The 72089-nt window shown below is 36.3% G+C and overlaps 3 protein-coding genes and 1 pseudogene across 4 annotated transcripts; 3 read left to right on the top strand and 1 right to left on the bottom strand.

Annotated features, from left to right (window-relative positions):
- The first annotated feature begins 17994 nt into the window (after nt 1-17994).
- On the top strand, nt 17995-22604 carry LOC146906242 (uncharacterized). Of its 2 annotated transcripts, XM_085725986.1 has the most exons (3): nt 17995-18232; nt 18916-21533; nt 21625-22604. In XM_085725986.1, the coding sequence occupies exons 2-3, from the start codon at nt 18931-18933 to the stop codon at nt 22427-22429; spliced, it is 3408 nt and encodes a 1135-aa protein (XP_085582112.1). In that variant the 5' UTR covers nt 17995-18232; nt 18916-18930; the 3' UTR covers nt 22430-22604. The 2 variants fall into 2 exon arrangements, with proteins under 2 accessions (XP_085582112.1, XP_085582113.1); XM_085725987.1 differs by having other exon boundaries at nt 18916-21757.
- A 110-nt stretch (nt 22605-22714) lies between these two features.
- LOC146906241 (uncharacterized) lies at nt 22715-28103 on the top strand. Its single transcript, XM_085725988.1, has 6 exons — nt 22715-22923; nt 25177-25771; nt 25847-25973; nt 26064-26354; nt 26446-26547; nt 27500-28103. Exons 2-6 carry the CDS (start codon nt 25179-25181, stop codon nt 27959-27961), a joined length of 1575 nt encoding a protein of 524 aa, XP_085582114.1. The 5' UTR covers nt 22715-22923; nt 25177-25178; the 3' UTR covers nt 27962-28103.
- Nucleotides 28104-45275: 17172 nt separating this feature from the next.
- LOC146906240 (uncharacterized) lies at nt 45276-46820 on the bottom strand (annotated as a pseudogene).
- An 11691-nt stretch (nt 46821-58511) lies between these two features.
- On the top strand, nt 58512-59798 carry LOC146906239 (uncharacterized). Its single transcript, XM_085728774.1, has 3 exons — nt 58512-58936; nt 59159-59375; nt 59499-59798. Exons 1-3 carry the CDS (start codon nt 58512-58514, stop codon nt 59796-59798), a joined length of 942 nt encoding a protein of 313 aa, XP_085584900.1.
- Nucleotides 59799-72089: the final 12291 nt, after the last annotated feature.

The raw sequence follows: 72089 nt of genomic DNA, 5'->3' as shown, positions 1-72089 counted from the left end.
GGACTTAGACAAGTCATCTTTTGAACATCACGGATGTGAACACCAAGTGATACCATCTCAACTAAACTTCTAGTTTTGCTCAAGATCTTCAAATAAAACCGTGTTTCTCCGTGATGTTCACAACCACTTTGACAAGTCTTCTGACAAAAAAAAAGAAGTCTTTTTGCATTTGCATATCATGCATCATATGCATCATTCATCGGTCACAAATGGCTTCCCGTGCTCATTGTCTCCTGGTTCTTCTGCCGCAGTCTGAAAAGTGGCTCGTGCTCGCAAGATTCACCAACCAGATAGAGTTCATCAGACAAGATCGTACAAGAGAAGAAACATGGCTAACCTTGAGGAAGAGAATGCCAGCCCCTCGGGCCAGCCCATTAAAGAGTCTAATCTGGACGAGATTTTGAGGCTTATTAAAAAGAGCGATTATAAAATTGTTGACCAGCTGCTGCAAACTCCATCAAAGATATCCATCTTGTCTCTGCTCATGAGCTCAGAAGCTCACAGGAAGGTGTTGATGAAGATACTTGAGCAAGCTTACGTTGATCACGAAGTCTCTGTGGATCAGTTTGATGGGATAGTGAGTAATATTACTGCTTGCAACAGTTTGGGATTCGGTGATGATGAACTCCCCGAAGCAGCGAAGCACCACAACTTGGCTCTACATATCTCGGTGCACTGTGGGTCTGATATGATATCCAACGTTTTGGTGGACACTGGATCATCGTTGAATGTAATGCCTGAATCCACACTAAGGCAATTGAGCCATCACGGAATTTCTCTGAGGGGTAGCAGCTATCTGGTTAAAGCTTTTGATGGATCTCGCAAGGATGTTCTCGGGGAGGTGGACTTGCCAATTACCATTGGTCCCGAAACATTTCAGATTACCTTCCAAGTTATGGACATCAATGCTTCCTACAGTTGTCTCCTCGGAAGACCATGGATCCATGACGCTGGAGCAGTAACTTCCACTTTGCATCAGAAGCTCAAGTTCATGAGGAATGGTAAGATTGTCACTGTGCATGGTGAAGAAGCATATCTAGTTAGCCAGATATCATCGTTCTCTTGTGTTGAAGCAGGGTCCGCTGAAGGGACGTCGTTTCAAGGCTTGACTATCGAGGGTGCAGAGCCCCGGAGGGCTGGCGCTAGCATGGCTTCACTGAAAGACGCCCAGAAGGCTGTTCAAGCAGGGCAAGCTGCTGGCTGGGGCAAAGTGATTCAGATCTTGGAAAACAAGCGTAAAGAGGGCCTTGGATTCTCTCCAACATCTGCTGTTTCAAAGGGAACTTTCTACAGTGCTGGGTTCATCAACGCTATTACTGAAGATGCTGCTGAAGGAAGTCACGTGCCTACATTTGTTATACCAGGAGGCACTGTGAGAAATTGGGAAGCCATTGATGTTCCTTTAGTCATGCATGCTTCCATGTAATGTGTTTTGTTGCTCATGTTTTTGTTTTCAAAATAACAATCCTTTCGCTCTGCCCAAGGCGAAAGTGATATCATTGTAAGGGCGTGTTTGTTTCGGCATTGCCGTTATCAATAAAAGTTGTCGTTTTTCTCACGACTCTTTGTTTTTTACTTTTTAGTGCCTTTTTTCTTGGAAATAATGGTAATGCCAGAAAAAACCAAAACATCTGTGTTTTCGTATTAATTTTAAAAATCTGCATGAAAAACTTTTTTCTAAAAATCATCCCAATCATATTATGCAGATTGAACCATAATAAACCCGTTGAACACAGTGACCCTATGGTTCCTCCAAATTTTGAATTCCTTGTATATGGAGCTGAAGATGAGGATGATGATTATGAAGAGATACCGTATGAGATCACTCGACTGCTGGAGCAAGAAAGAAGAGCCATTCAGCCTCACCAGGAAGAGATTGAACTCGTCAACCTGGGTACTGAAGAGAACAAGCGAGAGATCAAGATTGGTGCTGCACTTGAGCCAGAAGTGAAAAGGAAGATTACTCAGCTTCTCCACGACTATCCAGATGTCTTTGCATGGTCTTATGAAGATATGCCGGGTCTAGATCCCCAGATTGTGGAACATCGGATACCGACAAGACCTGAATGTCCTCCTGTCAAACAGAAATTGAGAAGGTCTCGTCCAGACATGGCTCTTAAGATTAAGGCTGAAGTACAAAAGCAAATTGATGCGGGTTTCCTCATGACAGCTGAATATCCTGAGTGGATTGCCAACATCGTACCAGTACCAAAGAAAGATGGGAAAGTTCGAATGTGCGTGGATTACAGAGATTTGAATAAAGCTAGTCCAAAAGATAACTTCCCATTGCCTCATATTGATGTGCTTGTTGACAGTACTGCTCAATCTAAAGTGTTCTCTTTCATGGATGGTTTCTCTGGTTATAATCAGATACGAATGTCTCCTGAAGATAGAGAAAAGACGTCCTTCATCACTCCGTGGGGAACGTTCTGTTATAAAGTAATGCCGTTTGGCTTGATAAATGCTGGTGCTACCTATCAAAGAGGTATGACAACTCTGTTTCATGATATGATTCACAAAGAGATTGAGGTATATGTTGATGACATGATTGTGAAGTCAAGTGATGAAGAGCAGCATGTTGTGTATTTGAAAAAGATGTTTGAAAGACTAAGAAAGTACAAGCTGCGGTTGAATCCTAACAAGTGTACATTCGGTGTACGATCGGGAAAGTTGCTAGGCTTCATTGTCAGTCAAAGAGGCATTGAAGTTGATCCTGACAAAGTCCGAGCCATCAGAGAAATGCCGGCCCCTCAAACTGAAAGGCAAGTCAGAGGTTTCCTCGGACGTCTGAATTACATTTCAAGATTCATATCTCACATGACTACTACCTGTGGACCAATTTTCAAATTGCTCAGAAAGAACCAGCCTGTCGTATGGAATGATGAATGTCAGGAAGCTTTTGATAGCATTAAAGAATACCTGTTGGAACCACCTATCCTTGTCCCGCCCGTGGAAGGAAGGCCTTTGATTATGTATCTGTCAGTGTTAGATGATTCAGTGGGCTGTGTTCTCGGTCAACAAGATGAGACTGGTAAGAAAGAGCACGCTATCTACTATCTGAGCAAGAAGTTCACCGACTGTGAGACTCGGTATACAATGCTTGAAAAGACCTGTTGTGCTTTAGCCTGGGCTGCCAAACGCCTGCGTCATTATATGGTGAATCATACAACTTGGTTGATATCCCGAATGGATCCAATCAAGTACATCTTCGAGAAGCCTGCTGTTACTGGAAAGATCGCATGTTGGCAAATGTTGTTGCCTGAATATGATATTGTGTACAAAGCTCAGAAAGCAATCAAAGGAAGTATCCTTGCTGAGCATCTTGCTTGTCAACCTCTCGATGATTACCAGCCAATTAAATTTGATTTCCCTGATGAAGAGATTATGTATCTGAAGGCAAAAGACTGTGAAGAACCACTGATCAATGAAGGGCCGGACCCGAATAGCAAGTGGGGATTGGTGTTTGATGGTGCTGTTAATGCTTATGGTAAAGGGATTGGAGCCATCATTGTAACTCCGCAGGGGCACCACATTCCTTTCACTGCTCGAATAACTTTTGAATGTACAAACAATATTGCTGAATATGAAGCATGTATCCTGGGCATTGAAGAAGCCCTTGACCTGAGAATCAAACACCTTGACATCTATGGAGATTCTGCACTTGTTATTAATCAAATAAAGGGTGAATGGGAGACCCATCATGAGAAGCTGATCCCTTATCGTGACTATGCAAGACGTCTGTTGACATACTTTACCAAGGTTGAGCTGCACCATATCCCTCGGGATGAAAATCAGATGGCTGACGCTCTTGCTACTCTGTCTTCCATGTTTCGGGTGAACCATTGGAATGATGTGCCTGTAATCAAAGTGCAGCGTCTTGATAGACCCGCTCATGTGTTTACTATTGAAAATATGCCAGATCAAGCTAATGAAGATGTGAATGACAAAAAGCCTTGGTACTACAACATCAAGCAATTCTTGCAAAAGCGTGAATATCCATCCGGTGCTTCCAACAGGGATAAAAAGACTTTGAGACGATGGGCTAGCAGATTCTTTCTGGACGGAGAAATCCTATACAAGAGGAACTATGATATGGTCTTGTTGAGATGTGTTGACAAACAAGAAGCTGAGAAGTTGATGCATGATGTACATGATGGTACCTTTGGAACCCATGCTTCGGGTCACACCATGTCAAGAAAACTGTTAAGAGCCGGCTATTACTGGATAACTATGGAGCGTGACTGCCACAAACATGCTAAGAGATGCCACAAATGTCAAATTTATGCTGACAAGATTCATGTGCCTCCACATGCTCTCAATGTTATATCTTCCCCATGGCCTTTCTCTATGTGGGGCATTGACATGATCGGAAGAATTGAACCAAAAGCTTCCAATGGACATCGTTTCATTCTAGTGGCAATTGACTATTTCACCAAGTGGGTTGAAGCTGCTTCCTACGCAAATGTGACCAAGCAAGTGGTTGTCAAGTTTATCAAGAATAACATCATCTGTCGATATGGTGTTCCCAACAAGATCATCACTGACAATGGTTCCAATTTGAACAATAGCATGATGCAAGCTTTATGTGAAGAATTCAAAATCGAACATCACAACTCTTCTCCTTATAGACCTCAGATGAATGGTGCAGTTGAGGCCGCTAACAAGAACATCAAGAAGATTGTTCAGAAGATGGTCACTACTTACAAAGACTGGCATGAGATGTTACCTTTTGCCCTGCATGGTTACCGTACTACAGTGCGCAGCTCAACCGGGGCAACTCCTTTCTCTCTTGTGTATGGTATGGAAGCAGTTCTCCCTCTGGAGGTGGAGATTCCATCTCTTCGAGTGATCATGGAAGCAAAGTTGACTGAGGCTGAATGGTGTCAAAGTAGGTATGATCAATTGAATCTGATTGAAGAGAAACGTACGGATGCTATGGCTCATGGACAGTTGTATCAAGTGCGAATGAAGAATGCTTTTGACAAGAAAGTCCGACCGCGAGAATTCAAGGAAGGCGAACTTGTATTGAAAAGAAGGATAAGTCAGCAACCCGACCCAAGGGGCAAGTGGACACCTAACTACGAAGGTCCTTATGTTGTCAAGAAGGCTTTCTCTGGTGGTGCTTTGATTCTTACACACATGGATGGTGTCGAACTCCCAAATCCTGTCAATGCCGATATAGTCAAGGAATACTTTGTCTAGAAAGAAAAGAACAGCGTGGTAGGTCGAAAACCCGAAAGGGCGGCCTAGGCAAAAATGCGCTTCCCGGTGGATCGAAAACCCGAAAGGGCGATCCAGGCAAAAGTTAGGGACAAAAAAAATGAATATGAAAAGCTCGCTGAGATTGTACGCAACTCAGGCAAGAATGAGCGCCTCGATGAGCCGAAAACCCGAAAGGGCGGTTCATGCAAAAATGAGGTTGACAATAAAAGACAAGTAACTATATCTGGCAAATCACCATCACCCCTTGGGGCATCTGCAACTGTCAATGATCGTCTTCATCAGAGGCTTCTGTACTTGTGAATTCAAAATTTCTATGAAATGTAGCGGTCATCGTGTTCAATGTATCACCAACCAATAAAATTACCATTTTTCCAAGCTTTGTAAATCCGTGAAGTCATGCCTTTGGCTGACTTTCACTCTTCTACATCAATTTGAGCCTTTCTATTGTTTGAAACTCTATTTCCTTTCTACTTTCAATGCTATATACAAAACATTTTCTTTCCATTTGATAATGTCAATGTCTGAAACAAACATCTTTGAAAATCGAAAAATCTTTTTCTGTCTATTTTGAAAGCAAACCTGAGCAACAGAGTACATTTCAATGAAACATGCATGAATAAATGAATATCAATGTCTATTTCAATACATGTTACAAGCAGGTTACTTCCCAGGATGATCTGTGGTCAATGGCAAGAATGAAAAAAAAATAGAATGAAAATGAAAAATGAAAATGAAAAGCTCGCTAAGTTGAAAACCCGAAAGGGCGGCTTAGGCAAAAAATGAGCACCCCGCTGATTGACAACCTATGAAGGCAAATCAGGCAAAAATGGGGCAATGAAAAGAATATTTATTCCCCGGTGAATCGAAAACCCGAAAGGGCGGTTCAGGCAAAAGTGGGGTTTGAAAATGAAAAATGAAAGAATGAAATATTGAAAAGCATTGACCACAGATGCGAACATCCAATGTTTACCCAGCACTGACACGCCTAGCAACGGCGACCTGTATCCAAGAACCTTCCAAGGGTCCCTTCTTTACAAGTTTTACTGCCCTCAGCCATGGTTTTGATACGTCTCTCAACGACGGTCTCTCCAAAGAGGTTTTTCCCCTGTGAATATGTTGCAGCACGAGCCACTACGTGCCCAATCTTCCAATGTCTTGTCTGCCTTTGTGAAATTTCTCTGCCAAATTGCCAACCAATCATGCATCTCAAGCATTCATACATGCATAATCATGCATTTTATGTGCTCATACATCCAATAATCTTGCTATACCATACATACATGTTGCATATCCAACTGTCAAATTCAATGCCAATTTCAATTTCAATTGCAACTGTCAATCTCAATTTCAACTGTCAAGTTCAATTCAATTTCAACTGTCAAGTTCAATTCAATTTCAACTGTCAAATTCGAAGCAATCTCAATGTCAATGTCAATGTCAATGTTAATGTCAAATGCCAATGTCAATGTCAATGTTAATGTCGAATGTCAATGTTAATGTCAAATGCCAATGTCAATGTCAATGTTAATGTCAAATGCCAATGTCAATGTCAATGTTAATGTCAAATGCCAATCTCAATGTCAATGTTAATGTCGAATGTCAATGTTAATGTCAAATGCCAATGTCAATGTCAATGTTAATGTCAAATGCCAATGCCAAAGCCAATGTCAATGTCAATGTTAATGTCAAATGCCAATGCCAATGTCAATGTCAATGTCAATGTTAATGTCAAATGCTAATGTCAATGTTAATGTCAAATGCCAATGCCAATGTCAATGTCAATGTCAATGTTAATATCCAATGCCAATGTCAATGCCAATGCCAATGTCAATGTCAATGTTAACGTCAAATGCTAATGTCAATGTCAATGTCAATGTTAATATCAAATGCCAATGCCAATGTCAAATGTCAATGTCAATGTTAATATCCAATGCCAATGTCAATGCCAATGTCAATGTCAATGTCAATGTCAATGTCAATGCTGATGTCAATTTCAACTGTCAATTCAGTTCAAATCAATGTCAATGTACTTTTGGGCCAACAAAAATGGTCATGTCTATTTTCAAATCAAGTCAATGACAATTTACCCTCAATTGGTATCTTGTTAAACCAGACTTTCAATTTGTATCTTGTTACTGGTCAAGTGGCAAGTTCGATCCAAAGAACAGCTTGTACCTGCATATATGTCTATGTTTTCGGTCAAGTGGCAAGTTCGATCCAAAGAACAGCTTGTACCTATCTTTTGTTTGTATTTCCGGTCAAGTGGCAAGTTCGATCCAAAGAACAGCTTGTACCCGTTTCTTGTTTGTATTTCCTCGGTCAAGTGGCAAGTTCGATCCAAAGAACAGCTTGTACCCGTGTCTTGTTTGTATTTCCTCGGTCAAGTGGCAAGTTCGATCCAAAGAACAGCTTGTACCCGTGTCTTGTTTGTATTTCCTCGGTCAAGTGGCAAGTTCGATCCAAAGAACAGCTTGTACACGTGTCTTGTTTGTATTTCCTCGGTCAAGTGGCAAGTTCGATCCAAAGAACAGCTTGTACCTGTCTATTTGTTGTATCTTTCGGTCAAGTGGCAAGTTCGATCCAAAGAACAGCTTGTACCTGTCTATTTGTTGCCCGTTCTTTCTACCTTGATGTCTATAAATCCCTTGGTGGTGTGACACAGCCCGTAGATTCCGGTTTGATTGTCTTGCATTCATAAATGAAATGTTGCATGGCATTCATGTTTTTGAAAATCTGCAAACGTATTTTTATGTCCAAAAGCAGTGCAAATGTTAATATTTAAGTACCTTCGTCCCGTCAATTCTAAGACTTCGTCTCTTGACTCCCCGGACAAAGAAACTTAAATAGGGGCAGCTGTTATACCCTAATTTTGGACCTAAAAATACTTGTTTAATTCTTCTTTTCTTGCATTATAAGTCATTTGATATGTCTCTGATCAATTGCATCTTTCTCTGCATTTTATTTCAATTTTATTTGCAAAATTCACATAAAAGGGTATTTTAGTCATTTCCTGCATTCAACTCATTTTTATCCTTGAAAATTGTTTGAGTCTTTTAAATTGGTTTGTATAAGTCCTTGTTTCAACCTCATGTCAAAATTCATTTCAAAAAATGTCAGTTGAGTCATTTTCCAGTCGGTTTAGCCCCTAGGGGCATTTTAGTCATTTCCTATGTCAAAATCTCCTTCAATCCGTAAAAATTTGTTTGAGTCCTTTCAAATAGTTTGAATAAGTCTTCATTTCAATTCTATGTCAAAATCCCTTTTAAAATTGCATTTGAAGTCATTTTTGAGTCAGTTTTGCCCCTAGGGGCATTTTAGTCCTTTCACGTGTTAAAACCCTGTTTAAATTCTAAAAATTGTCTCTGAGTATTTTAATTCGCTTGTATAAACTCTTGCTTTAATCCCTTGTTAAAAAATCATTTTAAAATTGCATTTGAGTCGTTTTTAGTCGTTTTAGTCCCTAGGGGCGTTTTGGTCATTTCACATAAAATTGCTGATTCATTTTAATCCGTTTTGTTGTTTTTAATCGTCTCGCTTTACGTTAATTTTCAATTTACTTTTTTTAATTCAATTTTAGTTTTAATTTTCATTTTTAGTCCGCGCACTTTGGTTATTTACGTTTTAATCCCTCTTAAGTTTGTTAGAGTCCAAGTGCCATGTGTCCAAATGTTATTGGTTCTTAAAAGTTTGTTACAAGTCAAGTGCCACATGGCATTATTTCATTGGTCCAAGCTTACCACATCACCTATATAAGTCAAACCAAGGGTCAATTCATAGATTCACCAATCATTTTTTCACAAATTCCACAAAAAAGTCATAAAAATTTTCTCTCTTTTCCCTCTTTCTTTTCCCTCATGTGTTCCTTTTCTTCTCCTCCATAACAACCTCTAACCACCACTTCCTCCACCATAACAACCTCTAACAACCTTTTCCTCCACCACTCCTCCTCCATAACCAACTCATAAACCACTTCCCTCCACCACTTTTTCTTTCTCCACCACCACTTTTTCTTTCTCCACCACCCTAACAACTTCCATCATCCACTTCAACCACCACCTTCCACCACCAAAACCACCACAATCCACCACCATTTCCCCCAGAAACTTCCATTAATCCACTCCATTTTCGGATTCAAACATCACAACAACACAATCATCATCATCATCATCATCCATCAACAACACCAATAAGGCTGAAACGTGTCTGGATTGGATTAAGAAGAACGAAGAGAAGAAGGTTGAAGCAAGAACGCAGGAGCAGGAACTGAAAAGATCCAAGAACGATTGAAAAGTGCAAGAACGAAGCAAAGAGAAGCTTCCCGTCCCAATCCTTCAATTCTCCGATTTCGGTTCAGGTTCGAATTCGTCCTTCTAAGCTTACGATTGAAATCAAACATTGATTGAAGCTTTGTACCAGGTTTCGATGAATTTATCTGTGATTCTTTACACTATCATCGTTATATGAATCTATGCTTGCTTTCTTTTTTTCCATGGCCTTTCCGTTTGGATTTGTTCCTTTCAAACTGTCATGTGTGAGATTGCTTGGACCTGATTGTGATTACCTTTGTGTGTGCATAAAACGATTTTGAAAACAAGGGTGAAAGGGGAAGGATGAATTAGTTTTTGAAGGTAAATGTATGGGGGAAATAGGCGCAGCTTTTGTTTAAAGAGAGGAGAGTACGTTTCTGCAAAAGTGGGGAAGAAGAGATTCTAATCCACTTCATTTGCATCCCCAACCCATGGGTCTAACCGACCCAGTTCTTTTTGCTTTCAAACCCGGCCTGTTCCTTGGCCCAAACTGCCATGCCAGTTTTGCTATGCGCCCCCCCCCCCCGTTTCTGTGTTCTTGCTATAAAAATTGCTCACTGCACCCCCTGCCACGCCTTGAATGTCCTAGAAAATTCTCCAAAAATTTGCAAAGATTTCTTAACATTTTTTGTGATGTTTTATATTGATTTTGTACTGAAAAGTTTAAAAAAAAAATATATTGTTTCTTTTGTTTAATTCTTGAAATTCCACGTTGAAAAAACTTGTGAAAATGAACATGATTTGGATCCCAATTCTTGGTATATGTTTGTAATTGATGATGGGGGATTTTGTGTTGAATTGATCACTGTTTAGGTGTGTCTCTTGCTGCATAAGAATGAGTGTAGTTAATTGCTTGCATTATAAGGCATGTTATGTTTTGCAAATATATGAGTCAATGAGTGGATGATGCCTATGTGTTTTCATATCCTTTTAGTGCGATCTTGACCTATAATTGTTCATATTGCTACAGTACCTAAAGCTATTTGAAAACAAGCATGACTTGAACAATTATAGGTCATGATCTTGTTTTCCACATTATTAGCATTTTAGGTCCCTTTGGTTGTTTTACTTCTAATTTTCACTATCTTCCTATACCATTTTCTTTGTTCATATTCTCATTATTTTCATGTCTCTCTCTACTAACATTTCTACTCCTTGTTCCATGAGCATTACAAGCATCTCTCCATCCCATTTCATCATCCTTTTATTTTCCTAGCACTTTAAATTTCCATACAAAAATTAGAATGTAAATACTTAGAAGTTTTGTAATATTTTACTTTCATGCTTTTAATTTCTTGGCAAAGAGGCCATAGAATGTATCTAGGGTATGATGTAAAGGACAATGGACTCTAATAATGTACACCGACACAAGCACCGACACATGCACACACATCACTATATAGTTAGAATATGCATGTTTAGATGTATGTCTAGGATTGTATGTTTAGATGAATGTTTAGGCTTTATACTTAGAAAAATCCATTTTCCAAACAAATGTGAACAACATCACTCAAATACTTTTCAAAATAAACCTTGGGGTCCAAAACCCCATTGAATTTTCCTTTTATTTTCTTAATCAAAAATTCAATGAAAATAATCATACTTGACCACATTTTGCAAATGACTAATTCAACCCCACCTTTTTTACAATCTCATGCCCTTGAGGCCTCTTTCTATTCTTCAAACTCCATTTTCAAACTTAAAATCAACCAACAAAAACAAAAACATTTTTTGAGAGAGAACTACGGTGGATTTGATCCCTTAAACGGGTACGTAGGCAAGGAACAAAATTCCTTCAATTCAACTAAAATAAAAATCCAAAAACATTCTTCTCCCTCCAATTCTTCACTTAGAACATTCTTAGGTTTAATAAACATTTTCAAAATAGCATTTAAAAATAAAGCGCGCGCGTAGAAATTAAAGACGGTTCCTATAGGTTACTATAGTCGTTATGGGTGCCTAACACCTTCCCGTAGCGAAAACAACTCCCGGACCTCGATTCTCAAGGGTTTTGCTTACTTTTTCCCTTCCCAAGAAAAAATAAGATATCACCGGTTTAAAAGGTTCAAACGTAACCAATGTTTGACACCCGAAAACCAAGATAAAACAACTCCCTCACGCGTCATCATAGGGTTGCTCTGATACGTAACGGGATGGGGATCTTTGCTTTGTTTCCTTTTTGTTACGTATCTTTATGAATTATGTTGATGAACCTTTGAAAAGGATTGTTTAATAAGTTGTTTTTGTTGAGTCCTTTTAGTGCCAAATATTGTTTAAACTTTTAAGAATTTTTCCTCCAACATTCCCATGTGCATTGTACTAATCTACAATTGTGTCTCCCTTGGAAAAGAACGGTTAATTCCTTATTAATGAATGGATTCAAAATCATTCCTTCATATGATAATAACCAAATCAAGCAACAAATCAATGATGATTGATCAAGCTTCTCAAATGACTCTTTGATGCGCTGACACTCTTCAACGTCTCTTTTCAACGTCTATAAAAAGGATTGAAGACTTGAAGAAACTACAAGACTCTGCAGTATTTTACAAGTGCCATTACTATGTCAAAATCATTACACATCAAACACTTAAAATTTCTTATTAACTTTCATATCGAAGAAATTCTTAAGTCTAGAGTCTGAACAGTGTTGTATTTTGTGAACACCTTTGATTGTATATCAAGTGTTCAACCAAACAATTTTCTTTGTAATCTTTGCTTGTTAGAAGTTTTTTGCTTGTGTGCTTGAGCAATTGTAATATTGTGTGATTATAGTGAAAAATCTCTTGTAAGGGTTAGGACAGGTCATCTTAAGTTATTCTTAGCATGAAATTTCCTATGCTCAAGCACAAAAGCAAGAGACTTCTAAACAAACACAATTACACAGAAAAATGTTTGGGTTGAACACTTGATATACAATCAGTGGTGTAAACAATACAAATCAGATAAGACTCTTAATACCCTAGAAATTCTAAGATATGAAAGTTTATAAGTAATTCTATGTTTATGATGCACAACAATTTCAGCAGAGTTTTGGCACTATTAAAACGTTGTAGAGTCTCTCATAATCTTCAAGTCTTCGCTCCTTTATATAGAGGTGTGAAAGAGATGTTGAGAGGTTGTCAACGCATCAATGAGTCGTTACTTAAGCCTGATTTAATCACCAATGATCCGTTGCTTGATTTGGTTAATGTCTGATGACAGGTCATCTTACGTTATTCTTAGTATGTTCTTCAGTTTATTTTTGTAGGAAATAGCAGCAAAAGGATGAGTATTAGAACGATTGCCTATGATTTCAGGACTTTTGTAATGTTTTCTATATTTGATTTTGTAATTCTAGTTTTCCCAAAACATAGCAATTTTAGGGGGTTTTTTTTAAAGTAATTCACGAAGAAATCATGCAAATCGGCAAATCAAGAACAACTGAAGAATTATCAAGACTCTGGGAAGACAAAAATGAAGATTCAAGAGGCCTCAGGAGACTTTACATAGGAAGGAATTTTGTTTCCAAGATCCGAGACAAGTTAGTTGAAGACGAAAACCTAAAAACTATGAAGATTGAAGAAATTGGACCCAGAAGCACAAGAGCATGCGCCTAGGGCATGGAATTATGCTACCATGCGCCTAGGGCATTCAAGATGCGCCTTAAGCATATGCAAAGAGGCATACACGCCTCAAGCATATGCCATGCGCCCCAAGCATATGAAAATGCGGGGGAGCAATCGTCAATTTATTTGTTTTTGTGGGTAAAGCCCACGTTTTTAGCCCAAACCCAATTAGAAATCTCCACTATAAATACTAGCCTTCCTCATTCAGAATTTGTCGTTCAAAACTGTGGTAGCTCAAGAGGAAGGCTACTTTGGAGCTTCGGGAGAAAATCTATCTTCTCCTTGATTTTCTCGGGTATGTTTTTATCTTTAGTAATTTGTTTTTAGTTACCTTGTGTAACTAAATCTTTTTCGGTTAGAGTTCTAAGATGAACCTTTGTATATTTTTGTTGGATATTTGTTTAATTTAATATGTCGTTTATTATATTTTATTTATTCTTTTGTCCACTATATAGTTTTATTAGGAAGTAGTTTTATTTCTGTGAGAGGTGCAACCCTAGATTAGGTACTTAGGTTGTGAAAGGACCTAATATTGCTATCACTAACTGGATGCTTATATCTTGATATTTATATCCCTTTACTGATAACTATTTGTCAAGGAATTAAGTGATTATTAACTAGCCAAAAATGCCAAAAGACTTGTTGACCCTAGACGTAGGTACCCAGTGGCTAGAACCCATTGGGTAGAGTGGTGCCTTACCGAAGCTAGGAATTAATTGGTTAGTAATTAGGGAAACAAGCACCTAGTTGTCTAACTTAAATCTATAACCTAATAAGACCATTCGCTTGAAACCCTTAGTAAGGTAGACGTAGATTAGGGTTGCCTGTTTGTAGAACTACTAAGTAAGCGTAGATAGAGTGTGCTATGAGTGTCCTAAGATTAATAGATTGGCAGACCTAAGGGAATCTTGGAATTCATTGGCTTGGGAAACACTAGAAAGCTAATATAAAGTTTATGTTTCAATTACCTTTGGATTAGCAAGACCCCGCACGTAAGGATCACCATGCGATCAGCAGGTGCAGTTAGCCATCGGAGGGAAATGGCAAAATAGGTACCCAATGGCTAAAACCCATTGAGTTAGGTGGTTCCCTACCTATTTAGGAAACTCGCAACGGCCTCATGACTTTTATAGTCACCCAAAGATAAATAAATGCGACAGGTAAATTCGAAGAATCCTAACCGCTGCTTACTTTTCTTCAACCAAAACAGGTAAATTCGCTCTGTTGTAAACAGATAAAAATTATAACCTAAATATTATATTGTCAAACTTACAAAAATAAGTAACAAGAATTGTTCGAACGAAAGGACAATCCCTGTAGAGACGATACTCTACTTATCACTTTATTACTGGATGAAAATACTTGTACACTCTCCATTAAATTAGCAAACACGTCAATCGTGCATCAATGTCCTAGGAGGGAATAATTTGAAATCCATTCCTTGTTTGGAGAATTAAACAGCGTAGACACAGCTGCAGCAGTACTATATGCAGACATGATAGTGGACTAGTGGTTTTACAATTGTACTATTGTCCTTTTCCTCCGCTCTTCAGTGGATAAGCATCCAATGCCTTCTAATTCCTCTGAAATAGCCGTTGCTCTAGGCTTTTATTCCTTCTGCAAACTTGTGTCTTCAAAATAACTAACTCCAGCTTCTTGACTTTAGACTCTGATGAATTTCAGACTCCGGATGACGTCAGGCTCTTGAAGTCAGCTTCTAATGAATCTTCAGACTCTGATGGTCTTCAGACTCAGACTTGCAACATAAGCTTCTTTTGTAAATTCCATTGCTCTCTTTTGTTCTTCCAGAATCAATACCTTGTCTTAAGACTTATAAATCTTAGTCTATGGTCCTGCACACTTGAACAAATATTAGAATATCCAATTTAACTTTTAATACTTTGTTATCATCAAAACTTATGGTGCCAATTTTAAACACATTTTGTTCCAACAACCTTAGGGTAACACGATTATGAATGCAACTGGAAGTTTTCATGGCTTCAGCCCAAAAATAATAAGAAGCTTTTTGGCATGTAACATAACCCTTGCTAACTCTTGCAAGGTTCTGTTCTTGCGCTCAACAAATCCATTTTGCTGAGGCGTAATAGGAGATGAGAACGCATGACCAATACCTTAAGATGAGCAAAATTTAGAGAACTTAGCATTCTTAAATTCCTTGTAATGATCACTTCTAATTTTAAAAATGACACTTTCTTTTTCCTTTTTAAGGCTTTGACACAAATCTTTGTAAACATCAAAAGTATTTTATTTTTCTCTAATAAAATTCACCCATATGAACCTTGAGAAATCATCAACACATACAAAAACATACTTCTTTCCACCCAAAATTTCAACTTGCATTGGCCTCATGAGATCCATGTGAAGTAACTCAAGAACCTTGGAGGTGACTTGATGTTAGAGCTTCTTGTGGGACATATTGGTTTGCTTTCCAATTTGACACTCACCACAAATCTTGCCTTCCTAAATCTTCAGTTCAGGTAACCCCTTGATGGCTTCTTAAGATATGACCTTCTTCATGCCTTTGAGATTAAGATGCCTAAGGTTTTGGTGCCACGACTTAACTTCATCTTCTTTAGACATTAAACAAGTGGAAGAATAAGCTTTATCTTGAGGAGCCCACAAGTAACAATTGTCTTTGGATCTCACACCTCTCATTAGAACATCATCTTTGTCATTTGTAACCAAGCATTCAGACTTAGTGAAATTGACTTTGAGCCCTTGATCACATAATTGACTAATAATAATTAAATTAGCAGTCAATCTTTTCACAAATAACACACCATCAAGCCTTGGAAGGCTATTACAAGCTAGCTTCCTTTCTCCCTTAATTTCACCCTTAGCTCCATCACCAAAAATGACAAAAGTGGTGGAGTAAGATTAAATGTCAACTAAATACTTCTTGATTCCAGTTATATGTCTGGAACATCCACTGTCAAAATATCAATCTTCTCTTGATGAGACCTGAATTGATCTTCCCTGGAGCTCACCCAAAAATAGAACAGGGTGCCTGCTCTGATACCAATTGAAATTATGGCACACAATGGAGAAATGTCCTACACGATGTCCAAGACGCCTGGAATGTCAAATGGAATGTCCAGGACACTAAATAAAGTAACATATCACAATAAACAATAATAAATTAAAGTGCAGGAAAGGAAGAACACATGATATTTAGTAACAATTTACCGATGTTTTTGGTAAACAAATACCGACAGGTTTTGATTATAACAAGAAAGACCAAACATGAGATCCTAGTACATGTTGTGCATTTTGTTGTTGCGCATTCATCGAGTTCGTAGGTTGCTTAACGAACGGGACGAGATCGTGTGGTGTCTTTCGACAAGTTTTTAAAACATTAAGTTTAAATTGAAGAAACTTAAAGAAAAGAAAAAGTACAAATGCAAATGCAAGTGCATTAAAAATAAAGGTGGTTTGACAAATCCTTTACTAACATTCTTTGTGACTCTTTTCTATTGCGCCGGTACTTCAAGTGTTTTTAGAATTCTGTATAGGAGATTTGCCGACCCATTTTTCCTATGGTAAAATATTATTTATACATAGGTAATAAGTGGAAAGAAACTAATCTCACGATCATCACTCCTTCCATGTAGACAACCACTTGTCTCCCACGTTCTCCCTTGAGGAAACCGCTTATTTGAAATTTCAATCTTTCCCGCTCGAAAGGCAGTTACTTGACTTCGACAACTTCTCTTATTGCTTCGTATTTTGTCGAACTTCCGTGCTTCGAAACTCTTCATGCTAAGGTCAACATTTTGTCGAACACCTCTAATTGAGGAAAAGGCTTTGATTCCTGCAAGAGTAAAAGTCAACTATTATCAACTATTGAAAGTACCAGCTAACAAATTGCCCCCAAAAAATGCCATTTTACTAAATATATTCCAAGGAGAGAATTGGTATTTTTGAGAAAAATTCTAAGTATTCCAAAGCATGATGTAACGCTAATCACTACTTTTGAGAGTTGTCATTTCAGGCTTTCTTTCTTCCCACGATTTCAAGATTTTGTGGGCCACTACTCCCGAACTTCAAAAGTTGATGGAACAAATCCATTTACCCTGATATGCCACGTGTCCCTCGATCTCTTCTTATTTTTAAGTTTGCACGTTTTCCATTCTTTTCATCATTATCACGCCTCCTTCTTGTCGATCGGTTTTCTCCGTGACTTTGACTCCTCCACTTTCTCCATGAACCACTTGGCGGTTATTTATCACTAAAAATTAGAGACTACATGTTCTCTCTTTCCATTACTCTTCCCATTTCTTATAAAGCCTAGTTGTGTGTTCATTGTATGATTCCTCCTTCTGTTTTCTCCAAAAAAATTCCATTTTCCACTACAAGAAATGTTGCGATTTGCCAGGGAATAATGCCAGGAGCTGATGCTCCTGGCAAATTTGCCAAGAGTAATGCCAGGGAAACCCCTGGCAAATTGCATTTACAAACTTTACAATAAGCCAGGAGCAAACCCCTGGCAAAGCGCAGTAACCCCTGGCAAATTTTGGGCGGGAAATTTTAATTCAAATTTGAGTCCCAATAGTCAAGGGAATCTCTGCATTATGCAGAAGATTTGACAAAATTCTGAAAAGCTGACATGCCAGGGGCTGAACCCCTGGCAAAATGCAGAAGGCCCTGGCAAATTGCTGACAACTTTTTTGTAGGCCTGCGGCTATGTATTGAAGTTGGTGACCGAGATTTGCCAGGGGTAGCTCCTGGCTGGGCTCCTGGCAAACTGCAGATCTATAATATTTGCAATATGAGCACCGTATCATTCATTCAGGCATAACTCCTCTCCACATTTAGGAAAAATGCCTCTCCAGTTAGAAAAAATCACTCTCAACCTTAGAAAAAAAATTTGTTCTTTCCCATCTTAATTAAACTTATTTCATTAGGTATAACTCTTTTCACTTGTTATAATTTCATGTTATATTTTTTGATTGCTTATTTACTTATTTTTTTTCACTTATTTAATGTGCAACAGTGTCCAAGTTTATTGCCTCTTGTTGTTCCCTTGCCATCCTTGTTGCTGTTTGGATCTGTTCTATCATCAAGCTTCAACAAGTTAGTAGTTTTTTCTACTTATAAATACTACTGATATGGATGATGTTATAATATTTTCATGTTCAAGTTTTTTTTGAAATATATTTCAATTTTTCTGTAATAAAATTTTTAAAGAAATTTTTTTTTAAGGTAAAGCTGTTAAAATTAGGAAAAAAAATTGTGTAAAAAATAATTTTTAACTACAAACTATTCTTAAGTAAAGAAATTTGTTTATTAAAATCAATTCTACGTTAAAAAAATTACCGCGTAAAGAAATTTAGCGCAATTTAGTATAAATACTATTGATATGGATGATGTTATAATATTTTCATTTTCAAGTTTTTTTTGAAATATATTTCAATTTTTCTGTAATAAAATTTTTAAAGAAAAAATTTCTAAGGTAAAGCTGTTAAAATTAGGAAAAAAAAGTTGTGTAAAAAAATAATTTTTAACTACAAACTATTTCTTAAGTAAAGAAATTTGTTTATTAAAATCAATTCCGCGTTAAAAAAATTACCGCGTAACGAAATTTAGCGCAATTTAGGTTAGTTAGTAAAAATAATAATTTAGTTAGTAATATGATTTGCGCGTAAAGAAATTTAATGCAATTTATGTTAGTTAGTACAAAAACAACATTAAGTAATATTTTAATATGTGAACGTTATAGTTTAATTACTAATATTTTAAATATGTGAATGTTATAGTTGAACGTGACAAAGATGGAGTATTATCAGCATTATCGTAGTTGGATGTATGACAGAACGTTTCCGGGAAGAAGAGGATTAAAACCCCATTTTGTCCAAGGAATTCACGGATTTATTTCATGGGCATGGGGACAACAAGTTTGTCAAAATGAGGGAGGGATAAGATGTCCGTGTCTTAAATGTGCGTGTAGATATATAAAGACTGATCCCAATGAAGTGAAGAAACACTTGGAAAAAGTTGGATTTATGCCTGATTATTGGGTTTGGATTTATAACGGTGAACAATTTCAAAATTTTGGGGCGGGAGTCAATGCACAAGCTTCAAGTAGTGGAATAAATGTGGATGACAATGAGCAATTCAACATGATGAATGATATGGTCGCTGATGCTTTAGGTGTGGAATTGTCTTACAATGATGATGGTGAAGATGAACAAGGTGAAGAACCCCCAAATGAGCAAGCCCAGAGATTTTACCAGTTGTTGAGTGAATGTAATGTCCCGCTGTTTGAAGGGTGTACGCAATCAAAGTTATCAATGTGTGTCAGACTTTTAGCTCATAAGGCAAATTATGGTGTTGCTGATAAAGGTGTGGATGAAATTACAGAGATGTTGTTGGATGTGACTCCTTTTAAAGAAAATTTGCCAGCAACTTATTATGACGCTGAGAGGTTGGTGATGAAGTTGGGATTAAAAGTTGATAAGATTGATTGTTGCATAAACGGTTGCATGTTGTTTTATGACAATGAATTTGGGAAAAATGACGGAGCATTGGTGGAATGCAAATTTTGTGAGAGTCCACGGTATCGTCTAACCAAGAGTGGGAGGATTCCGAATAAGACAATGTTTTACTTGCCAATAATACCAAGATTACAAAGATTGTTTGCATCGATGAAAACTGCTAGGCATATGACGTGGCATTATTCAAACAAAATTCCTGGAGTCATGCGACATCCATCTGATGGTGAAGCTTGGAAACACTTTGATGAAGTATATCCTGATTTTGCAGCAGATCCGCGTAATGTAAGACTTGGATTGTGCTCTGATGGTTTTACTCCATATATCCAGGCATCAGCGAAACCCTATTCTTGTTGGCCGATCATTGTAACCCCCTACAATCTCCCTCCTGAGATGTGCATGACAAAGCCGTACATGTATTTGGCGTGTGTTGTTCCAGGGCCAGATAACCCTAAAGCAGGCATAGATGTGTTTCTAGAACCTTTAATTGATGATTTGAGGAGGTTGTGGATTGGTGAATTGACATACGATATTTCAACCAAACAGAATTTTCTAATGAGAGCATCTTTGATGTGGACAATTAATGATTTTCCAGCGTATGGCATGTTGTCTGGTTGGAGCACCCATGGAAAAATGGCTTGTCCACATTGTATGGAAAATAGGAAGGCGTTTACTTTGGAACATGGAGGGAAAAGTTCGTGGTTTGATCATCGTTGTTTCTTGCCTCATAATCACCCGTTTAGAAGAAGTAAGAATGGCTTCCTGAAGGATACGAGAGTAGTAGCTGGCCCGCCCCCAAAAATCACATCAGAAGAGGTGTGCACAAGAGTTAGTGATTATCCTAAAGTCACTGATTTTGGCACAACTGTCCCAATACCAGGATACGGAGTTGACCACCACTGGACAAAAAAGAGTATATTTTGGGACCTCCCCTATTGGAAAGATAACTTGCTCAGACATAATCTTGATGTAATGCACATTGAGAAGAATTTTTTTGACAACATATTTAACACAGTGATGGATGTTAAAGGGAAAACAAAAGATAATGAGAAAGCAAGAAAAGACTTAGAAGTGTATTGTAAAAGAAAGGACTTGGAGTTAAAACCTCAACCGAATGGAAAGTTGTTGAAACCCAAGGCAATATACACTCTAACTTCCGAAGAAGCTAAGGCAGTTTGTCAATGGTTGAAAGATTTGAGAATGCCTGACGGATATTGTTCTAACTTGGGCAGGTGTGCCGATGTTAAAACTGGAAGGGTAAATGGAATGAAAAGTCATGATAATCATGTTTTCATGGAGCACTTACTCCCAAGTGCATTTAGTTCACTGCCTTCCCATGTGTTAAATCCACTCACTGAGATCAGTCAATTTTTTAAAAACATTTGTGCTTCAACTTTGAGAGTCGATGAACTTGAGAAATTAGACAAGTTAATTCCAATCATACTATGTCAGCTTGAGCAATTTTTTCCGCCAGGTTTTTTTGACTCTATGGAACATCTTCCGGTGCATCTGGCATATGAGGCTAAGCTTGGCGGGCCTGTTCAATATAGGTGGATGTACCCTTTTGAAAGATTCATGGGAGATTCAAAACGGTCCATTAAAAATAGGGCTAAAATTGAAGGATCAATCTGTGCTATTTACGTTCATAAGGAAACCTCATACTTTCTCGGTCATTACTTCATCGACCGTGTGCTTGTTCCAACCACTACACGAAATGAAGTTTATGTTGACAGTGAAAGAGACCCGTTGACCTTATCAGTTTTCAATCTACCTGGTCGCCACTCTGGCAAGGCAAGGGAACATTGGATGGTAGATCCGAAAGAGTACCGATCAGCTCATGTTCATGTCTTAATTAATTGCGCGGAGGTTAAACCATACCTTGAGTGAGTATAAAACAAAAATATTACACATTTTTCCCATTATATTATTTATTAAGTTAAAACACGTCTAACTTTGTTTTTAATTTTGGTATAGGGAATTTAATACCTTTTATGAAGAATTTGGTGATGATTCGCCTGGTTACATACATGAATATTTTCCTGGTTGGTTTAAACAAAAAGTATTCGATACCGAACCAACGGATCAAATACTTCGTTTAAGAGGTTTAGCTCAAGGTCCTTTACAATGTGCCACTGAATATCATACATACTTCGTAAATGGGTATAAATTTCATACCCAATCATGGAGTGAGGGGAAGAAGACATATAACAGTGGTGTATATGTAAAAGGAGTTACGGAAGGAGGTGCAGATGACTTCTATGGCGTCATCAAACACATTTACGAGTTATTTTACAATCAGGATAAAGTAGTGTTATTTTATTGTGACTGGTTTGATCCCTCGCCTAGGTGGACAAAAATGAACAAAATAAGCCACAATGTTGACATTCGAGTGGACAAAAAGTATAATGTGTATGATCCGTTTATCATGGCACATAATGTTAGGCAAGTGTACTATGTTCCTTATCCCCCAACTCAACCACGCAAACGAGGATGGTCAGTTGCAATCAAAACAAAACCAAGGGGTCGCATCGAGACTGAAGAACCAACTGATGAAGTTGAGCAAACTGATGAAATTTCAAATGTTAATGAGATAATTGAAGTTGAGCCGGTTACAGGTTGGCGCGATGCACAATTTGAAGGGGATCATGTTGATCCTGCTGTTTTGTTAACTCCTAATGAAGATGAAAATGATGAGGATAATGTTGGTTTGGAAGAGCCTAATATTGAAGGGGATCTGGATGAAGGAGATCAAGTCAATGAAAGTGTTTTTGGATTATAATTAAGGTATTGTTGGATTATTATAATTGGTGTATTGTTGAATTAGTTTTATATTGTTCTAATTGTAATGATATTATTTTCAAAATGAATGAATATGTCGTTGTTTAATTCATAGTAGTTAATAGCGGCAAATAGCGGAGCAACGATACATAGCGGTTTATAACCGCTATGTACCGTTAATGAAAATACAAGATTATCCTTGGTTTAAAAAACAAAACAAGGCTATTTTGGACATTTCTCATCAAACCCTAGAAAGCTTCAGCTTTCCTCTTCTTTCCTTCATTCTTACAACGCGTCTCATTCCTAAAGATCAAGCGGCGCCTCTCCTCTTCCTTCCTTCACCGTAAACCGCTGCCGTCGTTCGTCACCGCTGCCTTTCATCACGTTCCCGACCCGCCGTCGCATTCTTCTACTTCGTTTTCAATACAACCCGCCGTCGCATCCAACCCACCGCTTCTGTTAACAGAACCAAGCACATCACAACACAACTTTAAGGTATGTATCTATCTATCTATCTATCTATCTCTTTTTCGTTTTCAATATATCAGATCTGTTCCTCTTTGATTTGTGTAGATTCTTGAATTTCTCGTTCTTTTTCTTATTTTGTTCATAGATTTATAAGATTCATGTTTTTTGTTTGTAAAATGTTAACACAAGTAGCTGATTCAGAAGATCCATTCTTCTTCTTAGCTGATTCAGAATGTGTATTGTTTTATAAACATTGTTTGCTCCCAACCACAAATCTCCTACTTGTAAAGGTTTCAGAATGTGTTTGTAAAATGTTAACACAAGTAGTTAATTTTGCACATTGGAGTTAATTTTTAGCATTCTGTTATTTATTTATTTTGAGATGGTTGTTGTGTGTCTAAATGGTGCTGCTCTATCTTTTGCACATTGGTGTTGCTCTATCTTTTGATCTTTTGCGTATCTTTTCTAATATGTAGTTCTTTTTGATTTATTGTGTGTCATTCACACTCCATTATAACCAAGAATATGTTGTTGTTTTTGACAACCACCCAACTAGGGGCAATAAAATTATTTGATTGATCTGTTACACATGAAAGTGAGTTAGTTGAGACTTCAGGACTCATTTGGAAATTTGAATGAAACTGCAATGTTCTCATTACATCTAATCTAATAATTTAAAGAAAGGTAATTAAAGGTAGGCACCTTTTGAAAAGTCTTGTCAAAAGAATATTAAAAATGATGACTCTTGTTAATATGGAAGGGAATTAGTGGTAACTAACTATTGCGATAAGATCAAAGCGTTACATATCATACAACTTTAGCCATCTAAATTATGATCATTATTCATTATTAAGCTAGCTTAACGTAAAATGATTTCTCTGCTGTAGCCGCTTTTGGGTGACTGGAGGCACATCTGTTTTGGTCCTGTGCTGCGCCTTTTATCTGTTAATAGATAGCTGTTTGCAGTTGACAGTTTGGTGTTTTGTTTTCTTAGGATTGCTGTTAGACTTTTGTTGCTTTCCAGTAAAGGTGTTTTGTTTTTGGGCTTGGTTTTGGCTCCCACGTTTTAGGTGGCTTTGCTAAGCTAAGTGCCTCAAGGCTTTGTAATCCTTTCAGCCGTTTGCACTTCTTGTGCAAGGCTCTTGTTGAAATATAAGCTGTTTCAAAAAAAAATCAATTTTGAATATGTATGTGACAATAATCTTTTTAGCTTCAATTTCTTTTTTGTTGTTTGACACCACAGACAAGATAGAGTAGACTATCATTCATACAAGCTGACTATAGAATAAGATTTGTATCAATTAATATTTAGCCACTCCTTTTGACATTCCCTCTATTTATATTCCTCCTTATCTTCATTTCTCTCCTTTAGCTACTGATTTTGGATATTTGTGGATTGTGTAGGATAAACACATGTTGTGTAAGAATTAATTGGTAACATGTAGGATAGTTAGGAATTAGGATTAGAATTTTGTATGACATTTAAATGTTAATCTTTCAGTCATTCAGCCTTTTGAACTTTATGTTTTCTCTTAATTATACTCTTTTCATGTGTTTGCTGTTATTTTCACATGATTGATGAAAATATTAAGAACCCGGATATGGCATAAATGTCTACTCTAATCTCAAATATTAAGGTGCCTAATATGATTTGAGACAATCATTGCACTTAGTTTAAACTAGTAGTTTGTCACTTTGTCTATGCTTCTGCAATCACTGTGTTAAGTCAATACTTCAAAATGTTAGCATGTCAGCTATTTATCCTCTTTTGTTGAAACCTTTACATGCAGTTAATTTATTTGAAACTAATAATTTCGAGGGTAAAGATGTACTATAATAGAGTAGAGAAAACACTTTTGTGTGCTAGTTAGTTTTGAAGATTATGCATAATATAACTAAAATAAATAGGAAGATAAAGTTAGTATTAATCTGTCTGTCTCATATTAATCATGGTTAGGTCACCTTAGGACCATGTGAACAATTTTTTTGACTCTGGAGCAATGAAAACTAAGTCTGATTGATATCATTGGTTGGTAAAAACTAGAAAAGCATAATGTTATTATCTTTTCTTGTCTATAGAGCATTAACTTTTATTCTCGCTCTTTTTGTTTCTTCTGCTACAAAGTGATCTTTTATAAACAAAAATATAGTCATGCCATAATTGAAACTACCATTTCGGTGCTTCTTCTCTGTGAGGACATATCATGGTTCGATGGTTCCTGTTGTTACCAAAGAGTGCTTTTTAAGCTAATTTGTTTTTGGTCTGAAATACTTATCTAGAAATGCCTCCGAAACCTGATGGAAAGAGCAAGGGCAACAGCAGGAAGCGGTATAATACTCACTTAGTGGACGCAGCGACAGAGGCTAGATTAAACCCGATGCCTGTCATTTCTACTGCATCTACTGCATCTGCTGCATCTGCTGCATCTTCTAGCCAGGGATCACCTGGGTCCTCCCAAGCTAGTGTAGCTACTCCTGCGACGGCTTCTGCTCCTCATCCAACTTACATGTGCCCTCCAGTACATCCTGGATATTATGGCACCATACCTCCTTATGGGACCTTCCTTCCTCCGACCTATCATTTACCACCATATTCAGTCCCACCACAAAACCTTCCCCTTCCCCAACAACAACAAATCCCTCCACAACAAAACCCACCTTTTTCCCTACAACAAATCCCTCCACAACAAAACCCACATGTTCCCCAACAACAACAAAACCCACCACAACCCCAACAACAACAAAACCCACCACAGCCCCAACAAGAAAATGTGGTCGAAGAGGGTGGTGGAGAGCTGGTGTTGTTTAATGATGTTTTCCCGGATTATCCGAGAGATTCTCTTCGTCGATTCATCTTAAGGCCTAGTGGAAACTCGTAAGTTCAATTTCAATTATTTTATGTATATTTTAAGTTGTAATAATGTTTAATTATGAGTTTATATTGTTTCAGCTTTTTGCCTTCCAAACCGGCTGCTGAAGCAATCAGATCCATCATTCATAACTGCTATCATCACTTTTGGAAGACATATAGTGATGTGGATGATAATGAAAAAGAGCGCTGGTTTAGGCTCTTTCAGGTTACTTCAAAACTATATCATAATTTTTATTTTATTTCATATGCATAATTGTTATAGTATACTAATTTTGTTTAATATGTTATAATGCAGACCAAGTGTTCTTGGGAAGCTGTGTATAATGATATAATGAAGCGTAATTTTCATATCAGAGCTGCTGCACGTTTTTCGGATTTACTTAGAAGAGCCCGTATGCGGTTTGAGGAGACAAGAAAGCGGCCACATTGGATTGGCCCGCCTATCTTTGCTGAATTGGTTAAGTATTGGGCGTCTGAGGCGTTCAAGGAAAAATCCAACAAAGCAAAGAAGAATCGGGCGTCGGAAAAGGGAGGATGCATTCACACTGGTGGTTGCTTAAGCAACGGAGAGCACGCTGAGCGTATGGTAAAAATAATATACGTTTATTTATTTTTCCATATCATTTAATTTAGATTGTTTTAAATCAATACTAAATTTTATTTCTTGTGACAAATAGGCTAGGAGGTTACGTCGGGATCCGTTTATTAACGAGCTTCACGACAAAACGCACAAAAATAAGTCCGGCCAATACTGCGACGAGCGTGCTAGGAGTGTGCAGGTAATCTTGTCGTATCTCTCAGTTTTGGTTTTGCATTTTTGCACTATTTTTGTTGCAGTTTGGTACCAGTTCTGTCTTGTTTGTCATTTGGCACATTTTTTTTAATTCGAATTGTGGTCTGGCCCCAACTTTTTTAATTCGAATTGTCATTTGACTTATGAGTCTTGTTATTGCATCCAACCATCTGTCCGCGGTAATTTTAATCGACTTTGTTGATTCTTACAAGGATCTTCCCTGTTATTGCTTATGAATTTATGTTATAGATGTCTTGCGGCAACTTTGGACTTCCTCTGTATCATTCATCACCTTCATCATGACACGTGAGCGGATGTGTTCCGTTCTTCATTGCCTAGAGACATGGCCTAAATAGATATTATAAGGCTTGAGTGACCCTTACCTTAGTACTCAGTTTTGTGGGATTGAGTTACAGCCGCGTCTGATCTGAGCATGGAGGATTGTGATTTTTTTATCTATGCAATATAGTGCTATTTTATATCTCTGATTAGCTGACTCTATTCATTTTGACCATGTGCATTCTGCAGTATGATTGCATAATAGAAACTTAACTTAAGCCACTTGATTCTATATAGTTTTCATATTAGATATTATAATAAGCATTGACATAATTATAGAATTTAGAACTTATCACAGGTTGCACCAGCCAATGTGTTCTTAATCTTTATATAAACATAAGCTTATACGTATTTTATTTCTTTGAGAGATCCTATAAGCAATTACAACTTGCCAAACCTGTTATGTGATTGCAAGAAAACTAAAAATAAACAAATGTGTGCAATTGATGTACATGATAAGTGCCATTCTTATGATTAGTTTCCTTATTTTGTTTATTATCAAAATTAGTTTCTCTGTTTAACTGCACTCTCCTTACACTGTTTCTCTGTTATTATCCTTGCCAGTTCTGTCCTTAAATATTTTGTTATTATTTGAACAGGAGGAGTATGACCGGCAGCTTGCCGAGGCTATTTCTAATGGGTCTACTGTTGATTATTCTTTGACCTTCAACACTTGGAAAAAAGTTGCTGGAGACAAGAAGAAGGGAAAGCTATACGGTCTTGGTAACTTGGCTGCTAACTACCGGAAGGGTAGTGTTGCATCAACCCTAAGACTAACCCTCAATCATGGTGAAGGGTCCTCCCAGCAGCCTGAGCTGACGCCAGAGATGCGGGAGCTTATTCACCGTTTGACGCAAGAGCAATTAACGCAACAGATGGCAAGTCAAGCGGCTGTTATACAAGATTTGCTTAACCGTCAAAGGTCATATGAGGAGCAGCTGGCACAGTTTAGGCAAGCCCAGGCTCAAGGTCCCTCCCACACTAGTGCGCCGCTTTTAAGTCCCAATGTTGACCCTTATCCGGTAGATGAGGAGGATGATGAGGATCATGATGAGGATTGAAGTTTATTGGCTTTATCTAATTCATTTCTAGGTCTGTAATTTGGGGAAGTTTCTTATACTTCCCAGCACAATTCCTACTCTTGTGATACTTATGTAGTATTTGCACAATTTTAATTTCAATGTTGCTAGACAATATTTTATATTTTATGTGTGCTATTACTTTAATTGCCAATAATTTTTATTACTAAAACAATTTTTAAAAAAAGCAATTTAAAAACGTTTATTTTAAATATTTTAATAATTAAATTGAATTAATTTTCGAAAAAAATTTAAATTCTGTTTAAAAATTATTTTAATTATTAAATTTTAATATTTTGAATTTTATAACAAATAAAAACGTTCTTTTTTTATAAAATTCGTACACAATTTGCCAGGGGTTAACCCCTGGCAAAGCGCCTGACATCTTTCTGAAAAGGATTGACATGACGCAGACTGTGTTCTGAAAAGGTCTGCAAATGACTGCTTTGGACAGAAAAGGCTGTGTTCTGTTTGACGCATTTTGCCAGGAGTTGTGCCAGGGTCTTTGCCAGGAGCGACTTTGCCAGGAGCTAAAGCCCTGGCATGTCCATTTGCGATGGGCATATTTGCTTGGGATTCTGCTCCTGGCAAAGCTCCTGGCAAACGTCCTTTTGCCAAGGCTTTTTGCATTTTGACAGGGCTTCTGCCCCTGGCAAAATGCAACATTTCTTGTAGTGTTCCTCTGGCGAAAGAGAACAACCTTTCCACTTAAATGGACAGTCTTCTAGAAGATCTCTTGTTCCTAATCATCAAGAAAATAGCAACATTTGGTGAGCAGGGCCTTCTCTGATTCGAGATGACATCAAAGTATCATCAGAAACTTGTCCGCGAAGGTGAAATACTTAGAGCTCTTCCATGAAACTGCTTATGGTATCTTACTGACCATTTGCCTAGTGAAGGAAAACACAAATTCATGCATCGACTTGCTTATAGTGATGACATGCTGTCATTACGTAATTTTTAGGACTTATTGTGACATTTTGATAGAGTTCTCATGCAATTTATACTGTTCTGGAGTGCAAAAAGCTTAAATATTGAAGTCTGTTCGAAGGAAATCGCGCCACGCCAATTTCAAGCCGTGCTGCGATTTTTGAAGCAAAATTACATCCTCCCTGTTTGAGGGAAATCGCGGCGTGATTTTGACGGGTCAGGCCCATGACTTCTATAAATACTGCACTCAATCTGAAGAACAAGGGTAACGATTTTGGAGAGCAAAGTGCGATTTTGAGACATCGGAGACGGCTAGAAGGGCGATTTCTTCAACCTTTTACCAATTCATGTATGTTTTAATTATTTCATTGATTATGCTATTTGTAAACTCGATTATGAGTAGCTAAATCTCTTAGAGATTAGATCCGAGACGAATCTTTGTAACCCTAATTGACACATGTTGCTGTGAAACTCTATTTTGTTTATGAATTCAATTCTAGTTTATTCAATTCAATTGTTCTTAATGCTTTTTATATCTTGATCACATATAACTTGATTTCGTTAGAACGAACGACCACTGACCATGGCTTTCGACTTAGACCTAATTGAATTGTTCTAATAAACAAGGTTAGTCTAGGAATAGATAATCGTTTGTTAGTGATAATAGGTTAACGTTCGGTAAAACCTTCAAGAATTATTAGACCACCTAAGGAATTAGGGGCTGTAGTTTAAGAAGAGGGTCCTAACTCAAGGGATTGATTAGGGCTATTTTGTTAATCATCATAAATTAGAAGAGGATTCATAACAAATAGGTGCAGTAGACCAGTTAGGGGAACTTAGAGGATTTGACGGATCTGATCTCATCTCTCCCTTATTTTCTTAACAAATCTTTATTCTCTGTTTCTTGATTTAATTAAAATCAAATCAAATCTACTGCCTAGTGGCAAAACAAAATAAATTTTATACATCCTACTTTTATAACGCAATTGAATTATTGAAGTTAAAAACAGTCCTCGTGGGATCGATATTTTTACTACTTCGATAGTATTTGGTGCACTTTCCAAACGTCTATCATATAGCAGCCATGAAGTATGGTGTGGCAACGACGGCTCAGATGCATCATGGAGATCACCCAGACCTGGAGAAGATAAGGTTCATCCTCAGGACAAGAGTTGCCCATGGGTCGGATGGGACCAAATACTTTGAACTCATGTTAAAGGTATTGGCCAACGGTGGGTTTTTGATGGAAGAGATCCTTCCTGCCTCTAAAAACCTTTTTGATCAACAACGACTGGCTGACTATAAGAGGGCCCTAATGAATGTCGATGGAATTCCTTTTTTTGGGGGTTCTATTGGACGAGACCTTTACTTCTGGGTTTAGAGTATAGGCTCACTTGCACTGCCAACGGAACTTGTAAATGTCATGGTAGAAAGCTTGACATCTTCTGGCCGCTACCAGGAGCAGAGGAGGAATATTCGACGACAGACCTTTCTCTTTTCTGCCGTCTTGAGGTTGAAATCACCTGGTTCCTTGTCCATTGCCGTTATTTGGAGGAGGCAAGATTCTAGGTTTCCTCTTAGGGCCAGAAGATAGTTTTCGAAACTAGGGTGTCAAAGGAGGTTTGAAATGGTTGTATCCACACTTCGACGCTTGTATCTTAACCCGCTAGCTGGCTTCTAATTTTAATGAAAAATGCCATTTTGATTTTCATGCTATTTTGTAATACTTTAGGTAATCGCTAATGACCTAGCAATTTGGTCATTATCATTAATTTTAAATTTAACACCATGTTTTGGTTCTCGACAAAAGATTACTCCTTCATCGTTTTGTTTGTTTTCGTAACAAACTTGTATTTCTTCAAATATTCGCCGTTTTATGTTAAGACATTTCATTGTCACTGAGATGATCCCTTTGACAAATTTTTAATGGCAAATTTTTTGAAAGTTTTGGAACATGAGTAATCTCAAAATATAAACCACTTAGGACAATCGAGAATTTGAGATACAATTAGACAAGATATTAAAAATGGCTCACTAGGGTTTGAGGAACTTAAACACTTTGTGAATGTCTTTTGCCTCCACATGCCTTGACATTAACTACTCCATTGGGAGTTTCCTAGTGAGAACCAACTCATCTTTGATCTTGTAGTCCTCGTTTAGAAATTATATATTCCTAAACCAACTCATGTTTGGAGCAATATATGCAATCGAGTTGTTTGGTCTTTTAACCATAATTCCTTTTGGTTTTTTACCAACTACCTCGACAACATCTTTTAAATGGTTCACATAACCATCTTTGTTTGTAACTTAGCTTCCAACGTTTTTTTCGGCTAGGTGAGCCGTAATAGAACATGACGCAATTTTTGCTAAACTTTTCTCAAAGGTGTTCCTTTTGATGTTGACAACTTCAACAAGAAAGTAGCTCTGATCTGCTTCAACATCTTCAACTGAACCATCATTTCTCCAAATTATAACTTTTTGATGCATAGACGAAGGAACAATGCCAATTCCATGTATCCATTCCCTTCTTAAAAGCAAATTAAAGTTTGCTTTTTATGGAACCACCATGAACAAGGTTGGTCTTGTAGAAGATCCTACAATGAGGTTCACTTGGAGAGCACCAAGGGAGAACCCAATTTCCCCTCATAATTCGACAAAACTATGTTATGAGGTTTTAGATCTGCATCACATTTCCCAATTCTCTTAAGTAAAGATTGAGGCATCAGGTTCACCCAGCACCACCATCTACCAATACCTTGTTGACTTTAACTTCATCAACTTTGGCTTGAATAAACAATGGTTTGAGATAGCTTTTCATAAAGCCATTAGGTTTTTCAAATATGGCCTTTTGTTGGTCACCGTAGCCATAATATGTCACATAGAAACACATGGATTTGTATTTTTTCATGTCTTCTGGATTGCAATCTTCCTCAAATTCCTCGACTTCAGATATAACATCATATTCTGCGGGTAGAATAGACACCACATTGCATATAACATCGAAATCTGGCTCGAAATCCATGAAGTCTGAATCCATCTCATCGTCTTCAGCAACATTTCCTTCAGTAGAGGGAAAGACAATCTTTGTTTTACTGGTCTTCTAAGCGTTTCGACCAATTTTTCTTTAGGGTCAACCGCTTTGTTATTAGCTCTTGCAGCAATACCCTTTTTGGATCTTTGATACCTCCTCCATTGAGTTCAAGTCATAGGATTTTTTCCCTTGTAATTATTTCCATAAGCATACTTCTTTGACTCATCTGGATTTCCAGTATCAATGGTGATGTTTTTAGTAACACCGTTACTAGTATGCCTTTCACCACATTGCTTTTTCCGTACTGAACATTCTTGTGGGTTGATTGAACCCATTTCTGTAAAGGTGCCTTGGCATAGGACACATAAGCTCTATCTCGACCATTCTTATTAATATAATTGGTGGTCGAAGAGTTATTGACGAAAGGAATATAACTCTTAGTAAAAGAGAACTTTGGCCTATGATAAACAGACCATTTTCCTCTCTTTTTAGTTTATGGAATAATATTTTCAAGGCTTTTAGTATCCTCTTTACCGAATACTGAACTACATATGGGGCACAACATTACCTCAAAGTTCTTAAATCTATAATAATTGAGGCAATCTATTAACTCTTCTTCAGCTGTGGGATAAGCTGCTTTTGCCTTCTCATCGAGCTTGATCTCTAGAGTGGTTTTGTCAGTATCTTTCCGATTTCCAGAAAATTCTACCATCTGACATACAACAACATCACTTTCTACTGTTGGAACAAAATGTGTTTAATATTACCACCTTTAAGTTTTGATGATAACAAGGTATTAAAATGTCAATTGGATATGCTAATATTTGTTCAAGTGTGCAGCACCATAGTCAAAAATTATAAGTCAAAGTATAGGTTCAGAAAGAACAAATGAGAGCAATGGAATTTACAAAAAGGAATCTTGTGTTGCAAGATTCAAGACAAAATCTGAAGATAAAGAGCGTCTGAAGACCACCAGAAGCTGACTACCAGAAGCTGACGTCATCAGAGAGTCTAAAGACTGGAAGTTGTAGTTAGTTAAAAGTTGTTATTCTAAATGCATATGATTGCAGAAGGAATGGAAGCCTGGAGCAACGACTATTTCAGAGGAATTAGAAGGCATTGGATGTTTATCCACTGTAGAGCACAAGAAAAGGACATAGTATAGATGTACAACCACTACTCCACTCCTCATGTCTACAGTAGTACAAAGATAACAACAGTGACTACGCTGGTTATTCTATTTTCATGGAATGAATTTAAAATCATTCCTTCATAGGACAATAACCAAATCAAGCAACTGATTATTGGTGATTATCAAGCTTCAACAACGACTCTTTTGATGTGCTCGCAATCAACAACGTCTCTTTCACACCTCTATATATACCAGTGAAGACTTGAAGATTCTAAGAGACTCATAACAATTTTACAAGTGCCAAAACTCTGCTGAAATTGTTTTCACATCAAAATTCACTTAGAATTTCTTAAAACTTTCATATGTTAGAAATTCTAAAGTCTTAAAGAGTATGTATCTGATTTGTATTGTAAACATCACTGATTGTATATCAAGTGTTCAACCTCCAACATTTTCTTTGTTATTGGGTTTGTTTAGAAGTCTGTTGCTTTTGTGCTTGAGCATAGGAAGTCTCCTGCTTTTGTGCTTGAGCATAGAAAACCTCTTGCTTTTGTGCTTGAGTAGTTTGAAGCCGCTTGCTTTTGTGCTTGAGTAATTGTAATCAAATATTGATTTTAGTGAACCCTCCAGATTGTGGAAGGAACCTGTATAATTGCTTTGTGTCTTTCTCTTCTCTCTATGTCTTTACTTCATCCGTTGCATAAGACTCTGAAGTTTGTTCAAGACTCTGAACTCTATCAGACTCTAAACGCTGGACTTAGTTTTAAAAAAGAATAAAAATCTAACACAATTCAACCTCCCCTTCTTGTGTTTTTTTCACCTTTAGTTGGTATCAAGAGCCTTGGTTCTGTTGTCTTAGAACTTAACAATGTAACAAAAAAAAATCTGAGAAAAACATGTCAACTGGTGAAGCATCTAGTTATGTTGGTGCTGCCATACAGTATGATTATGGTAATTCTGATGATAAGAAATCTGACTCCAACAAAGCTCCAAGGTATAATGGAGATCCTGATACTTTCTCTTGGTGGGAAACCAAAACGTATAGTTTCAATATGGGTCTAGATGATGAGCTTTGGGATGTTCTTGAAGATGGTGTTGGTAACTTGGCCTTAGATGAATAAGGAGCTGTTATTGATAGAAAGAAGCACACTGCTGCTCAAAAGAAGCTGTACAAGAAACATCAAAAGATCAGAGGGAATCTTGTTGCTGCTTTGCCTCACACAGAGTATCTAAAGATGAGTGAAAATCTACTGCTAAAGCAATGTTTGCTTCACTGTGTGCAAACTATGAAGGTAACAAGATGGTCAGAGAAGCAAAAGCTACTATGCTTGTTCATCAGTATGAGTAGTTCAAGACGAAAGATGATGAAAGCATTGAGGCAATGTACTCAAGGTTTCAGACTCTAGTCTCTGGACTTCAGATACTGAAGAAAAGTTATGTAGCTTCTAATCATGTGAACAAGATTCTAAGAAGCTTGCCCACTAGATGGAGACCTAAATTACTTCTATTGAGGAATCTAAAGATTTAAACACTCTAAGTGTTGAAGATCTTATAAGCTCTCTCAAGTTTCATGAGATTAGTCTTAATGAGCATGAATCTGCTAAGAAGCCAAAGCCTATTGCACTAAAGTCTAAAGGGAAACATTCTCAAGCCGTCAAAGCAAATGAGTCTGAAGAAGAGTCCTCTGCTAGAGATTCTGATGAAGACCCTGTTGTTGTCAAGAAAATGGCTATGTTTTCCAACAAACTTCAGTATTTGGCTAGGACGAACAAGAAGTTCTTGAGCAGAAGCAGTGGTTACAAAGGCTTAAAGAAAGAAGATCAAAAAGGTTGGTTCAACTGTAAGAAGCCTGGACATTTCATTGCTGATTGTCCTGATCTTCAGAAAGAGAAATTGAAGGGGAAGTCCAAGAAAAAGAACTTTTAAATCCAACAAGTTCAGAAGACAGATCAAGCAGAGTCTGATGGCCATCTGGGAAGATTTGGATAGTGAGTCAGGGTCTGATAAGGATGATGCTGGAGAAGAAGCAAATGTAGGTGTGGGGTTAGTGACTACAGTTGCTTCAGAAGTTGAACCTGATACAGACTCTAAGGATTAAAATGAGGTATATTCTAAAATTCCCAGAGAAGAACTTATTGAGTCTCTTAAAGAACTCCTTACACAATTTGAACACAGAACCAATGAGTTGAAAGATTTAAAAGATAAATATGTTGATTTAATGAAACAACAAGAAAAAACTCTATTGGATCTGAAGGAATCTGAGGAAGGACTTAGAGGTTTTGTTCATTTGTAGAACTTATGAAGACAAACTCAAGTTTCTTTGTCATAAGCTATAAGAAAAGTGTGAAGGGAAACCTTTAAGCAAACAAGAGATTGCTCTTGAAGATTTCATTATGTCAGGCATTGATAGAAGTAAGGTTGCTTATATGATTTACAGCATATACAAGAACAATGGTAAAGGGATTGTATTCTCAGAAGGGAAACCTAATGGAATCAATCTTAAATCATGTTGTGGATGTATTAAGGAAGGATTGAAGCCTTTTTTTCTTGCTGCCATAGGGTCGACCTGTAAACAAGGTAAACCCAATGGGAACCAAAAACGGGAGGGTGCCTAAAGGTGTTGAGTTTGAGATTGTAATCTAGTCAGAACCTGAAGCTTCTAGCTCTAAGACTGTGAATGTTTTAAAGTCAAAGAACTCTAAGTCTAAGGTTATGATTAACTCTGAATCCAAGACTCCAAAGATTCAGATTCTGAAGAGACCATATTCTAAATCTCAAGTTCTGAAGGACTCAGATTCTGATGTCTTAAAGCCTAAGCTTCAGAGGAAGAAAACAATTGTTGGTGTATGGGATTCAAAACCAAAAGGTGCTAAATCTAAGGTCTTGAATGAACATAAGACACCTAACTTCAAGCACAAGGCACAAAAGAAGAAGAGTAAAACCTTCAGTACTAACCCAAAAGGACCCATACAGATATGAGTACCTAAGTCTGAAATTCTTGATGCTGCAGATATGCCTAAGAGTAAAGGAGGATCACAAGCCATGGTACCTGGACAGTGGCTGCTCATGACACATGACAGGAGAAAGGCCTATGTTCCTAACCCTAACAATGAAAGAGCAAGGAACTGTGGGATTTGGAGGAAACCAGAATGGCAAGATCATTGGTACATGAACTATTGGTAACTCTTCTATCTCTATTAATAATGCGTGGTTAGTAGATGGTCTTAGACATAACCTGCTTAGCATTAGTCAGTTTTGTGATAGTGGTTATGATGTGATGTTTGATAAGACCAACTGCACAATAATCAACAAAGATGATAAGTCCATAGTGTTTAAGGGAAGAGGAATATTAATGTCAATAAAATTAATTTTTCTGAATTGGTTGATTAGAAGGTAGTTTGTCTTCTATCAGTGAATGATAAGAAATGGTTATGGCACAAAAGGCTGGGATATGCTAACTGGAGATTAATCTCTAAGCTTAGTAAGTAACAACTGGTCAGAGGCTTACCAGACATTGACTATCATTCAGATGCACTTTGTGGTGCATGCCAGAAAGGAAAAATTATTAAATCATCTTTCAAATCTAAAGGCATTGGTTCAACCTCCAGACCCTTAGAACTATTCCATATTAATTTATTTGGACCAGTTAGCACTGCATCTATTTATGGATGTAGATATGGATTAGTCATTGTTGATGATTATAGAAGATGGACTTGGGTTAAATTCCTTAGAACTAAAGATGATGCATATGATGTGTTTAGTAATTTATGCACTCAAATACAGTCTAAAAAGGAAATGAAAATTTTAAAAGTTAGAAGTGATCATGGTGGAGAATTCGAAAATGAGCCATTTGAATCTTTTTGTGAAAAATATGGAATTGTCCATGAATTCTCTTCTCTTAGAACTCCACAACAAAATGGGGTTGTAGAGAGAAAGAATAGATCTTTACAAGAAATGGCTAGAACCATGATTCATGAAAATAATTTGGCTAAACATTTCTGAACAGAAGCAGTAAACACAACATGTTATGTTCAAAATCGAATCTATATCAGACCTTTATTAAACAAGACAGCATGTGAAATCTTTAAAGGAAGAAGACATAATATCTCGTACTTTCATCAATTTGGATGTACATGTTACATTATAAATATTAAAGTCTACCTAAATTAATTTGATGCCAAAGCTCAAAGAGGAATCTTTCTAGGTTATTCTGAAAGGTCAAAGGCATACAGAGTGTATAATTCAGAAACACAATGTGTTGAAGAATCAATGCACATCAAATTTGATGACAATGAGCCTGGAAGTGAAATTCCAGATCTAGTTGAAAGTTTTGTAGATATACAGGTGTTTGAAGATACTTCAGAACCTGACCAGACTCAAGAGTCTGATGAAAGTCTAGAAGCTGAACCCACTCCATACACTCATAATGAAGAAGCTTATGATGAAGCTCGAGATGGTTCTCAGCAATCTACTCAATCCAAGAATACCTTCAAGTACAAGTCTTCACATCTAGAGGATCTTATCATTGGATACAAAGAGAGTCTCAGAAGAACAAGATCACATTTCAGACTAGAAGAGTCTATGTTGGATGGATACTAGCTATGCAAGAAGAGCTCAATCAATTCCAGAGAAATGATGTGTGGAATCTGGTACCCAAACCTGAGCATAAGAACATTATTGGAACAAAATGGGTGTTCAGAAACAAGCATAATGAACAGGGTGAAGTAGTCAGAAACAAAGTTAGACTTGTTGCACAAGGATACAGTCAACATGAAGACATTGATTATACTAAAGCATTTGCTCAAGTTGCAAGATTGGAAGCAATCAGGTTACTTCTATCCTATGAAGTTAATCATGGCATTATATTATATCAGATGGATATTAAGAGTGCATTTCTCAATGGAGTGATCTCTGAAGAACTGTATGTCAAACAACCTCCTGGTTTTGAGGATCTGAAGTATCATGACCATGAATATAAACTAAAGAAATCACTATATGGTCTAAAACAAGCTCCCAGAGCTTAGTATGATAGACTCAGTAATTACTTGATCGAAAATGATTTTAAAAGAGGTCAGGTTGACACAACACTATTTGGAAAGACTCTTGAGAAAGACATTCTTGTTGTGCAAATTTATGTTGATGATATAATATTTGGTTCTACTAATGCTTCTCTTTGCAAAGAATTCTCTAAGTTAATGCAAAATGAATTTGAAATGAGCATGATGGTGTTTGCTTGTGTTTTCGCCAAACTATGGGGTAGTTCTGATTATTACAAGCAGGACCAAACTAGAGATCTCAGGAGCATGTTGTGCAAAGGTTTTGAACGAAAAAAAGGGTTTGAAAAAGAGCCACAAGATGCACTCAGGTTACTTAGAGAGTAGGACGAGTTTGTAAAGAAAAGGCACAGTCTCTCGACAGGTTTGATTTACAAACAAAAAGCAATACAATTTAAAAAGAAAAGATAAAGGCTTTAAGCACGTAAATTTAAAGGAAAAGTAAAATGCAATGCATTAAAATAAAAGTGGTCTACAAATCAGTTTACATACATTTTGTATAACTCCTTTTCCTACACGCCAGTAGTTTGAGTGTTATAGAATTCCATAAATGATTTGCGACCCATTTTCCGGCTTGGAAACACTTATTTATACTAAAAAACCTAATTGGCGAACCACTAACCCCATGATCATCACTTCCTCCATCTTGGATAACTGCTTGCCCCAAGTTTCCACTAAAGGAAACTGTCTTTATGCTTGAAATCATGCTTTCCCGCCTTGAATGCTTGAATTCGACGTGAATACTCTTTCAGCCTTGCTTTGTCGAAACTCTGACTATACGCTTTATGCTTGATGTCTCGTTGAAACTCCCCAATTGAAATGAGAAAGCCCTTCGATTTCTGCAAAGTTAAAGGTCAAACAAATGTTTACCATATTAAATGAGCCTGTCAAAATTACAGGCTAACAGATGGGAGAATTGAAGTTCTTTCTTGGAATTCAAATCAACCAATGCAAAGTTGGAGTGTATGTTCATCAATCGAGATATACTAAGGAGCTTTTGGAGAAGTTCAAGCTTGAAGACTGTAAAGAGATAAACACACCAATGCTTCCAACCTGCACCTTAAGCAAAGAAGATACTGGATTAAAGGTTGATCAGAAACTGTTTAGAGGTATGATAGGTTTTTTGTTATATCTCACTGCATCTAGACCTGATATTTAATTCAGTGTATGCTCGTGTGCAAGATTTCAGTTAGATCCTAGAGAATCTCATTTAATAAATGTTAAGAGAATCTTTAGATATCTGAAAGGAAAAACTAATCTTGGACTCCTTTATAGGAAATCCTTAGATTATAAGTTGGTTGGATTCTGTGATGCTGATTATGCTGGTGACAGGATTGAAAAAATATCAACCAGTGAAAACTGTCAGTTTCTTGGTCAGAATCTGATATCCTGGGAAAAAGACATGCAACTATTGCTTTGTCAACATCAAAATCAGAATAATCTTAGCTGTAAGTTGTTGTACACAACTACTTTGGATGAAACATCAGTTAGAGGATTATCAGATTAATGAAAACATTATTCCCATTTATTGTGATAATACTACTGCTATTTGTTTGTCAAAGAATCCAATATTACATTCAAGAGGCAAGCATATTGAGATCAAGCATCATTTTATAAGAGACTATGTTCAAAAAGGTTTCTTGGATATACAATTCATTGACACTGAACATCAATGGGATGATATATTCACTAAACCTTTAACTGTTGAAAGATTTGATTTTATAAAGAAAAATTTGAACATGCACTTTGTATCTGATTAATGCTTGCCTCTGAATGGGAATTCATAATCTGACGTTCAGAAGCTAAATTCCATCAGACTCTCTTAACTGAGACTCTGATGAAAACAAGCTTCTGAAGACGTCAGCATCTGAACTCTAGAGTTTGGACTCCTTGCTTCTGATAGCTATGTTAGTGGAAACGTTGGAAGTTACTTTTTGGTAACACCTGTCCCACTAATGTAACAGTTATTCTGGGACCCTCTGACGTGGGTTATTTGTATTTGTATTGGGAAAATCTTATACGGCCAAGCCAAGAACAGTGAACTTGAGAGAGGATGACCTTGTTGTTCAAGTTGAATGCCCTATTGATTTTGTAGCTTTGGTAAGACACGGCGTAGATGTTTCAAACTACGTACTAACGCAAGGTTTTGAAGGATATTTTGGTATGCTGAATGGTCCTACATATGAAAATCTGGTTAAAGATTTTTGGGTTAAAGCAGAAGTATATGACAAAAAAGATGCTAAGTTGGAGGAGTTTCAAAAGATTGAAGAGGACGAGACTCTGAAAGGGAAGACAAGAGAACATATGGGTTTTCCAGAGTTCACAAGAACAGAGATACATTCTGCAGTAATGGGGATTCCAATCACCATTATAGAGGAGATTATTGCTAGAGCTGCCAGATGCTCTAATGAAGGAAAATTTCAGTGGAATTTGTGGAAGAAAAGCTCTTGGGTGCAGACTATTGCTGAGGTACTTCACAAAAACAGACCAACTGATAAGTACTGTGATATGTAGAAGGAGCATATAGTCCTTCAGAAGTTGATGATTGAATGATTTCTTCAGAAGGGAGGTGGAATTGACAATATGTCAATAAAACAAAGAGTCTTCCTCTATTTTCTGATTATGTTTGAAAAGATCAACTTGCCAAGATACATATTTCATCATAAGATTTGGGCTCTCAAGGAAAGCCAGAAGAATCATAGAAGGCAAATACCCTATAGAAGATTACTATCAGAGATTTTTTTATCAAGGAGGACTACTCAGTATCTTAAAGAAGAATGGAATAGTCTCTGATGATGATTTGGGAACTGTCACTGGAAGGATCATAGATGGAAGAACTCTCAAATACATGAAGATTGTGAAAAAAGTGGTTGTAATGGAGGATGATATGAAGGAATCTCAAATTGTATCTGATTTAATGGAAGATTTCCCCTATATCTAAAGAAGACAACCTAGAGGTTCTGGCTGCTTATGTTGTTAGTCATTTTGAAAGAACTGGAGATGTAATCAATTACAACTCAATCCCACCTACCATTAGTGGTGTGCCTCTGAAAGTTGCCAAGAACAGGAAGTTAAAGAAGGCTGTTGGAGAATCTGAACCAAAGCCTAAGAAGCAAAAGAAGGGCAAGAAAGCTTCCAATCTGGTTATAAATGAACATGCTCTACTAGCAATTCAAGAGGTGGTTGCTGACTTAGGACCAGTTGAGGTTCTGAGTACAAGAACCAGAGGTGGTTCCTCAGAAGCTACTGCTTCTCAACCAAAGCCCAAAGTTCAGGAGAAGGGTAAGAAGCAGGTAAGAAAGTTGAAGGTGTCAAGGTATACAGAGGAAGAGGATACTCAAGTTGAAAAAGCCTCTGCACTGTCAACAAGAATGGAAAGAAGAAAGAAGGTTGTTGCTGAAACATCTTCAGAACCTCAGACAGTTGCTCAAATTGTTGCTACTGAGAGTCTGCAAGATCAAGGAACCAAACAAGCTCAAGAATCTACTCTGATTGAACAAGCCAAAGGAGTAGAAAGAGAAGTAGGAATTCCACTTGATTGTTTGGTGAAGAAAACTGCTGTTGAGGATGCTCAAAAGGTAGTAGAGTTTACAGAAGCTATTCAAAGCACAGCTGCTAATGAAGTTGGTGATTTACTGAAGGCTACAATGCAAGTAAGAGGGAACAAGCAAGTTCAGAAGTTGTGGCGTCAGAAGCTCGAATTGGATGTAATAGTTCTTTTCATGATATCTCTAATAATACAATAAATCTAGACCTTCCTTCTCCTACACACACCTCATCCAATCTAGATGACATACCCTTGAATAGAATCTACACAAATCTAGATAAAGACTTAGCCCCCTCACCATCCACCAAAACCACTAAAAAGCCAGATGATGTTGATGAATCTGAGAAACCATCCATAGATGAAAGAATTTGTTCTTTGGTTCAGAAGAGGATTGACATATGTCAGAACTTGCCTGCTGATCACTGGTTTCAACTTGCTTTTGTGAAGCCACTTCAAACTATGCTTCCTGATGAGAAGTTTGAAGGTGAATCAGTGAAAACAACTTCAAATAACACGAAATCATCTCATTCTAAACCAACTACCCTAGAGTCACCACACACTATTAGGAAACTTGAAGATCACTTAGGTGGTGAACTCCCTGAAACTCCAAAGAAAGCCTCTGAGACATCACCTGATATAGCAGTTTCAGAAGACCAACATCACCATCAACCTAACCTACAAATGGCCTCTGAAACTTGTACTGAATTAATCATACGCCCTGATTTCAAGCCAGACTCTCCACTCCAATCCATTCTTGAAACAACATCTACTAACCAAACAACCTCTGATACTAGTACATCCGTATCAGAAGATCTAAACTTTGTTGTTGAACCTATCAGTGTAGCAAAACCCGAGAACTCATTGAAAGCTACACTTGATACTTTAGCCAACAAACCTTCCAATTTATAGCATGTTCTATAACCAATCACTTAATATTTATCGGGTTCTGTCAGTCAAGCATCTATTGACTCAAAGATATCTCATCAGCCAGAATGGACTGTATGTTCAGATTCTGATGAAGATATGACTGAAATCAATGTTAACAATAACACAAGACAAGACACACCTTCAACCTCTACAAATTTACCAATCCCAGACCAATCATCAACTTCTCAACCTCAAACCTTCAATGTCTCACCCCCTCCTACCCTTTTACTAGACTCTATTGTGTTACAAGAGGTATGTGAGAACATCTTTAAGGATCTGAAGAAGCTGGTTAAAGCAAGAAATGATCCAGTGCATACAGAAAGCTATGAAGAGAAATGGATTGCACTGAGACAAATGGTGGATAAAGTCTTGTGTGAAATGCAAAGACTTTCTGTTGAAGCTCAAAATCAGTCTCTCAACAACTGGTTCAAGCAAGTGATCAGAAGCATGGAAGAAGTGGAAATCAGAAGACATAAGCTTTATTTATCAAACTCTTCATTCTTCCTGGATGCCTCTTCTCTTATTACTTCTGCAGTCAAAGAGGATTTGAACACTTCATGGTTAACTCAAGTTAAAGTCAAAGCTGATATTCCAATTCTTGAGAAGCTAAAGGAAGATCCTAAGCAAACTAAGAAGATTCAGAAGCTAGAGCAAGAATTTTTTGAGCAGAAGATGCTAGATGAAAAGATGAAGACACAAATGGCAGAAATGAAGGAAGAGCATAAAGCTAGAGAAGAAGCCCAAGCTAGAAGATCAGATGCTTTAGGGGGAAACCTTAAAGAAACAGTCAGAAGACATGAAGGCAATGATGAAGGAAATGATGGAAATGATGAAGAATTAAACCCAAACTTAGATTGCACTCATTATTACTTGTGTTTATGTCATTTCTTATGTTTCCTATGTTTATGCTTTTGTTACTTGTTCCTCATCTTATTTGCTCTGATACATTGTTAACGTACTCTGATACTTTAAATATTTTGGTTATTATACATTGTTTTAACCATGCTCTGATGTGTATTTAAAAATATCTCATGTTTTTCTTACTTCTATTTTTGGTCTATTTTTTTCTTTTTTGTTGATGACAAAAGGGGGAGTAAATATAATATACATTTAGGCTCTGAGCCCCACTAATTTAACTTAAAATTAAATTAGGAGAACCTGCTTCTCTTCTCTTAGTCTTTAATTTTATGTGAGAATATTTCTGAGTGACATTTTTAAGTTTAAAATGAATTTAATTAACTTGGATAGAATTCAAGGGGAGCTTACAAACCTCACCTTAAGAACTATCAGACTCAGGGGGAGCTTGCAAACCTCATACCCTAATGTCAACTTGTTAATTAGATTAACAACAATTGACCTTTAATACTAGTGTTTGTCATCATCCAAAAAGGGGAGATTATTGGAAGAAATTGTGTTTAGAATTACCACTTTTAAGTTTTGATGATAACAAGGTATTAAAATGTCACTTGGATATGCTAATATTGGTTCAAGTGTGCAGGACCATAGTCAAAAATTATAAGTCAAAGTATAGGTTTTGAAAGAACAAATGAGAGCAATGGAATTTACAAAAAGGAAGTTTGTTTTGGAAGATTCAAGACAAAGTCTGAAGACAGAGAGCGTCTGAAGACCACGAGAAGCTGACTACCAGAAGTTGGTGTCATCAGAGAGTCTGAAGAGCATCAGAAGCTGAAGTTCATCAGAGTCTGAAGACTAGAAGCTGGAGTTAGTTAAAAGTTGTTATTCTAAATGCATATGATTGCAGAAGGAATGGAATCCCGGAGCAACGACTATTTCAGAGGAATTAGAAGGCATTGTATGCTTATCCACTAAAGAGCGCAGGAAAAAGACATAGTACAAATGTACAACCACTACTCCACTCCTCATGTCTGCAGTGGTACAAAGATAACAGCTATGACTAAGCTGATTATTCTCTATTCATGGAATGAATTTGAAATTGTTCCTTCATAAGACAATAACTAAATCAAGCAACAAATAATTGGTGATTATCAAGCTTCAACAATGACTCTTTTGATGTGCTGGCAATCAACGACGTCTCTTTCACACCTCTATATATAGGAGTGAAGACTTGAAGATTGTAAGAGACTCACAACAATTTTACAAGTGCCAAAACTCTGCTGAAATAGTTTTCACATCAAAGTTCACTTAGAATTTCTTAACAACTTTCATATCTTAGAAATTCTAAAGTCTTAAAGAGTTTGTATCTGATTTGTATTGTGAACGCCACTGATTGTATATCAACTGATTAACCTCAAACATTTTCTTTGTAATTGTGTTTGTTTAGAAGTCTCTTGCTTTTGTGCTTGAGCATAGGAAGTCTCTTGCGTGTGTGCTTGAGCATAGGAAACCTCTTGCTTTTGTGCTTGAGTAGTTTGAAGTCTCCTGCTTTTGTGCTTGAGCAATTGTAATCAGATATTAATTTTAGTGAACTCTCCTTGGAAATGCAAGGGGGACAGGACTACTTCCGGATTGTGGAAGGAACCTGTATAATTGTTTTGTGTCTTTCTTTTCCCTATATCTCTTTAATTTATCTATTTCATAAGACTCTGAAATTTGTTAAAGACTCTGAAAACTATCAGACTCTGAACACTGGACTTAGTTTTAAAAGAAAAAGCTAACACAATTCAACCCCCTTCTTGTTTTTTTCTCACCTTCATCTACTTCGACAGATAGTTTTTAACGGCATCTGCAATGACCTCCACTACGTTGTAGCTTGCAACTTCTGTGTACATCGTGTCGACTTCTTTTAATAGATCACCATCTACTTGCATATGGGGTTTTGCTTTATCTCCAAACCTCAGCCTGCCTTCATTTAAACCTCTTTGCACTAAGTCCCTGAAAAGCACACAATGTGAAGTCTCGTGAACCAAAAAATTGTGATATTTACAATACCCTCTCTTTTTACGTTGTGCTAGTATTGGGATTTTTAAACTATTAGGTACCACCACTTGACCGTCAACAACTAAGAGATAAAAAATCTCACCGCATTTGGTTACATCGAACGTGGAATTTTGGGGAGCGTATCTATCATTTTATGTTTCAACAGGATTCTTCCCATCGGATGGCCTTAATACTTTACATGTATAAGGAGGCCCTGGTTTTAGTTCATCAAAGTTTATTTCGCCGTCTTCGACATCTTCATAGGCTATGTCGAATTCTTGGTCGCTTTCATTTGTATCTACATAAGCAACCTTTTCTCTTCTGACCTTGTGAGTTCTAGATTTTTCAGACTTTAGTCATTCGAATTGTCAAACTCTATCGGCCAGTTGGGTCATATCTCTCAAGTATTGATTGTCTAATTTCATCCTAATGGAATAATCTAGGCCACCAGCGGCCATCTCGACTAACTCACGTTCATTCACTTTAGTGAAACATCTTGCCTTTAACAACCTGAATCTATTCAAATAATCTTCGACAGACTCAGTTGATTGTCTTTTCACACTTGCTAACTCCTTTAAACTTATCCTAGATTGGCCCATGTAAAATTGTTCATGAAATAACCTCTCTAGTTGAGTCAATGTTTGAAAAGATTGTGGTGCAAGCGTAGTAAACCATGTAAAGGCATTCTTTGTTAGAGAATTTGGAAAAAACTTTAATCTCAAATTCTCATTGTTTGCAATATCTCCAGCTTTTGTTAAATAACGTGTTTTGTGTTTGACAGTAGATTCGCTGGTATCACCAGCAAAAGTTGTGAACTTAGGAATTTTATAACTCCTAGGAAGTTCAGTTTGTAGAACATATTCTGATAAAGGAGATACACAATTTGGTCTATGTAAACCTACGTTTAGACCATTTTGAGCCATGATATTTTTAACCAAAGTGGCTATATTATTTTATGCTCTGAAATTCTGTTGTTGGTCATTTCTAACAACTTCGTCTGCATCATGATTTCTACCTACCAAAATCACCTTTGGTTGTGCTTGTACTATTGGTCCGACTGGTTAAGGTTAAGGTACAGGTTGTTTTCTTTGAACTATCGGTTCCACAATTTGCACAAGTCTAGTACTTTGGGCTTGAGAAATATTTTGGATCTTAGGGATCTATTGATAGACAGTTTGTGGAGGGGTGAAGAAATATGCTATTCTCACCATTTGAGTGGCTAATAATTGGTAACCCTGATTCGTGGTCTGAATTAAAGGGTTAAACACCGTACAAATTTGTTGTGTCAACAAATTAACCATCTCATGATTGCTCTCATCCATTTGTTGCCTAAACAACTTCATAGACTCTATAGTTAAGGCTGGTAGAGCGCTTCTGCCAAAAATGCTAGAGCTTGAAGGACTATGTGAATTAAACGGTGTGAATGGATTTTAATGTTCTGTAAATGCAGGAATATTATGAAAATTTGCCATCATTGAAGTTGGCATACCGTATGGTTGATCCCTATAAGAGATTTGCGTATTTATGACCCTAGGAGAAGTAGGGACACTTGTAGACACGGGTACACCAGCAGTAAATGGTGACACGAAGGTCCCCATTTTCGGTCGTGTCATCTGGGCGGTTACAGTCGGAGCGATTGTGGGAGCGGCTACTCCCATTTCCGTTGAAATCGACATGGCCATGGTTGCCCCCAAGGCTGTTGGTACACTTGCATCCATTGCAGGGATGGATGTTTCTGTAACGTGTGCTTGTGAAGAGGATTGCAATGATTGTGATGACATAGAAACATCAGTATTGGAGGATTTAGTCATTTTATTCAAAGCTTTACCACTTCGCAAATGCATGCGCAAAGATGCAAATTTTCTTTAGGAACAGTTTTACTGAAAACAATTGTTAATTTTTCAGAAAGACCGTTTCCACAAGAAAGGTTTTTTTTTTAAAAAAAAAAACAAGTTTTCTTAGAAAAAGTTTTGAAATTTTTTGGAATATTATGGCAATCTCTTCCAAGGGTTTTTGATTGAAAATGCACAATGAGATTTATCCCAAAGGTTTTGAAAAAGATTTTTGAAAACTACAATGAAAATTTCTTTCCAAGGTTTTGAAAGAGACTACAATGGAAATTTCTTTCCAAGCTTTTAAAAATTACAATGGAGGTTATTTTCCAAGGTTTTCAAAACAATTTTTGAAAAAGATGCACAAACAAGGTCCCACTGTGCGTGCCAATTTGTTTACTGGTGTTTTTGGTAAACAAATATCGACTGGTTTTGATTATAACAAGAAGGACCAAACCAGAGATCCTAGAAACATGTTGTGCATTTTGTTGTTGCGCATTCATCAAGTTCGTAGGTTGGTTAACGAACGGGACGAGACCGTGTGGCGTCTTTCGATAGGTTTTTAAAACATTAAGTTTAAATTGCAGAAACTTAGAGTAAAGAAAAAGTGCAAATGCAAGTGCATTAAAAATAAAGGTGGTTCGACAAATGGTTTACATACATTCTTTGTGACTCTTTTCTCTTGCGCCGGTACTTCAAGTGTTTTTAGAATTCTGTATAGGCGATTTTTCGACCCGTTTTCCCTATGCAAAACTATTATTTATACATAGGGAATAAGTGGAAAGAAACTAATCCCACGATCAGTACTCCTTCCATGTAGCAACCACTTGTCTCTCACGTTCTCCCTTTAGGAAATAGCTTCTCCTTTGAAATTTGAATCTTTCCTGCTCCAAAGGCAGTTGCTTGACTTCGACGGCTTCGCTTCTTGCTCCGTATTTTGTCAAACTTCCGTGCTTCGAAACTCTTCACGCTAAGTCCAACATTTCGTCGAACTCCTCTGATTGAGGAAAAAACTTCAACTCCTGCAAGATTAAAAGTCAACTATTGTTGACCACATTAAATGAGGTTGCTGAAAATACCAGTTAACAATAACAAAGTTCGGTGCAATGTCACCTACATCTGAGGGCATCCATGCGAATAAAGAAAATCCACTATAATAGTTTTGGTTCGTAGACTTATATGATCAAACCTTGATCAATGCCTTGACACCTAAACACTACCCGTGAATTTCTATCTAAGACTCCCCCTAGATATGAGATCCCATCTCACTTTCTCTCAATCACACAACCAGTGATTTCAACAATGATTACAATCAAATAGGAGACACTCCAATAAATAAAACCTACTCTTGCTAGAAGCATTGGAGTGGTTTACAAATAAAACACAACTAAACAGTCGAGCTTAAGGCATCAAGGTGATAGAGGCTCACAAATAAAAAGGACAGACACAAACCCTAAATTACTCTTTTCTCAAATGACGGCACATAGTTTGTGTCTTCCTTTATATAGCCAATGTATGCATGGGCTTGATCTTCACAGGCTAAACAATCTGCAAACTAAACGAATATTCAGTCTTCACAATCTTCTAGGAGCAAATATATTCTTTCCTAAAATGTTTAGGACATTAGCATTACAAACATGCCAAAGTACAAACCGGCATAAGCTGCTTCTAGAAACACACACCTCTTGGAGCACAAATTACGTGAATCATATCTTCAATCAAATGTTCAGTGATCTCACGCAAAAACAGAATCTTTCAAGAATGCGAAACAAAGCACTTCACCTTATGCTAAGATGTAGTACTTACAAGTCTTGAACATTTGGTCTAACATCTTGCTAGAACTTCTTGTTTTAACAACATGCAGCCAACACAATATAAAAATTGTGAGTCTTGGAGGAGGGCGTGGAACCTTTCTCGATAATTTTTATTGTTGTTGGGAGTTTATTTTGTGTCAATGTTCTGATTCTGTAACAACAATGATTGAGGTTTCTTTTTACTTTTTCAGACTTTGGTCTTCGATTCATGTTTGAATTCAATTTATTTCTTAAGATGATGTGCCTATGTTTTGAAATTATTTCCTTTGCACTATTTTAATTAAATTGAAGTATTTTTGGATGAAAAGAATGTGTGACACCCTTGTATGTTTTAAATAATAATTGTCTTTTTAATTTAAAAAAAATACTAGTTGAGGTTAGGGTGTTCAAGGGGACCCGTAATCCTCCAACTCCTCCACTTTTCACTCACCACTAACTCTTTCAACTCACCCGCTACTCATACGACCAACTCTATAAATAGAGGTTTGAGGCATTTACAGAGGGAGGAGAATCACTACACATATGACATCTAATTTGGTACATCATCGACAAGATCTCTGCTGTTATACTCATCGTAGGTACATGTAGAAGTAGTGATGATAATAATAATAATAATAATAATAATGATAATGATGATGATCATAATAATAATAATAATAATAATAATAACAACAACAACAACAACAACAACAACAACAACAATAATAATAATAATAATAGAAAGTAAGTGGCATTAGGGATGTCAATGGGTATCCATAGGTACGGGTATCATGATATACGTCATCGCCCTGTTGGATAAATATGGTACCCGTTCCAGTCCCCGTAGCCATGCAGGTATCTCTAAATGGTTAATCCACGAGTATTTAGATACCCACATATATTGGTGGGTACCCATGAATTTTTTATTTTTGATTTTTTTTTTGCACAGAAAAAAATACTTTTTTAATTATTAACAAACTTCAACTTTTAAAGATCCACACATAACATATTCCACTCAAATTTCATAATCCATACCATTATCAACCAAAAATCATGATTCTTACGTAATCCATACAAATTCTTAAAGTAAAATAAAAGGATAAAAACATCCAAAATCCAAATAAACATCCAAAAAGCATAAAAACCTCCAAATAAAAGTTAGAAAAGACTAAAATCCAAATTAATATTCAAAATTTCATATGCATTGCAAGTTTCAATAACTTAACTTCCCACTTCCAGAAAAAGCATAAAATCCTCCAAATAAAAATCCAAATAAATCGACATAAAAAAAAAGAGGGTAATTAGTTCGATAATTGATTGATATTATAAACAAAAGTTTGGTATAATATATAATACCAATTTATTAGAAAGTCCTAATTTATTAACTTAATTTTGAGACACCAAACTCTTATATATATATATATATATATATATATATATATATATATATATATATATATATATATATATATATATATAGACACACACGGATATTTTAGTAATTTACTTAGTTTATTAACGGGTATGGATACCCGCGGGCACGAGTGTCATCAAATCCGTGTATGTGTCCATAACGTAACGGGCAGTTAAATACCTATTTATTATATCTGCGGGTATCCGTTTAGCTACCCGCCCCGTGTCCATGACGGATGGTGGGCATGGATTTTTTCCACCCCTAAGTGGCATGTTTTCCCACAAAAGAAAAAACAAGGGACACGTGGATAATACAATTTACATGTTTTATATATGGATAGGAGTTGAAAGAATCGAGAATTTTTTTTTCCTGACCCAGTTTCCCAAATTAATTCCACAACTGACCCCCTATGAGAATTAATGACAAAAATGACCCACTTTCAATTTTTTAATTTTTTTTTGTCCTGTAGCGGTCATTCCCGCCAGATGAAATGGCGGTAACGGCAGATTTTGACACGTGTCCGTTCACAGCCGTTTTTTTGTTTGTCCTGTAGTGCATTCAGAAAATTGAGAAAAAATTTAAATTCTGCTCCCAGCAGGAGTCGAACCGCACGCGTATAGGTACACAACAGACTAAATTCTGCTCCCAGCAAAAAATTTAAATTCTGCTCCCAGCAGAAAATTGAGAAAAAATTTAAATTCTGCTCCCAGCAGGAGTCGAACCGCACGCGTATAGGTACACAACAGACTAAATTCTGCTCCCAGCAAAAAATTTAAATTCTGCTCCCAGCAGGAGTCGAACCGCGCGCGTATAGGTACACAACAGACAGCTTTTCCACTAAGCCAGTGGACAATTGTTGATATATCTTGCGTCCAATAGTATATGTATCAACTTTAAAAACAGTTTCACAAAACATATATAGAACATTTGATTTTTTACTTTGTTTTTTTTTTAATGTATGTCTTATAAAAAATATATAGAACATTTGATAATTTTAATTGGATTCTAGATGAAGCCGTATTAGTCGGATAATTTTAATTGGAGATTTTTCACCAATAAATTATATATTTTTTCGCTCTTGGATAATTTTTTTCCGACGATAATATATATAATTTATTGGTGAAAAATTTTCCGACAAAATAATTTTTCAAAATAGAATCTAGATTTTGTTCATATTTGCCGGGTAATTTTTCAAAATAGAATCTAGATTTTGTTCATATTCGTCGGACAAATTTTTCAAAATAAAATCTAGAATCCAATTAAAATTATAACATCTGACGAATATAAACCAGATCTAAATTTTATTTTCAAAAATTATTCAATAAATATGAAAAAATTCTAAATTTTATTTTCATATTCATTGGATGACCAAAACTGTCGAATTTTAAAATAGAGGGACCAAAACTGCAAAATAGTACAAATAGAAGGACCAAATCTGCAATTAAGCCTATTTTTTTTTTTTTTATAAATGGCTTATATTAAAAAAATAAAAAAAATTGGATGGTTTATGTTACACTCCTATTGAGAAAAAAAAAACCTAATTCTCTCAAAAAAAAAAAAACCTAATTGAGTGTGAAACTGATTGTATTAGTGATTATTAGTAATATATAAGCCTTATCTAATACGGCTTCATCTAGAATCCAATTAAAATTATCAAATGTTCTATATATTTTTTATAAGACATACATTAAAAAAAAACAAAGTAAAAAATCAAATGTTCTATATATGTTTTGTGAAACTGTTTTTAAAGTTGATACATATACTATTGGACGCAAGATATATCAACAATTGTCCACTGGCTTAGTGGAAAAGCTGTCTGTTGTGTACCTATACGCGCGCGGTTTGACTCTTGCTGGGAGCAGAGTTTAAATTTTTTCTCAATTTTCTGAATTGAATGCACTACAGGACAAACAAAAAAGCTGCTGTGAACGGACACGTGTCAAAATCTGCCGTTACCGCCATTTCATCTGGCGGGAATGACCACTACAGGACAAAAAAAAATTAAAAAATTGAAAGTGGGTCATTTATGTCATTAATTCTCATAGGGGGTCAGTTGTGGAATTAATTTGGGAAACTGGGTCAGCAAAAAAAAAATTCAAGAATCGAGCTAGTAGACAAAACAATTTTTAGTTATGAAGCCTTTTTCTCAATTTTCTGAATTGAATGCACTACAGGACAAACAAAAAAACGGCTGTGAACAGGCACGTGTCAAAATCTGCCGTTACCGCCATTTCATCTGGCGGGAATGACCACTACAGGACAAAAAAAAATTAAAAAATTGAAAGTGGGTCATTTATGTCATTAATTCTCATAGGGGGTCAGTTGTGGAATTAATTTGGGAAACTGGGTCAGCAAAAAAAAATTCAAGAATCGAGCTAGTAGACAAAACAAACTTTAGTTATGAAGCCATTGACCCAAGATGTAAATTAGATTTGAAGTTTGAACCATGAAAAAGTAGCATATCAAAAATGGAGATAAGGGATGAATGGAAAAGACAAGAGAAGGGTTGACCTCGACAAGATTTACACCAAAAAAACATAATGAATGTGATCACAGAAAATAGAATAAAAGTAGTGAGAATTGGGCTAGTCCAATAAATTAACTTTTGCATTATCATTTTTTTTCTAACAAGTAGTTGAGAATTTATTTTTAAAGGTTTAGTTGTCAACTCATGATTAAATAAACACACTGGAGAAGACCATGTATAATGATGCAGAGTCGAACCGGGAGATTCTATATAGAATATTTTCATTCAAACCACAATAATGAATGTTTATGGCTTTTATAGGTGGTGGTAGAACCAGTTCATGTGTCTGAGTATTGACTAACCATTTTGTGTAACTTTTATTAACAACTTATAAATATTAGGGGTCTTCTCGGTACACCTTGTGTTAAAAAGACTATCTTATCGGTGTTAATATATTCTATTTTATATTGTTGAAAAAAACGATGAATATTTATTATTTACAAAAGAGTATAGTGATGAAATTTAATTAGGATTGAATTATTTGAAAGAGGGTTATAAGAAAACTCATTTTCAGCATCCACTCTATTATTGAATGAAATTCATAGAAACCATCTAAATAATAAAATGAGTAATAGAACGAATTTTTAATAATAAAATTGTTTCTAGCACTCTTCTCAATCGAGAATATTCAAGTTTGTTCATTCTCTAGTACAATTATTGATAAGGTTTTGTTTGTCTCACTCTCTGCCGAATTTCAAATTGTGAAATTCTTTTCAATGAAGATATATTAAAACATTAAAAACAAAAACAAAGAATCATCATTTTCCTTCCTAGGTGGAGCCAAAGTTTTACCCAATATGAATGAATCTACGAAGGGGTGAGAGGGAAAAGGAGAATGAAGACACAGGGAGACCAATTAAAAAGCGTTTCAGATACCTGGGGTCCTATTATCGGTAGCTTTTGCCAATACAATCATTGATGCTTCTTAACATATCATTCTATCTTTTTTTCCAAAAAGTTAAATTAGTCTATTTAAATTGATATCTGAGAGAAATGAATATGAGATTTTGAGAAGTAGTACACTTTCAAGTCTCAAACCAATACTAGCAGACCAACCTAAGTGGGTTAACAAATCATATTATCTATAGTATATATAAAGAAAATAACTTATTTTGACTCTTTTGGGATGACTTTTTATATAGTATATATAAAGATAATAGATAAGAGTAAATTTACATATTTTGTCAAAAAAAAAAGAGTAAATTCACATATTATCTATAGTATATATAAAGAAAATAGATAAGAGTAAATTCAAATATTAAAACAAAATGTAACGAGCTCTATAAGGGATGAGAGTGAATTCAGATATTTAAAAAAAATGTAACAAACACAATATTTGTTTTTTTTTAGCACACAATATGTCGTGGGGCAAACATAATATGAGAATATGTCTGTTTTTTCCTTTATCCTTAAAACTACACCCAAACCCGTGCTAAGCACGGGCTAATTCGAAGTGGGGGATTATTCTTTAAAGCGCATTGCAATGCTGTATGAATTGAGAAAATAAGAAAAAGCTAATGATAAAGCAGACGTTCATGATAAAATAGTAAATTACATTGACTTCCCTTGAGATTTTCTTAAATAACGCAAGCACCCCTTTTAATTTTCCAAACACATCAATCTCCCCTCATTTTATCCATTTCAATAATTTTGTAAATATACAATTTAATTTCAATCATTTTAGTTTGTTTGTATCTGTTTTCTCTTTTCACAATTAAGTTAAATAAGGTTTTTTTCTCACAATGGAGAAACAATATAACAACATTTGTTTTTACCAACATATAGAATCAAACAATCAAACATTGGCAATTACAAAAGAGATCAAAAGATAATATAGAAATGAGAAGAATATTGGTGGATGGACATTATGGTTGATCAATAAAAACAAAATAATCTTCGATGTATCTGTTTTATTACATTAGAGTTTAAAAATTAAACCACCTTACCTGAGGAACAATAAGATGTTAAAATCACCTAAGTAAAAAATGAAAAGAAAAAATAGTCGAAAATTAAGTGAGTTCATACTCATATGAAGAAGTTAATTGCTCAAGAAAAAAATGGAATTAACAAAGTTTAAGACAGTGTTAAATTATAAGGGAAGTGCTTGTCCAATTGATAAAATACAAGGGAGATTAGTGTTTAGTTAAAAAATAGAGCGGATGTTTGTGTTATTTTAGAATATCTTAAGGGAGGTTAGTGTAATTTGCCCAAGATTTCTTAAAGAGTAATTTGTCCATGATAAAATCATTGAAATAGTTGTTATTAAATATTATGAAGTGGTAAACTAAAAATATCTATTATCTAATTATAAATCTTAGGAAAATTCTATGGTGAAGTCATGAGAATGACTTTTCGGGTGAAGTTAACACTATAACATCAAAAATGTAGTGAGTAACACCCCACTCTTTGTACAATGGCATCAAAAATTCAGTCCTCATAGCATCATCAATTCATTAGATTAACAAGACTACACTTAATCTAATTTTATCCTACCTTGTTTTAAGCGTAACACCCCACAAAGTGTAACACTTAAGATTTTATCATCAACTCTTTTTGCATGTTAAAGATTCCAACGATAAAATAGTACATGTAAGTCCAAGATGTTGCAAGCATTATTAGATGAATTACTATTGATCATTAATCAGTAATCAACAATTTAAAAATGAATCAAACATTAAGATCAAAATTAACTTTTTCAAAAAAATCAGTTTACTGACTGCACCGTAGAAGCTCCCTAAAACTTAATGTCTATTATCTAATTATAAAACTTAATGTTTACCAAAAATACAATGTTACCTTGTGCAACCTGCTAGGTTTTTGGCGTATAGTGTTTCACATATCCCCATAGCTGGTGCAATCAATCCCACTTATTGGTTGTTCCTTTGTTTTTGCTTTCCCATAATACACGTTGATTGCTCTCTATCGGCTACCTTAATATGGCCTCGACGTCAACAAACCCCCCATTGTTGGAGAACACAGGTTCCAGCGAAATGGCAAAAAAACCAGATGATGATGAAGACAACGTCGTTGTCTTCAACGATGAGGATGTCGAAGAAGGTTTACGCCAGTGTACCAAAAGCGCGGTGGCCAGAATCGTAACGGATAAGCCGATTCACAGAGCGTCTCTATTCAAAGCACTTGCTAATATTTGGTGCAACCCAAAGGAGTTTCGCATGGAGGAATTAGATGACAAGCTGTATCAACTTTTCTTTGGTAGCGAAAAATATTTGAACAGAGTTATCCAAGGCAGTCCATGGGTGTTCAGAAACTCGTGGTTGTTTGTGGTGCCATGGAAACATGAAACAGACCCAAAAGACATTGACTTTCAATTTGTTCTGGTTTGGATGCAACTCATAGGTTTATTGGCACACTGCCGTACAACCAGAATGGCGAAGAAAGCCAGAGGCATCATGGGAGAGGTTGTCGAAAGTGGAGTATACGAACTTCCAGATCGAATTTAGATCATGAAAGCAAAGATTTTACTTGATTTATCTAAATCTAAACCTTTAAAGAGGGGAACTCACATTGGAAGTAAGAACGACAGAGTCCTTTGGGTGGATTTTAAATATGTAAAACTTCCTCAATTTTATTTCTATTGTGGGTGTATTGGTCATGGAAAGATTGGATGCATGGCAAAGCAAGAAGATGAGTCACAAGAAACATCCAAAGGTTTGGGGCCATGGATAAGTGCCCATGTAGGTGGTAGAAGGGTGGGAGAGATTGGCAATAATCAAGGTTCTAAAAAACGGTCGCGATCGCGATTGCGGTCGCGTTAAGGTTGTCGCGATTTCGGCTGTAACGGACGCTGCGATACAAATAACGGTCTTCGCGGTGTGAATTAATCAAAACCTTTCACAAAACCTATTAAAACGATTTATATTATCATATAATGTATAATAACTTAGATTAATACTTTTTCCCATAATTATAACATCAAAGTCCCAATTTTTTCTCTAAAATTTCATCTAATATTTGTTACCTAAATACTCAAATGAAATGGTTGTATTGAGAGTGTCAATATAAAATTACGTTAAACTTAATAAATAAGAGATGAATGCACACTTTTTTTTTATTTGAGTTTAATAAATAAATATATGAATAAACAAATAAACCATCTAAAAGTAATTATTAATTATTATTATTAATTTATTATTATTATATGAAGAGTGAAGCTACACAAACGTGTCTATTTGGTAACCAAGTGATAAGTGATAACAATTAACAAACCTTATTCACTCAAAATAAAAATAAAAAAACAGAACAAACCAGAATCGGCAAGGAAATTGGAAATTGGAAAACTGAATGAAGCAAGAAACCAGAATCGGCAAGCAGGAAGGAATCACACAACACCAGAAGAATAACAACTAACAACCCAAGAGAAGCATGTTTGTTTGTCACCACCACCACTGTATGTTAGTAATAGTTACTACCACCACAAGAGAAGAGAATAGAAGTAAGTAATTGATTTGTGTCTGAGAAAGGTTTAATTGAGAGTGAATGAATTGAGTTTCAGATTCCTTCTTCTTCTGTTCTTGTATTCTTGTGCTTTTTTTAATCTGAGATTCAATTCCTTTTCCCATATACAAATTTCTCTTTTTAAGTCTGTAATGGCGTTTTCGCGTCCGTAACGGCGTTTTCGCGGCCGTAACGGCGTTTCGCGGCTGTAACGGCTTCTGTAACGGCCGTAACGGTGTTTTTCCTGTGATTTTCGTTCTCACCGTTAAAAGGTCCAAAAACGGTCACGGTGGCTGCCGATACCGTTTTGTAACGGCCGTTTTCGCCGTAACGGACCGTTTTTTAAAACCTTGGCAATAATAACTTAAACTAGCAGAGACAACAGCAACAACAAAAGACAAAGAAGAATGTCCCTATTGATATCATTGACAAATTATCAACAATGTTAGTTGGTGATCAAATAATTGAGAAAGGAGGAAATCATGAGCAAAGCAATAAAATAAGGGCCAATGATGAAGTGGTTATTAACAATGCAAATGTTAATGGAACCAACTCCCGAGGTGAGAAAATGCATACCACAAGGGTGTCTACTTTGTCTAATAATGAAGAGGAGAGTAATGTTGATGAAATAATAGGAGGGGAGACTAATCAGTCCAATATCACTGTAGGTGGGAAACAAAAGAGATGGAAAAGAAGAAAAAGTGATAAGAAAGCCTCTGAAGAAAAATCAGGAAAAACTGGAAATGGTTGGAAAAAGGAAGGACCATGAGGAATATGAAGAGATGGAACTGTCCTCTCTAAAAAGACAGTATGGCATAGAAAAACTATATTGGCAAGCCTTGCGTAGCAGGCCAGCCGAGATCAATGAGTTGTTTGGCCTGGAACTGTCATGAGCTTGGGAACCCACGCACAGTTAGATCTTTGAAAACGCTCATTTTTTATAAAGATCCTAGCTGTGTATTCCTCTCAAAGACACGAAAAAAAGATTTTGAATGAACAAATTTCGTAATATCCATGGATTGAGTGGTAAGGTTGCTGTTAGTTGTTCTGGAGATGGAAAAAATTGGGTCGGTGGTCTAGCTATGCTATGGAAAGAGGGCATTGATGTGGAGGTAATATCTTTCTCTAATAATCATATTGATGTTTTGATCTCTATGGAGGAAGGAGAAGAAAAGTGGAGGCGTACTGGAATCTACGGTTTCCCGGAAGCTCCGCTAAAATACAAAATGTTTAATCTGATTGACAACCTTGTAGAGGCAAATGATAATAGCAGATGGCTCCTCATGGGTGACTTTAATGTGATCATATCACAAGATGAGAGGGAAGGAGGCAGTGAGGTGAGAAACAACATTTTATATGGCTTCAGGGAGACTTTGCAAAATCATAACTTGAGAGATTTAGGCTTTGAAGCGGACAAGTACACTTGGCAAAATAAACAAGAGGGGGAATCAAATATCAAGGCCATTTAGGTAGAATGGTAGCAACCCAAGATTGGCGTCTCAATTTCCCGTCAGCTTCAGTTCTTCATCACGAGGCACGCTTCAGATCACTCACCGATATTCTTGAGAACGGTGACTCGAAGACCAAAGAAAAAACGTAGCTTCTTAAAATTGCAACGTTTTGAGGAATGTTGGTGTAGGGACAAAAATTTGGAAGCGACGGTCAAAGAATCATGGGATGCAAGTGAGACCAATATGAGTAAGAGAATTGTTGATTGTGAGGGCAGTCTCTCAAAATGGAGTCAAGATAGATTTGGAGAGATTCCAAAGCAAATAAAAATCACTCAAAAGAAACTTGATAAGCTTAATGAAAATTCTAGTCAAGATGGAGTACTCTCTGAAATACGTAGGCAAGAGGCAAGATTGGATGATTTGTAGGAGAGTGAGGAAATTTGGTGGGCTCAAAGATCAAGAGCAATGTGGCTTAAGCATGTAGATAGAAACACCAAATTCTTTCATCAAAAAGCTTCTTAATGGAAGACTCGTAATTGGGTGGATTGTATATGGGATGATAGTGGAGAGAAAGTTGCCGATGAAGAAGATATAGCTAGAGTTTTTACCAGGTTTTTTCAAGATCTGTTTACCATAAGTAATCCTGAAAGAATATCTGAGGCAGTGATGGTGGTGCAAAATAGAGTTACCGAGACTATGCGGGGGATTTTAGATGCAGACTTCACAGAGGAAGAAGTTCTTACAGCTTCAAAGCAGTTAAAGCCACATGCTGCACCAGGACCTGATGGTTGCAGCCATTTTTTTACCAAAATTTTTGGAGTATTGTAGGTAGGGATGTCACCTCATTTGCTCTTAACATCCTCAACAGAGGTGGTGACCAGGTACTATAAACCATACTTTTATTTGTTTGATCCCAAAAAATAAAAAACCAAAATTGGCAAGTGATTTTCGCCCTATTTCATTGTGCAATGTCATCTTCAAAATCATTACAAACATAATAGCAAATAGGCTGAAAATAATTCTTCCAGATATTATTAGCCAATTTCAAAGTGCTTTTGTTCCAGGTAGATTAATCACAAATAATGCTTTATTAGAATTTGAATCTTTTCATTTTATGAGGAAAAAAAAGAAAGGGAAGCAGGGGTGTGTGGGCCTAAATTTAGATATGTAGAAAGCATATGATCGCATTGAGTGGAATTTTTTGATTGCTGTTCTTAATTCCATGGGTTTTTCCCTAAAGTGGCAACAACTAATTTTCAATTGTATCTCATCGGTATCCTTCTCAGTGTTACTAAATGGAGGTCCTTGCACAATGTTCCAACCAGAACGTGGCCTCCGACAAGGAGATCCTTTATCACCTTACTTATTTATTATTTGTGCTGAAGTATTTTGAGGATTACTACTCAGAGCTCAGGAGGAAAGTCTTATACATGGCCTTCAAATATCTAGGCGAGCCCCTAGTATAAGCCATCTTTTCTTCACAGATGATAGTATGATTTTTTGCAAAGATGCTTATCAAGATGCTTAAATGGTGAACAAAATTCTCAATATATACAAATCAGCTTCTGGCCAGCTTATCAATTTGGACAAATCAGAAATCTCATTCAGCCGAAATGTTCCTGATGATAGAAAAATCATGGTCCAAGGTCCTTCCCAATAATGGTCGATATTTTTTAAAATATTTCCTATTTATACGCATGACTCGATTATCAGCAACCAACTCTTCGACTTCATATGCATTATTCGAAAATACTTAGGATTTTTCATGGTCCTTCCCAACTAAGTGACCATTTACCCAAGGTTTTATTTTTCTTATCCATAGGTAGGATAACTTTCCAAACCAAATTATTTACAGCAAATGTCTTCGACTTGACTTTTTTATTATAAGATTTGGTTACACTTTCTTTTTTGCCTCGTAAGGATGTCTAATGCCCTTAACCTTTCTTCGTCTAAATCGACCAATTCATCCAAAACCATATTCTACTAATGATCAGTAGGGATTTCAAATTGTCTTTGGATTCTAGTCGATTGAAGACAAATTTCTACAGGTAACACAACATCATGTCCAAACGTAAGTTTAAAAGGGGTAGTATTATTGGTCAAGAATTTCAACAAGCCCATAACGTTTGATCAAGAATTTTGCGCCAATATCTTGGTTTATCACTTATATGTTTTTTTTTTATTAAAGTGATAATGAACTTGTTGGCTGCTTCGACTTGACCATTTGCTTGAGCATAGTATGGTGTCGAAGTTAACAATTTAAATCCTACTTGATTAGCAAATTATACCATCATTTGACCTGTGAAAACTGGTCCTTGATCAATGGTGATAGTTTTTGGAATCCCAAATCTATAAAAAAAAATCTAATTTTGGATAAAACTGATAACCACTTCTTGATTAACATCTGGCAAGGGGATGGCTTCTACCCATTTAGTGAAGTAGTCTATACTAACCAATATACATCGATGGCCTCTTGACTAGTTCGGTTTAATTTCACCAATTATGTCTAGAGCCCAACCCCTAAATGGCCAAGGTTTTACAATCGAATGTAATTCACTAGCAGGTACATGTTGAATTCCTGCATGTGAAACAAGTTTTGCAATTGAAAATTTTACTTTATTTTTCTGGAGATGCATCTGTTGAAACAAGTTTTTCTTTTATTTCGATGAGTTCTTCCAACTTTACTTTAGAAACTTTATAACCTGAAGTAATCTGTGCCAAATGATTTGCTTCTTGGTTTTCGATCCGCGGTACAAGTTGAATATTTGCATGATCGAAACGTTTCAATAACGCATTAGCAGTAACAAAATAAAGAATTAAGTTCTCCTTAACACATTTATATTGATCCTTTGTCAACTGCTTTGCCACTAATTCAGAGTCACCTTTTATTTCGACATGTTTTTCCCCCATTTCAAGTAAAAATCTCAAGTCCTGTAGTTAAGGCTTCATATTCAGCCTCGTTGTTGGAACAAGAATTATTGAGTCGAAATTTGAATTTAGTTGGAATAGTTTTGGGTGAAACAATTAAAACTCCAATTCCAGTACCATTTTTGTGGCTGGAGCCGTGGAAATAAAGTTTCCAAGGCTGAACAAAAACTTAATGTTTCTTCTTCCATAGAATGGTCGACTATAAAGTTAGCAACGATTTAACCTTTAACAGATTTTAAAGACTGATAAGTCAATGAATATCATATAAGTACTAAAGCCCATTTACCGACTCTACTGTGCAGTATTGGTTTCAACATCATATGTTTAATTATATCAAAATTAGAATAAACATAAACATCAATTGGCTTTGTATATTGTTTAAGTTTTGTACAAGAGAAATATAAACACATGCACAATTTTTCGATTGGATGGTACCTTGTTTCAGCATCATTTAAAACCCTACTAAGATAATAAATGGATCTTTCTACCCCATTTCCATCCTCTTGCGCTAACATGCTACCTATAGCATATTATGATGCTGCTATATATAACTTCATCACCCAATTCTTAAGAGGAGGTAACAGAATAGGTGGATTTGTCAAGTAAGACTTAATCTCGACGAAAGCTTTTTGATGTTCTGGTTCCCATCACAACACATGTTCTTTCTTCATTCTAAGTAATGGAAAAAAAGCATGAGTTTTGCCACTTAGATTTGAAATAAACCTTCCTCGGAAAATTGATCTTTCCCAACAAATATTGAAACTCTTTCTTTGTCGAAGGTGATTTCGTTTCCAAGATTACTTTTTTTTTTGTTTTGATTTATCTCAATGCCTTTTTTGTGAACAACAAAACCTAAGAAATCACCTGCACATACACCAAAGGCACACTTTAGTGGATTCATTTTCAATCCATATTTTCTCATCCTTTCGAATGATTGTCGAAGATGGTCCAAATGATCACTTTCAGAAGATGATTTAACAACAATGTCATCTATGTAAAACTACATGAATTTTCCTATAAAATCATGAATCATAGAATTCATCGTTCTCTGATAACAAGCACCGTCATTTTTTAATCCAAAAGGCATCATTATCCATTCATAGCAACCTAAATCCCATGGACATTGAAAAGTTGTTTTTAACACATCTTCCTCAGCAATAAAGATATGATTATAGCTAGAATAACCATCCAGCATACTTAAATAATCAAAACCTGCTTCTAACTCGACTAACATTTCTGCCACTGGCATAGGATATTCATCCTTAGGTGTAGCATGATTTAAGTCTCTAAAATAATTACAGACTCTAAGAGTCCCATTTTTCTTTACAACAGGAACTATGTTAGACAACCAATCAACATACCTTGCAGTTCTGATGATCTTACTTTTCAAGAGTCTTTCGATTTCTTCTTTTATTTTCGACAAGATCTATGGTGCAAATCTTCTCAGCATTTGTTTCACTGGTTTCTTGTCTGGTCGAATAGGCAATTTTAATTCCACCATGTCTCGACTCAATCCTGGCATTTCATTGTAATCCCAAGCGAAACAATCTTTGTATTTCTTTAAAAGTTCAATAATCTGAATTTTGAAACTTCCATCGATCTTGGCACTGACATAAGTTAGTATTTTCATAGAGCCATCACCCTAATCAATTTCTTCCAAAGGATCTTGGGCCTGCATTTTCTTAGTCGATCCCATTGGATATTTCTCGAAACCCAGAGGCTCTTCATCGTAAATGCAATCCAACCTTTGATCTTCTATGATTTCATGATTAAGATTGGCAGTATCATTCTCGACATATTCTTTTCGTAAAATTTAGGCCTCTAAAGTCGCTTTTTGTTTATTTTTGGCCACGTAGGCCGTAATTTTATCCTAAACACTGGATTCAGACATGATTAATCATCGAGATCATCCCACCTAGTTGTTGAGACTCCAATTTCAAGACATCCTTAAACTGGGGGTTTTGGGTAAACAAAAGCCCTGAACTAGAGTAAACCTTCTTTGTCTAGAATTTCCTTCCCCATATGAAACCATCTTTTGGGTGAATTTTCATGGACCAATGCACATCGTCTTGGTCCTTATAACCAAGTTTAGAAGATGCACATGGCGTAATGTTCGCCAGTTGTTTGTCTAAGTTTTTCTTGGTGATAATATTGACTTCAGCAATGAAGTAGCTTTGATCAGCCTCAATGTTCTCCAAGACATCATCCTCCCTCCAAAGAGAAAGCCTTTGATGCATAGTAGAAGGAACAACCCCAACACCATGAATCCATTCCCTTCCCTGCAATAGATTGTAATTTGCCTCAGAAGGAACCACCAAAAACAATGTTGCCTTCTTTACACTTCCCACTACCAAATCAACTTCGATAGCTCCAAAGGAATTGCCAGATTTTCCCTTATAGTTAGAAAGCACAACATTGTGTGGTTTCAGATCAGTCTCAGATTTACCAATCTTTTTTAGGAGAGATTGTGGTAACAAGTTCACAGCAGCACCACCATAAACCAGAACCTTGTTTATCCCAATGTTGTTGATTTTAGCATGGATAAACAATGGTTTCAGATGACTCTTCATATGAAAATCAGGTCTCTCAAACATGGCTTGGTTGTCTTCGACACAAGCCTTGTTCATGATATAATAACACATTGGCTTATAAACAACCATTTCTTCAGTGAAATCTTCCTCATCTTCAGTAACTTCAGACGTTACATCATATTCGACAGGAAGGATCAATACAACATTATAGATGACGTCAAAGTCTGGCTTAGAGTCAAAGAAATTGAAAGTCATTTCATCATCCACTTTTGGAAGATTTTCTTTAATTACTGAAAGGGGAGGAAATATCCTTTCAATAGCTGGTTTTCTAACCATTTTGGAAGATTTTCTTTAATTACTGAAAGGGGAGGAAATATCCTTTCAGTAGCTGGTTTTCTAACCATTACGAAAGTTACCACCTACTTGCCTTTCTCTTTGTCAGTGTTTGTAACAACGATCAGGGCGTTGGACTTATTCTGACATTGAAATCTGCTCCATTGAGTCTTGGTCATGGGGTTTTTTTCCCTTGTAATTATTCTTTTAAGCATATTTCTTAGAATCAGATGCCTCATTTTGATTAGCATTCCCAGTAACTCTTTTGACCCATTTTGCAGGTGGAGCAGAGTACCCAGATTTCTTTCCATTGGAAAACACCCATTTTTCGGTCGAAGACTTTGCAGATGGGGTGAAAGTTTTAGCCTGATCCTTCTTTGGATGTTTCTCTGAGGATAAAACCTTGTAAGGTATACCCCTTTGATTGAAACTGAATTTGGGCCTATTGTCAACACATTTTCCTTTCCTCTTTGACTGTGGTCAAAAGCCTTCAATACTTTGGCAGCTTCCTTGTTGAACACAGCACTGCACCTGGGGGACAACATGGTAACAGAATTTGAGATCTTACATCTGTTCAGAAAATCAATCAGACCCTCTTCAGCTTTTGGGTATGCAACTTTAATTTTTTCAGCATATTGGTCTTCAGTAACCACTTCATTGTTGCAAACATGGCCATTAGTAACCATTTCAACATCAGTTCTTTGACAATTAGTAGTCTCTTTTAGTTTGACTAATTTTCCAGTAATGATTTCTTCAGAAATTTCGACAACATTGACATCTGCTACATAAACATACAAAGGATATGCTTTTTTGAAAGGATCAACATCAACTTGCATAGGCTGCTTCGATTTGTCTCCAAATTACAACCTACCTTCATCAAGTGCTTTCTGCACTAAATCCCTGAAAAGTACACAATGAGATGTGTTATGGCCTGAGAAACCATTAAATTTACAAAATCCTCTCTTTTTCCTTTGTTCTATCGGAGGCATTTTCAGGCCCTTAGGCACCACTATTACGCCTTCAGCAACTAAGAGGTCAAATATTTCATCATATTTGGCAACATCAAATGTATAAGTCTTAGATGCATATTTTTCATTCTTTGGCTTTTCAGAGTTTTTACCATTAGATGGCCTCAACACTTTACATGCATAAGGAGGGCCAGGTTTTAATTCTGCAAGATTAGTCTCACTTTCTTCGACAATATCTGATTCTATGTCGAAGACTTGGTCGCTATCGTTAGTGTCAACGTAAGCAACTTTTTCTTTCGTAGTAAACCTAATGGATCTAACTTTCTTAACCTTAAGTCTTTCGACTTGATGGACCCTATCTGCCAATTGTGCCACATCTCTTAAATATTGAGTATCTAACTTCTTTCGAATAGAATAGACTAGGCCACCAGCAGCCATTTTGACTAATTAATGTTCATGCACTTGGGTGAAACATCTAGACTTAAGGAGATGAAATATATTCAAATAATCGTCAATAGATTCAGTCATTTTACTTCTAACACTGGCCAATTCTTTTAGACTAATTTTGGATTGGCCCATGTAAAATTGTTCATGAAATGCCTTTTCTAATTGATTCCAACTAAAAATGGAATGTGGGGGGTAAAGTTTTAAACCAAGTGAATGCATTTTTGGTTAGAGAATTTGGAAAATATTTCATTTTCAAATTTTCATTGTTTGTTAGATCACCAGCCTCCGTTAAATGACAGTTGATGTGTTCAACTATGGACTCATAGGTTTCCCCACCGAATTTTGTGAATTTGGGAGCTTTCCATCCCCTAGGCAACTCTTCCATTAACACATATTCTGACAAGGCCGACACAAAATTAGGCTTATGTAAATGATAGACGTTTGGCAAGTGCACCAAATACTATCGAAGTAGTAAAAATATCGATCCCATGAGGACTGTGTTAATCTCAATTTAGCAATAAAGTAAATATTTAGGATGTGTAAATTATTTTGTTTGCCACTAGGCAGTAGATTTGATTTGATTGCATAAAATTAAATAACATAAAATAAAGATAGTTTTGGAAAAGATAAGGAGAGATGAGATCAGGTCTGTCGAATCTTCTATGTTTCCCCTAATTGGTTACTGCACCTATTATTACTAATGATTCTCTAGTTTCACGATAGTTAACAAATTAGCCCTAATCAATCCCTTGAGTTAGGACCCTCTTCTTAAACTACAACCCCTAATTCCTTAGGTGGTCTAATAATCCTTGAAGGTTTTATAAATGTTAACCTAATATCACTAACAAACGATTATCCATTCCTAGACTAACCATGTTTATTAGAACAATTCAATTAGGTCTAAGTCGAAAGCTATGGTCAGTAGTCATTCGTTCTCACAAAATCATGTTTATATTTGATCAGGAAATAAAAAGCATTAAGAACAATTGAATTGAATAAAGACTAGAAATTCATTAATAACTAATAGAGTTTCACAGCAACATATGATCAATTAGGGTTACATAGATTCATCTCTGACCTAATCTATAAGAGATTTAGCTACTCATAATTGAGTTTACAAAAAGCATAATCAATGAAAGAATTAAAACATACATAAACTGGGTTAGAGATGATGAAATCCTCTCCGCTGCAGCCTTCTGGGTGTTAAAATCGCACTTTAGCTCTCCAAAATCGTAATCCCCTTTGTTTGAGACTGACTTCAGCTTAAATAGGCAGTTCTGCTCGCTCCAAATCGTACCACGATTGCTTCATTAAACCCTAATTACGTTCCAAACCCTTCTTGAAATTGTATCACGATTGGTTGAATCGTACTGCGATGAAGCTCCTTCAAAAACATGCGTTCTGACTTCAAGAAATCGTATTGCGATGGTGAAAATCGCAATACGATTGGCAGCTTGCAGTTGTTCCAATTTTCTTGCTTTTCTTGCTCTTCTTGCTGCTTAAACTTGCTTGTGAACTCAAAAATATCATGAAAAGGACTCTAAAAATAGTGCATGACTGACTGTCATCACAACCCCAAACTTAAACCATTCCTTGTCCTCAAGTAATCTTCTTGCAAAATTGACAATCGACAGTAAAATAACAATTACCTGATCAAGTGATACCACCAAAAAGTTCAACACCTTACTAGCTAAAGATGAGCTAGTTTGACTTGTTCGCATCCACCAATTCACAACTCCTCGCAACAATTTTAATAGGGTTCACAGTCGACATGCAATTTACATATTACCATACGCTTGAAAAGTTTCTAAACGTCAATCAAAATCAATGTCAATGCACACTTTGAGGTCTTTAAGGGTTATAACGGGGCTTAGGTGAAGGTGGGATAATATTTGGATAAGTAGGCCACACAAAATTTGAGTTAGGCATTCCTACGGAAGTTAAAGTACAAAATTCAATCCTTCATTCATTCACCTTATGAAACAACAATCAATGCAAAGGTACTAGAGAATATTTTTAACAGTTGGGACAATCGAGTTTGAAGTTACTCGGATTTTCAATGTTTTGTCCCTTTCTTTTCATTATTCATTTTCATTTTTCTCTTTTTTTTTTTTTGATACACCATTTTTGTGTGTATTTTTCATGATAATGTTCATACTTTTGTTCTATTATTCTCTAGTACCCCACCCCAAACTTAGTTGGTTGCAAATTCCAATAGCAACCCCAAACTTAATCTTTAGCAACATACTACAATGCCTAACTCCGAAAGACAATAAGGGATAAAACCTAAAAGTCTCGAAGCTTGTAATGTGGTTTGTCACCGAACAAAAAGTTCTAATCCTACCGGCTCAAATTGGTTAAGAAAATGATAAAATATAACAATTAAAATCAGGGTAGGCTTCAAAAGGCTCAAAGGACCAAGCACTTTTGCCTCAGTGTGCTAATGACAATGACCAATCAACAGTAGAGAAAAATCGCAAGTTCTAGAATTGTAAATGCATGGAATATTCTAATATAAGTAAATTGAAAAACAAAATTTGGCAATGAACCTTATGGCTGAGATTTCTGGGAGTTGTGACTACCTATCTTGAACTGCGGTACACTTCGCCTTTGAAATACCAAGTCACTCCTCCTTTTGAACTTTTGGAATATCACTTTGATCAGACAATTGTTACTAAACTGTAAAGAGTCAACTAACAAACAAATTCATCAATAATAAACAAGTGCAGGAATAATTACATAAACGGGGGGTATAACCGAGTTAAACCAAAATAAAAATTAAAGACAAATTGTTTGACTCAACAATAGAAATAAAATACTGAAAATAAAGACATAATAAAAAGGATGGGTTACCTCCCACCAAGCGCTTTCTTTTACGTCATTGAGCTTGACGCTTCAACCACTGTTAGGGTGGAAAATATGTCAGAAAGAACACATCATCCTTCTTCTTCCTCTTGTTTGTTAGGAATTCCATGAATTTGTAACAAAGAAGTAGATGCTCCCATGCGCTCACAGTTAAACCTTTGGAATTTAAGCTCTCCCACCTTAGAGAAGGACATGCATCCATCTGCACACGAGTGATTTCATTAATCCCCGTTGGTTCAGACTTCGGGAAAATATCAACACTCCTCACTTTGAGATTTTCTTCCACCACAATCTTGTGACACTCAGTCTCTATCTGAACCAGCTTCCTCTGAGACTCATGTGCTTTCTCAACAAGATCACCACATTGAACATCAAACTTCTCAAATGAAACTTGATTTGACACCAAGAATTCATCTAAAATATTCTGAAGTTGAGTATTGTAATCGATGTTGGTCACCTCTTTCTTCCCTTCACCATCACTACCTGGTTGATTCGCCTCATAATGATCACAACTCAAGATTTTGTTGTCCAAAATTTTGATCTTAAAAGATAGCATATAATTTTCATACTGCAACTTAGCAATCTCTTCTGTGTCATAGAGGAGTACCCTGTCTATCATAGCTGCAAAACATGGATAAACTTTTCAGTAGCACAGTACAATGAGAAGAAAACAATGAGCATAATTTTTTTTTCTTTTTCTATAAATATATATACAAAAATATAAATGACAGAAATCCTAAGTAAAAACAAAATTGCCAAATTGAAATGACTCAACACTCCCCGACAACGGCGCCAAAAACTTGATAGACTTTTAGCAAGTGTACTAAAAATGCATCGAAGTAGTAAAAATATCGATCCCACGAGGACTGTGTTAATCTCAATTCAGCAATAAGGTTAATATTTATGATGTGTAAAATATTTTGTTTGCCACTAGGCAGTAGATTTGATTTGATTGCATAAAATTAAATAAAAGAAAATAGATTTGATTAAGAAAATATGGAGAGAGATGAGATCAGGTCTGTCGAATCCTCTATGTTTCCCCTAATTGGTTACTGCACCTATTATTACTAATGATTCTCTAGTTTCACGATAGTTAACAAATTAGCCCTAATCAATCCCTTGAGTTAGGACCCTCTTCTTAAACTACAGCCCCTAATTCCTTAGGTGGTCTAATAATCCTTGAAGGTTTTATGAACGTTAACCTAATATCACTAACAAACGATTATCTATTCCTAGACTAACCATGTTTATTAGAACAATTCAATTAGGTCTAAGTCGAAAGCTATGGTCAGTAGTCATTCGTTCTCACAAAATCATGTTTATATTTGATCAGGAAATAAAAAGCATTAAGAACAATTGAATTGAATAAAGACTAGAAATTCATTAATAACTAATAGAGTTTCACAGCAACATATGATCAATTAGGGTTACATAGATTCATCTCTGACCTAATCTCTAAGAGATTTAGCTACTCATAATTGAGTTTACAAATAGCATAATCAATGAAAGAATTAAAACTTACATAAACTGGGTTAGAGATGATGAAATCCTCTCCGCTGCAGCCTTCTGGGTGTTAAAATCGCACTTTAGCTCTCCAAAATCGTAATCCCCTTTGTTTGAGACTGACTTCAGCTTAAATAGGCAATTCTGCTCACTCCAAATCGTACCACGATTGCATAAATCGTACCACGATTGCTTCATTAAACCCTAATTACCTTCCAAGCCCTTCTTGAAATCGTATCACGATTGGTTGAATCGTACTGCGATGAAGCTCCTTCAAAAACATGCGTTCTGACTTCAAGAAATCGTATTGCGATGGTGAAAATCGCAATACGATTGGCAGCTTGCAGTTGTTCCAATTTTCTTGTTTTTCTTGCTCTTCTTGTTGCTTAAACTTGCTTGTGAACTCGAAAATATCATGAAAAATACTCTAAAAATAGTGCATGACTGACTGTCATCAGTAAACCCATGTTGAAACCATTTTGAGCCAACAAGGTTTCAACTATATTTGCTATGTTATTTCAACCATCGAAGTTATTCTGTTGAACTTTCCTAACTACTTGGTTAGCATCTTGGTCCCTTTGTGGTTTGACAACAGGTTGTTGTACTTGATTTGCATGAATCCCGTTATTAGGCCTTTCTGCAGGAATTTCGACATGCCTATTAAATTGGTTTTGAGGCACCGACGTATTTCTCGCAGGTGGGGCACCAAAGAAATTTGTTATCCTCACCAACTAAGAGGTCAATTCTTAAAAATTATTGTTTGTGTCTCGTATTAAAGAGTTAAACATTGTACCAATTTGTTGGGTGAACATATTGACCATATCATTGTTACTATCCTCCATTTGTTGTCTTAACTCCGCTAAAGAGGCATTGGTCAATGATTGTTGAACATTTTGAACAGGAACGCTTACTCCATGATCGAAAAGTGGAGGGAGTTGTTCATAAAAGATGACGACATGCCATATGGCTGATTCCTATGGTATCTTGGGTTAAAATTCTAAAACCCTTGGTTGGTTTTACCTCTCGTATTCGCAATAGTTTTCGCAGCCGCAACAACGGTCGAGGCCGCTGCACGCATAGTAGTCGAAACATGAACGAAAATTGTTGTCCCTATTGTTTCTGAAACACTCGCGCCAATCATTGGCGTTCCTTGTGAGATTTGTTGCGCATCAAGCGTTGTATCTAACAGCCTCGACGCAAGTGTTGGGCTTGATGTGGTCGCAGGGTGTGATGGTTGAGAAGTATTATTTCCTGGAGGACGTGCCATTTCTGGTAGTCACTTATTACTTCTTAACCGCATACAAAACAAAAAATCACAAGTTTAAACGAACAAATTTTCAAGAAAAATTTAAACAAAAGCATAAACCGTCCTACCGAGTGTGCCAATTTGTTTACCTTGATTATTGGCAAACAACCATTGGTTTAAAATTAATTGCTTGCAAGATCAACCAGTAAATCTTTGGGACATATTGTGTTTGTTATTTTCCAGAAAATGATTAATGTTCTTGATATTATTATGAAAGTGATGAAGATAATTGTCGAAT

Source organism: Medicago sativa, chromosome 7 (genome assembly GCF_051527215.1).
Source record: "Medicago sativa cultivar Bolivia chromosome 7, Bolivia_mono, whole genome shotgun sequence".
Taxonomy (NCBI): domain Eukaryota; kingdom Viridiplantae; phylum Streptophyta; class Magnoliopsida; order Fabales; family Fabaceae; genus Medicago; species Medicago sativa.
Note: the sequence above shows the minus strand (reverse complement) of the source record. Positions and strands in the feature narration are given on the sequence as shown.

Excerpts from the sequence above, each read along its gene's own strand:
- LOC146906242 (XM_085725986.1), top strand. The coding sequence starts at position 18,931 with ATGGAGTATTATCAGCATTATCGTAGTTGGATGTATGACAGAACGTTT. Across the intron at positions 21,534-21,624 it reads GAGGTTAAACCATACCTTGA|GGAATTTAATACCTTTTATG; the intron begins GTGAGTATAAAA and ends ATTTTGGTATAG.
- LOC146906241 (XM_085725988.1), top strand. The coding sequence starts at position 25,179 with ATGCCTCCGAAACCTGATGGAAAGAGCAAGGGCAACAGCAGGAAGCGG. Across the intron at positions 25,772-25,846 it reads TTAAGGCCTAGTGGAAACTC|CTTTTTGCCTTCCAAACCGG; the intron begins GTAAGTTCAATT and ends ATATTGTTTCAG. Across the intron at positions 26,548-27,499 it reads AGCGTGCTAGGAGTGTGCAG|GAGGAGTATGACCGGCAGCT; the intron begins GTAATCTTGTCG and ends TTATTTGAACAG.
- LOC146906239 (XM_085728774.1), top strand. The coding sequence starts at position 58,512 with ATGAACAAATTTCGTAATATCCATGGATTGAGTGGTAAGGTTGCTGTT. Across the intron at positions 58,937-59,158 it reads TTAGGCTTTGAAGCGGACAA|GGACAAAAATTTGGAAGCGA; the intron begins GTACACTTGGCA and ends ATGTTGGTGTAG. Across the intron at positions 59,376-59,498 it reads CTGAAATACGTAGGCAAGAG|ACTCGTAATTGGGTGGATTG; the intron begins GCAAGATTGGAT and ends TCTTAATGGAAG.